This window comes from Dermacentor albipictus, chromosome 9, assembly GCF_038994185.2.
Source record: "Dermacentor albipictus isolate Rhodes 1998 colony chromosome 9, USDA_Dalb.pri_finalv2, whole genome shotgun sequence".
Lineage (NCBI taxonomy): Eukaryota > Metazoa > Arthropoda > Arachnida > Ixodida > Ixodidae > Dermacentor > Dermacentor albipictus.
The window spans coordinates 133,565,084-133,637,172 of NC_091829.1; the positions used below are offsets into that span (position 1 = coordinate 133,565,084).

Here is a 72,089-nt window from a genome sequence, read left to right on the forward strand (position 1 = left end):
TCGTTTAATAATGCGGTGTCGTGATGTCGAATTTAAAATTGCAAGAACCACAGCGGCAACGGCTGTTCACTGGCGTATGAAGAAGAATGGAATCGGTGGTACAGCGCTAACACGCGCTTTTGTTAACCCGTGCGTTTCGTGACTTATTTGACTAGTGTACGCGTTTCCATCAATAAATTCGCAATTGCTCTTCTTGGGGCGGCTTCGACTGCACTTATTCGGCGATGTCACATGTATTCATCGGCAGAAAAATCACAACGGTATATGCAGGCACCGTGCGGATTTGTTTTATATATGTCCGCGCTAACGACGGGTGCTTGTTATTTAGGTACGGAAGCTGCATTACGGCAAGGGTAGAATTAAAAAAAAACGATCCAGGCATGGCGCCTCCACAGGCGGTGCACGAGGCGTATACGCCTCGTGCACCGCCTGTAAAGGCGCCACTGACAGCCACCTAGCGGGCGCTTCCAACAGTTCGCGCGGGAGCAGTAGCAGACGACAACGCTTTGCAGCAAGGGTGGCTGAAGTTCGCGGCTGCGATTTGTCCTTTGTTCTGGCGCCAGACTGCTTCTTCTGCGGTGACAGCTGTAGGGCAGACGCAGACCTCTGTGGGAGCGGGTATGAACAAGATGTTACCGGTGTTTGGGGCAACATGGTCCACATACGCGCCAGGTGCGTACCGCAGACAAACGCCATGAAGACCATCTACATGAAGTGGAGCTCACGTAAACTAGCCGACAAATTTTGTTGACTAATGCGATGTTTCGACCGTGTTTTTTTTTTAATTCTACCTTTGCCCTAATGCTGCTCCTGTACCTCAATATTAAGCACCCGTCGTTAGTGCATACTTAGATAACCAATCCGCATGGTGCGATGTCTGCATATGCCGTTGTGATTTTTCTGCCGATGAATAGATGTGACGCCGCCGATTAAGTGTAGTGAAAGTCGCCTGAATAAGAATAATTGCGAATCTATTGATAGAAACGCGTACACTATAGTCAACGAAGCCATCAAACGCATGTGTTAATAAAAGCGCGTGTTGGCGCTGTACCGCCGATGAACTGCCATTCGCGCTGCAGTTTTTGCAATTCTAAATTTCCTAAGGGAGCTGCTTGGAAACGTACAAAGCTATAGTCTGACTAACTTTGCAGTACTTTTTTTAAATGTTACTAGAGAGAGGTGCCACATGATATATTTAAAGGCACAGCAGCGCCAGTCAAATTAGATCCAGCGCTGGCGGCAAGGCCGGGTTTAGTCCTATGCGGCGTAAGCATAATAAGAAATAATTCAGTTTAGTACAAAATTCACTTCCAAGAAGCGACTACGTTGTGAAATAAACAAATCACTCGGCGTGTCAAGTCTGCTCAGACAGCATCAAGGTGTGATGACTTACCAAACGTGACGCGAACTATTAAGCCAAAAATGGATCAGCGAAAAATGGAACAAAAATACCATATGCAGCAACTATTAGCAATTCTCGCCCTGAGCTACCTATTTTCTAAACACATTTCCCAAAAAAAACACGATATCTAAGATGTCCTCGGGAGAAATGAATAAAGCTGTTAAAGAAGCACTTGCTTGGTGTCATTCCGATAAGACACAGCGTGATTTATACCATTTACAAACGAGGCAGGGTGAAAACCTCGCAGCTCAAAAGAATCAAGAGTTATGCATGAAGCAACTAGCAACAGTTAAACATGTGCGAAACCACACATAAAATACATGTAAAAACATGAAGTGGGCGGCAGCTGGTGCGAGAATTTACCGGGCCGCATAGAGCTAACAATTTCAGTTCATGCAAACTTCTGTAGCTTTAACATACAACACAATGCGCTCACGCAGTCGTGCTGCCTAGCTAGCCCAATGCGGTAAAGAAGCGGAAAACAATATAAGCGGCAAATGGCATTTCGAACTTTAGCGAAATGCCTTTAAACCGCATGCTTCACTGTAGACGAACTTCGTCGCTTACGCGTCTAACTACGGTCGAGTAAAAAAAAAAACACCGGAGTGGCAAAGGAAAGGATGAGAACGAGAAATTTCCCGCCGAAGCTGCGATCCATTGCTACCGTTGCTCCTGCTGATGAGGCTTTGCGGGGAATGATTAGAACCGTATCGCCGGCACGTTTTCGCCGGTATTCGAGCCCCCCACCCTGCAACAATTCTTCTTCGGCATTCCTTGAAGCTTTGACCATCCCACGCATGCGAAGGGCGTTGCCTATTTTGCTCTGAAAACACGAACAAGAAGGAGAAGCACTATCAGCCACACAACAAACTACGGCGTGCTACGGCGCGCGGCTCGCTCCTCTTCCGTGCGTTCTGCGCCACCAGTGGCGCGGCCATCAGCGTGCACTACGCGTATAGGGATGAAGCTGGCCGTAGTCTCTGCACTCGCCTTGCGCCTCGCAGTTCCTTGGCGGCGAGGAGTTACGGAGTCGACATCTATCGGAAGCGCCTCGCTGGGCGTAGTTTGAAGGATCACGCGGCGCGCTCCTCATAGGTTTTGCTGTCAGCTCTCACTGAAAACACCACGCGCGAGCTCTCCCGAACATTTCTATGAGTGCTTTCGAAACGAGAGAAGTTTTTTACTGTCTAAATAATAATCTTGGGCAAACTGAAAGCACAGAATCGTTTACAGACGCAATCTCTTTACCGGATACCTACAGTGAACGCCACTGCGCGCGGTCGCCGCGATGTAGTCTCCCGAACAGGCATCTTGAAACGCTGAGAGCAAACTATGTGAAATATGCTCTTATAGTGTTTGTACAACTAAGTGGAGCGTAATAGAATGAAGCCTCATTGCAGCGATCGCACAGATTCGCAGCGACTGATTGCGCGTCTGCATGCTTGTCCGCGCACTGTTTCGCTTTCACCGCGTGCGCGTTTTCACACCGTGCCAGAGCTTTAGGCCGCAGATATGAGCATGTGACAGTATACAAGCAACCAATGTTGCGTGGGCGCTATCAGAGCTGTTTAAAAATAATTTCATTGTAGAGACTTCGACGCCTACGGAGACTGTGATGTGCCGTCGCGACGATTCAATCTTTCTTTTTCTTCTAAATTCTTGGCCATTTCAATATTATTTCTCGAGTTGCGTACCACTGTATGTTTAGCGGATTCCCGCAGCTTCTTTTTTTGTAATCCAGTGTAATAATTCATAACACAAACATGACCATATGCCATGCTTTTTTAATGTGCTTCTTACCACTCCCTTTCCACTACAGTGAACTTGCCAGTACCTATAGCATCGACAAGTTCATAGACCAAACCGCCATGACATTAGTCGGGCAGCGGACTCGGGCGAGTGTCTCCGAACATCGCAGACCCGGCGCCGTAGCAGAAATCTTCCTCGCGTCTGTGCTTGCTGCATACCCGTGTTGTAGCCGATGAGTGTTTGCCGGTTTTAGGTTTCGCGAGGCAAGCTTCACGCAGCTTCTTGTCCTGCGGCTACGTGTGAATAAGGCTGACACCGGGCTCCGTTGCGTACGTCTGGCAGTGCGGCACTGAGCAGTAGCCTACCATGTTGCGCGCATTCAAAGGCAGCCACTACCTATTGTAGTGCTTTCAAGCGTTGTAAAGGAGACACTCGAAGCCGGAAAATGTCGCCACTAAATAAAGACCGTAGCTTAAGAGGGAATTTAAAGTCGTTTTCAGCTCGCTTCGGCACTCCCGAAAAAGCCGACGCGGCCGCTATGTCCACGTGATCCCTAATAGCACGTCACGGCGATGGTGACGCCAGCTTTTCTAGTGGTGGAGCTCGAGGCCAATACGGTTGCCGGTTGCGCTGGGCGAGCTGCTGGATGCCGGTGGCAAATGCGAGAGGCTTGCATAGAGCTCAGCACTAAGTCTGCCCAATGCCTCGTGCTCAACTCACCTCGGGTATTGCCAATACTGAATTCCTGACGTTTATTTACGTCATGAAACTGTGTTGTTCACAGGTGACAGTGACCTGGAGTGTCAAGAAACAACAGACAAGTTTGTTGCGTTTAGTAAACTTATTGTGCTTTTGTGTGGCTTTGAAACGGACGCCGCACCCTCATTGGAATTGCCATTGTATAACAATTTGTGTTACAATAGCGCCAATGAATGAGATTTGTGTAACATTTGCGCAGACAAGAAAGTAAAATTTGCTCAATACCGATTTCCGCTAATGCATGGGATCCGCCAAATTTCTCTCTCTGTCCTTTTTGGAATGAGAACCCGCTCAAATTATAGGGAATCTCGTTTTTATTTTTTTATCTAGTTTCCAAGTTTATTGCTACAAGTTTATTGCCATCGATATTTTTATAACAATTGTTGACAATTGCCAAGTGCACATTGAGCAAATGATCAAGGTTACAGCTCTGCAGCTCAGCAGTAAGAAATGAAATCACAATATTGAAAAGTGCATATAATAGTGGATCTAAAGCGGGAAAAATTATTTTTTAAACGTGGCTCCCAAGTACGCAGCTAATAAGTGAGTTGGGTGTTTGCGAAACCCTCGTAAAAATTGTAACTAATCCACATAAAATATGATTGATACATCGACTTTCTCCGCATTAGATGCTCTAACGGATGCAGTTTGCAGAACTGCGATACCAGTTTTGGGCGCAGAGCTTCGTGGTTCTATTTTTTTCCGAACTTCTCCATTTCCGACAATCTTTATTAAGAACAATTATTGACCTAAAGCAAAATTCTGCTTCCAACAGTCAGTAGGATATGCTTTCTCTCTCAAATGCAACAACTTTCATTAAAATTTGTGTAAGGATTATCTTAGAAAAGAACATCTGCGTTTTAGACGTACTTGAGTAGCCCACATCACAGCTGGGCCCAAGCTAAAGCTCCCTCATAAGAGCAAGCTTCAGCTTTAACTTTGGGTGACGTCCCTACTTAAGCACACTTAAGGCGCAAATATACTGTCGTGAGACAACTGCCGGACCAATTTGAGTTGACTTTGGTGCGTTTGCAAGAAAGTATTGATTTCTAGTAACTGTAGCCAGCAGAATATTCATTGAAAGTATAACCTTTACAAAAATTGTTTTTAAAAAAGTGCAGCACAAGCTTTGAAACTTTGAACCAAAAGCGTTAAAGAGTTGTTTAACCTTAACCTGAGAGAGCAGCTGGGTAATATGGCGTATGAGTTTGAAGCATTCACGAAAATATTATGATGCTTACGAGAGTTTCGCAAAAGTCCTATGTCCGCATAAGATTTCGTAATAGGTGCAGTTTACATAAGAAGTTTGATATCATTGTTTAGTTACAAGATTGAAAACTTGCTTAAGTAGTTTAATTTACAATTTTCATCAATCGTAAAAGAATGGAGCACGCATAGGCTTCGCCTTTAAGAGTGGAACGCGATAGCATTCAAAAATCCCTCAGTACTTCTCAGCCTTGCCGGCAACAGCAGCTTATGTAACCATAATGTTTACTGAGAAACGCTGGTGGCGAACGCTATGCATGAAGGTGAGCTTTCTAATAGAAACGCGGCCACTTGCGTGGGCCGCTATGGATGGATGGATGGATGGATGGATGCATAGTTTCCTACAAAAAGTACTAGAGGGATCTCTGGCGCTGCAGTCGTTGTCCTACCATGGGAATGATGGGAAGTACATGGATTTGTCTGATCTTCGCGCTTGTGGATTCAGACGTTCCTGTGGCTTTGTATATTACGCTATATAAATCTTATTGTCGTGTATTTATGCGCAATCTATATTCTTCGTAGTGCAGAAGACGCCGGGAAGGCGTACAATTGCTAATAATTGCAAGATTGAGCTTGTCTATGTGCCCAAATTGAAACGCGCCAAGCGTCTCAAAGCACTGGCATGCCCGCGATAAATTCATAAGTGCGTTTTATTTTTCGATGCATGCATCCGCGGCTCAATGGTTTCAATATCAAGCTTCTGTACTAAAGCCCCTGTGTTCGAATCCTGCCGTCAGGCAATTTTAATGGTGTTTATTTAATTGTTTATTACGCAATACAGTGTTGAAAATGAGTTTACAAAGTCACAAAGCCGTTTGAAGCCAAAAGGACGAAGTTTAGGCAAATCCATGTACTTCCCATAATTACCATGCTGGGACAACCGCTCTCATTGTAGCTCACGTAGACACAAGCGCCAGAGTGCCCTCTAGTAAATTTTCTAGGAAACTCTATGGATGGATGGATGGATGCACGGATGGATGGATGTTATGAGCGTCCCCTTTGGAACAGGGCGGTGGGTTGCGGCACCAAGCGCTTGTTATTTTATTGCCTAATCTATTACCTATGTTAAAAAACCAAAGGGAAAAAAACCCCACGATACAGTCCCATAACCAAAGTTTCGAAAACGCTATAGTGAACTTTGTTTTTGTATGCGTCCGTTCTTTGCCGTTTCCCTACTTTTCTCCCATCAATCTTCCAATCGCCTCTTACTAATCTCTATTGCGGACATGTTTACTTTCCTCTGCTCTCGCTGATCCTAAGGGCTTCGAGGAGGCCACTGGGTAAATATCTTCACATTCTAATAAAACATGCTCCATCGTTTTCCTAGATTTACCGCAGCAGGCGCATGCTTCTTCATCCTTCTTATATCTCGCTTCATAGGTACATGTTCTAAGGCATCCTGATCTCGCTTCGAAAAGTAATGAGCTTCCCTTTCAGTTAACATAAATTGTTTCTTTCCTGATTTGGTGTTTTTCCTCATAAGTTGTTACTCATGAAAGGTTTCCTTTCGATTGCCGCCACCCATGTGATTATCTCAGCCTCTCTTATTTTGAGCTTGACAATCTTTGTAGCTGTATTGCTCACCATACAGGCCACGCACTTGCTGGTAAGCTACCTAGTTCTTTTCCTCCACTGTGAATTAATGTTCTTCCTGTACAATACCTGAACACTTCCCCAGCCCATTTACTTTCTTCCATGTTCCCCAATTGTTCTTTCTAATTATATTAATGTGAGCTTCCCTCTCTTCAAAATTGTCCAGCCAATATCACCCTGCACAGCATCATTTGTATTCTTTCCGTGAGCGCCCAATGCGAAGCGTCCCACTGACCTTTGGTTGCCATTGAGTCCTGATTGTAACCCTCATTTCAAGTAAACATACGCATTTCGAAATGTTTGCCCTGGAACCATTACACCTTCCCACACACCGTGGAGCACCTCATGCCTATTGTATTCCCATAGCATTCCGTTTTTCATTATGGCAGCATTTCTCTTTACCTTTACTGTTATTGATTTTGCCTGTGTTTCCATATATATATCGCCTTCGTTTATCCATATACCAAAGTATTTATATTCCTTAACGCGAGGCATTTACTTACTCTGTATTGTCACTGACTGTTCGCTGTTTTCATTGACTACCGTAACAACAGATTTTTTAACGCTAAAGTTCAGACCTAACTTATCACCTACCTGTCCACAGATATTAGCCAGAAGTTGCATATCACTTCGCTTGTTAGCTAGCAAATCTCGTCCGCATAAACCAAACCTGTAAGGTGCTGCTCTGATACTGTAACCACCTGTTTGTATCGAAGAATAAACTCAATATTACTTGCTTCTAGCGCCCTTTCCATCCTGACCATGTATATCACAAACAGCATTAGGGATAAAGGGCACCCCTGCCTAAGTCCCTTGTTGATATCAACCTTCTCCTCGCGCCTCATTCCTTCGCAATCAATGCAAACGGTATTTTCTACGGCAAAGCCTTTGGCGCAATTAAAAAAAGACAGGCATGTGACAGACACAGAGATGTCCCTGCCTTTCCTTATTCCGCTAAAGGTTTTGCCATTATGAGTAAACCGTAGAAACTATCCCAAGAATCAGCCTGGTATTTTCTACGTAAATCTCTCTGAGAAGGTGTAGACAATTGTCGCCTAAGCCTTCCTTTTCGAGGGTATCCCACAAAATATTGTGATCTACGTTGTCATACGCTCCTGTAATGTCTAAGAAGGCCATATATAAGCGTCTCCTTTCTACTCGTGATACCTCAATACACTGAGTGCGGGCAAATGAGTAGTCATCCAAATCTTTTCTGAAGCCATTCTGAAGTTTTCACGAAATGCCATTATTCTCTGCCCGTGCTTGCAGCTTTCACTTGATTACCTGCATTGCTATCCTGTCTATAAGAAATGTAATGGTCAATGGTCTACACGAGTGAAATCTATCTTTTTCGCCTTTATCTTTGTAAGTAAAATTTACTCTATTTTGTCACCAACTATCTGGTATCCATTGATTTTAAACTTTCTTCTACTGCTCTCAACAGAGCTTCCTTACTTCTTGCTCCTAGTTCATTATTCAGCCTAAGGGGAACCTTGTCTAGCCCTGTGGCTGCGCGCCCCCTTCGGAGTTTTCTCTTCATCTTTCTTCCAGTTGAAATTTACCACCAACAACTCCTTTCCCGTGTGGTTCTCTTTCGAGCTCGTTTTTTTTCCTCAACTACAAGCTCGTCATTGCCTTGGAAATAGTCGTCTGTTATCTTTCGGAAGTAATTTAATGCCGCATTGCCTTCCAGTTTGCTTCCATCTTCGCCTAGGATATGTTGTATTGCTCTAGACTTCCTGCGGAATATTTTCATGTGGTTCCTCCAAAGTATTCTAGGTGCGGCGTTCTATTTCTCACGTATTTCTGGCAAACGACGTTCAATTTCACATTTTATCTTGACTTGCACCACTATTTGAACCACATATCCTTTCTCCTGGTATATTGTCCACTTTCTGGCTACTTCTACCTGCGGTAACTGCACCTTATTTGCCTGCTTGTGCCCTCGCGATGCCTTCTGTCGTTCGGTGACTACTTCTTCTATATCTCCCTGCTGTACCAGTTTTCTATAGTTTCTTTGTTTCCTTTCCAATGATGATGTTGCTTCTCTTTGCGTATTTCTGTCGTTATTACGCTTAGAAACTCACTATATTCCCACTCTTTGCTTGGCCATTTGCCAAGTTCTTCCTCTGCTCTTGTGACTGCATTTGTTATTTTTTGTGTTGAAATTTGGACTGGCCATTTTGCGCTCCGTGCTCTCTTTCCTAACGACACATCCCATTATCAAAATGATGCGTTTCTCTCACTCCCTTGAAGCAAGCACGTGACGCCTCCTCGGGCAAAATATTCGTTGGCCCGCCAGACTTGGTGGCCTGCCAGACACAGTTACGCAACATTGGTCACCGCACCAGTAAGCACCGGCGCGCACAGCTGCTCGGCGGTCAGTCATTGTTCATCACCACTACGCTGCGGAGCGTCCGTCTGATGGAAGGTGCCTCGAGCCCTCCCTTCTTCACGAACCCGGGTGGACAGCTGCTCGGCGGTCAGTCATCGTTCATCACCACTACGCTGCGGAGCGTCCGTCTGATGGAAGGTGCCTCGAGCCCTCCCTTCTTCACGAACCCGGGCGGATCGTGACAGTGGCGACGAGTAAGCACATCGTCCCACGCCGGCGAAACACCGCCCCCCCGTTGCTGCCACCTTGCCGCTGTACGGAAGGCTCAAACCGTTCAAGGGAGATGGGTCGGCCTGGACAATTTACGAGGACAAAGTCCACGTCTTCATCCGGGCTAACGACACACCCGAGGCCAAACAGCGGGACATTTTCCTGGCCAGCTGCGGGACCCGCGTCTTCAGTTTCCTGCTCGACCATCTCAAGCAAGCCACGCCGCATATTAAGGCGCTGAGTGAGCTGCTCGCGTTACTGCGTTCGCATTTCAATGCAGCGCCGTCCACACTAATGGAGCGTTTCCGCTTCAACAGCCGGAGCCGCCGGGGAGGAGAGACCCTCGGGCCGTTCATTGCTGCGCTACAAGGATTAGCGAGTGGCTGCGTTTTCGGGGAACAGCTGGACTCACTGCTCCGGTACCGTTTCGCCTGCGGCACCAACAACCCCACCACAGAGACACGACTCCTGGAGCTTCCCGACCCCTCACTGGACGATGCCATGAAGGCAGCGCTGACAATGGAAGCTGCCGCCAAAAACTCCGGCGAGATTGTCCGTTTGACTGGCTCACCGTCGGCGAAAGCGAAGGTCAACAAGTTGGCGACAAAGGGCAGTACCTGCTGACGTTGTGGTGGCGCCCACTCCCCCTCACAGTGCCAGTTCTCTCAAGCACAATGCTTCACGGCCGGGAAAACTGGGTAGCTGGCACGTGTATGCCGAAGAGGGAGGATGAACAGCAAACAGCAGCAGCAGCTTGGTTCAAGCCCAGGTAGTCCACAAAACCGCGGCCAGGGTAGCCGTCGCGAGCGTACGCGGCGGGTGCGTGCGGCAGCAGGCTGAAGTCCTTCCGCGGCCAGGCTCCACGCCGTGGCCGACATGTGGCACACAGACTTTGTACCGTCGTCTTTGTGGCCGTACAGGCTGACCATCGAAATCTGCGGGCACCCCATTTCTATAGAGCTGCGCACAGGGGCCAGCGTGTCAGCACTGGCCTGGAAACTCTTCAAGCATACTTTCCCCGGCATGTCCGTCGAGCCTTCGGGCGTGATGCTGCGCGCCTACTCCGGGCAGCTCTCCCAGGTCCAGGATCAGGCACAGGTCAGCGTTCGCTTTGGCGACAGGGAGGCAACCCTTCCCCTCTACTTAACCAAGGGTTCATCGCCGATGCTGCTGGGCCGAAACTGGATTCATGCATTGGAAGTTCGTCTGCCAGAGTACCAGGAAGCCAGCCTGCATGTAATGAAAGACGTCCCCAGCCTCCTGACCAAGTTCAAGTCCCTGTTCCAGCCAGGGGCCGGCATATTCGTCGGCACGACAGCTGGCATCTATTTACCTGAGGAAGTCCGGCCACGTTTTTTCAAGCCTCGCCCACTGCTGTTCGCCCTGAAGGACGGCGTCACCCAGGAGCTGCAACGATTACAGCAAGAGGGCATCCTGGTGCCTGTCAAGACGTCTGAATGCGCCGCTTCCTTCGTACCAGTCCTCAAGCGAGACGGCTGTGTCAGGATCTGGGGGGATTTCAAGGTTACCACGAACCCCGTCGCTACTGTCGAGAAGTACCCGTTGCCCCAGATTGAAGATCTCCGGTCAGCGTTGTCCGGTGGACAGAAGTTTCCCACGCTCGACCTCAGAGATTCTTACCAGCAGTTGGTGCTCCACGATGCCCCCCGGAAGTATGTCACAATATCGACAACTTTGGGTCTCTTCCAGTACACGCCCTTACACTTTGGTGTGGCCTCAGCCCGAGCCATATTTCAGAGCGAGATAGATAACCTCTTCAGGGGCATGAGGCACGTGGCGGTGCACTTGGATGACATCCTGGTTACTCGCAGCGATGACAGCGATGACAGCGAGCACCTGCAGAACCTGCACAACGTCCTGGCCCGACTGCAGGACGCCGGCCACAAGCTCAAGCTGGCAAAGTGAATTTTTCTGGCCCCCAGCGTTGAGTACTGGGGATATGTCATTTACCAGGCTGGCCTAGCCCCGGCTCCCCGGAAAGTTGATGCTGTGCTCAAGGCGCCTAAGACCCAGAACAAGAAGGTGCTTCAGAGCTACCTCGACTTCATGAACTTCTACAGGGGTTTCCTGCCAAACCTGTCGGAGCATCTACAGCCGCTCCATCTTCTGCTTCGAGATGGTCAGCAATGGGTCTGGAAGAAGGAGCAGGACCGGGCCTTCTAGCGTACAGAGGAGCTAATCACCAAGGCTCCAGTGCTAGTGCACTTTCATCCTGCCACGCCTGTTGTCCTGACCGTAGATGCGTCACCGTACGGCGTGGGAGCCATCCTGGCGCACCGGGACAAGAACGGCCAGGGACGTCTTTTGCTTCTCGCCGGCTTCATGCTGAGGAGCAACCCTATAGCCAGCTGAACAAAGAAGGTTCGTCCCTTATATTTGGTGTCGTACGCTTCCACCAGTATCTGTGGTTCCGGAAGTTCGAGGCGGTCACGTACCACAAGAAGCTATTGGGGCTGCTGGTGCTTGACAATACAGTTCCTCTGCAGGCATCACCTCGAGTGGTACGCTGGGCCTTGAGGTTGGCAGCTTACACGTACCAGCTGGTTTACCGTCCAGGAAAGGGACCTGGGACCTGCTGATGCCCTGAGCCACCTGCCCTTGCCAGAGGTGCCTGATGCTATTTCAGAACCTGCTGAAGTGTTCATTCTGGAGCACACGTATCCGGAGGCGCTGTCCATATCTGTGGTGTCACAAGCGGCCAGCCGGGACCCAGCCCTGTCTCAGGTGGTCAAGGTGGTGTCCTATGGAGAGGAATTGGTTCAGCAGGCCGATAGCTACAAGGCAGCTGAGCTGAGCTTGCAGCAGGGTTCCGTACTGCAGGGTTCCAGGGTGGTGATCCCACGAAGTCTCCGGTCCAGGGTCCAGCTGTTGCTGCACATGGGTCATCCTGGAGTGAAAAAGACCAAGATGGTGGCCCGGTCCCATGTTTGGTGGCCTGGTATGGACAATGACATCGCTCACATGTCACGGAGCTGCCAAATCTGCCAGGAGCATCAGCGGGCCCCATATCATGTGGAAATCACCCCGTGGCCTTTCCCACAGGGACCCTGGTCCCGCCCACATGTGTATTTTGGGTGACCTTTCAAGGGCAATTACTTCCTGGTGGTGGTGGACGCCTTTTCGAAGTGGGTGGAGGTTCTACCTGTCACTACTCCATCAGCAGGCCCGACCATTGTAGCACTGCGACAGGTCTTCGCTGCCCAGGGGTTGCCTGACGCCATCGTGTGCGACAATGGTCCTGCTTTCGCCAGCACAGAGTAGCTGGCCTGGCTGACGAACTACGGAATCCGACGGATGATGGTTCCGCCATACCACCCTGCTTCAAACGGTGCAGCGGAGCGGGTGGTGTAAACCATCAAGGACAAGCTCAAGAAGCGCCAGGCTGGGTATTTCTGGACGCAGTTTGCCCCGATACTTTTTCAGTACCGGACCTCACCCCACGATATCCCTGGCCGTGCCCCCTATAAGCTCCTGCTGGATCGGGTGGTCAATGCACCCTTGGATGTCTTGCATCCGGACCTCCTATCCACAGTGCTCCTGCAGCAGCTGAAGCAGAAGCTGGCTGCTGACCAAGGGTGCCATCCCGGGCTTTTGCCAGAGTCGGAAGTTCCAGTTTTCGCATGGAATTTCCGTCCTGGCCCACCCTGGTCTGCCAGACAGGTGGTGTCTCCTGCCACCGCATCATCGCTGCTATACTCATCGCATCAATACCTGCCAACGTGTTTGATATACCATCCGGTCCGTCACCCTTACTAATGTCGATGTTCAAGAGGAGGTTATAAATACCGGTATAGCTAATTTCAATTCTTGGAAACGAAGCCATTTCCTGGATAATAACAATGTCGGGGGTGGTACCATTGTCATCTCCAAGCACAGATTTGAAATGGCCATTCAACGCCTCTGAGATTGTCGAAGGGTCTGAACAGGACACATCATCTATTACGAAGGATGACGGGCAGGTGGTAGCAGAGTTGATGGTTTTCCAAAACCTAAGTGGGTTATTTTTCATAAAAGAGGAACTTTCTAGGTTCACTCATTCTGACTTTTAGTTCAGGTTTAAGTAATTTATGTAGGGACTTTCCATCATTATATTATGCATTCTGCGTTTCCGCAGTCGCTTAATGCGACGTTTGAGTTGTATAATTGGTCTGGTATACTACGGGTGTGTAGCATGGCGTTTTATACTCTTTTGAGGAACAAATTGCGATATACACCTATTAACTATCCATAAAATTGGTTAGTCAACATATCAACACTGTAGTGTTCTCTACAAGACTCAAAATCATGAAAACAGGATGCAAGATTAGCAATAATAGAAGTTTTGTCAGCACGCTCAAAATTCAGGACAGTTTTAAACCTTGGTCGTACTGGTACACAAGCAACATTTAGATGAACAATAACAGCCTTATGGTCGGGAATTCCGCCAACAACACGGCACTGATATCCATTCTTTCTTTACCAGGTCATCATTGACAAAATCAAGATCTAAGACAGAATCTTCGCACGTTGCATCGACAACTAGCTGCGATAGATCGAAAGCTACTGACATGTCAATTAACGAATCACAAATTATCCTATCGCGGCCAGTTGATGATAACGAATGCCAATCTGTAGCGGGTGCGTTAAAGTCACCGGTTAATACCAGTTTAGAACAGTTAAGCCTTTTTCCGACAATATAATCACAGATAGCCGAAAAAATGTCCGGGGCGGAATAGCGAGACCATCAAGTTAACAGGAAAGTGTAAGATTGGGGTTGAAGATTAATATGCAGAAGACAAAGATAATAATGTATAACCGGGCAACGGAACACGAGTTCAGGATCGCAAGTGAGCATCTAGAGTCTGTGAAGGAGTACGTCTACCTCGGTCAACTAATCACAGGAAACCCTGACCATGAGAAGGAAATTCACAGAAGAATAAAAATGGGTTATATCGCATACGGCAGACATGAGCTCGTGACTGGAAGCTTACCATTATCATTGAAAAGGGAGGTATACAATCAGTGCATTTTACCGGTGTTGACATATGGAACTGTAATGCGCACATTAGATGACCATTGGACCATTAGGTTGACAGAATGGGTACCAAGACAAGGGAAGCACAGTAGAGGACGGCAAAATACTAGATGGTGTGACGAAACTAGAAAATTTGCAGGTGCTAGTTGGAATAGGTTGGCGCAGGACCGGGGTTATTGGAGATCGCAGGGAGAGTCCTCTGTCCTGCAGCGGACATAAAAAAGGTTGATAATAATGATGATGATGATTGCATGACTCGGCGTTCAGCATGCGATACATGGTAGGGAGGTTACATGCTATACATGGTAGGGACCCTACAGCTAGAATAGAGCTGGCAGAACTTTCAAAGTTAATCAACAAGCGTAAGACTGCTGACATAAGGAAGTATAATATGGATAGAATTGAACACGCTCTCCGGAATGGAGGAAGCCTAAAAGCGGTGAAGAAGAAACTAGGAATTGGCAAAACTCAGATGTATGCGTTAAGAGACAAGGCCGGCAATATCATTACTAATATGGATGAGATAGTTCAAGTGGCTCAGGAGTTCTATAGATATTTATACAGTACCAGTGGCACCCACGACGATAATGGAAGAGAGAATAGCCTAGAGGAATTCGAGATCCCACAGGTAATCCCGGAAGAAGTAAAGAAAGCCTTGGGAGCTCTGCAAAGGGGGAAGGCAGCTGGGGAGGATCAGGTAACAGATGATTTGTTGAGGGTTGGTGGGCAGATTGTTCTACAGAAACTGGCCCCTCTGTATACGCAATGCCTCATGACTTCGAGCGTACCGGAATCTTGAAAAAACGCTAACATAATCCTACTCCATAAGAAAGGGGACGCCAAAGACTTCAAAAATTATAGACCGATCAGCTTACTGTCCTTTGCCTACAAAGTATTTACTAAGGTAATTGCAAATAGAGTCAGGAACACCTTAGACTTCCGTCAACCAAAGGACCAGGCAGGATTCCGTAAAGGCTACTCAACAATAGACCATATTCACACAATCAATCAGGTGATAGAAAAATGTGCAGAATATAACCAACCCTTATATATATCTTTCATTGATTACAAAAAAGCGTTTGATTCACTTGAAACCTCAACATTCATGAAGGCATTACGGAATGAGGGTGTAGATGAGCCGTATGTAAAAATACTGGAAGATATCTATAGCGGCTCCACAGCCACCGTAGTCCTCCACAAAAAAAGCAACGAAATCCCAATAAAGAAAGGCGTCAGACAGGGAGATACGATCTCTCCAATGCTATTCACAGCATGTTTGCAGGAAGTATTCAGAGACCTGGAGTGGGAAGAATTGGGGATAAGAGTTAATGGAGAATACCTTGGTAACTTGCGATTCGCTGATGATATTGCCTTGCTTAGTAACTCAGGGGACCAACTGCAATGCATGCTCACTGACCTGGAGAGGCAAAGCCGAAAGGTGGGTCTAAAAATTAATCTACAGAAGACTAAAGTAATGTTTAACAGTCTCGGAAGAGAACAGCAGTTCACGATAGGTAGTGAGGCACTGCAAGTGGTGAGGGAATACATCTACTTAGGACAGGTAGTGACTGCGGATCCGGATCATAAGACTGAAATAATCAGAAGAACAAGAATGGGCTGGGGTGCGCTTGGCAGGCATTCTCATATCATGAACAGCAGATTGCCATTATCCCTCGAGAGAAAAGTTTATAACAGCTGTGTCTTGCCAGTACTCGCGTATGGGGCAGAAACCTTGAGGCTTACGAAAAGGGTTCTACTTAAATTGAGGGACGCAACGAGCTATGGAAAGAAGAATGATAGGTGTAACGTTAAGTGATAAGAAAAGAGCAGATTGGGTGAAGGAACAAAGGCGAGGTAAAGATATCTTAGTTGAAATCTAGATAAAGAAATGGGCATGGGCAGGACACTTAACGAGGAGGGAAGATAACCGATGGTCATTAAGAGTTACGGAATGGATTCCAAGGGAAGGAAAGCGTAGCAGAGTGCGGCAGAAAATTAGGTGGGTGGATGACATTAGGAAGTTTGCAGGGACAACGTGGCCCCAATTAGTGCATGACCGGGATGGTTGGAGAAGTGTGGGAGAGGCCTTTGCCCTGCAGTGGGCGTAACCAGGCTGATGATGATGATGATGACATGGTAGGGACGGCGACGAATACTATTCACGTCTTCAGTGTTTATGCGGCGGTGAACAACAGATGTTTGGCCTAAAGGCCTGTCACCGAAATCAAAAATGTCACTTTAGGGTTCGAGTAGGAGACGTATGTCCATGGCCTGGCAAGAGGTGCGCTCAGGTGAAACGTTTTTGCGAAGTCATCTATTAAAGAACCAGCGCGGTGAGCTGCAATTGGCGCTAACGAACCACTATCGGCATTCAGACTCTCAGTGTCAAATTCGGGACTACTAGAAATGCTGGCTAACATGGTGGCCGCAAGCACTTCAGGGCACAGGCTGAAGTTCGGGAGCGGTAGAAAGACGTCGTCATTAGTAAGTGTGACCAGCGTATGCGGAACAGCAACATTCGGGTTCAAAAGCAAGTCGACGATGGGGCGAAGCACACATTCACTGTCATGAACCTGTGGCTGGGCGGTCAATGTGACGTAAGTGACTTCCTGAGGTGGCTGACACACATCGTGAAGCGAGCACAAGTGCGGTGGAGCGGTGCTAGGAGCATCGGCGACTTGAGACAGTTCCATCTATAGAACGCTGTTTGCGCAGTCTATGAGCGCAGGATGATTGGATAAGAAGTCAAATCCAAACGTCGTGAGGGCAGTTGTCAACCAGAGCAAAGAAAACATAAGAAGGGCTGCCGGCTATGCTTAAACTAGCAGTATGCATTTCAAACAACCAACACGCTACCGTCGGCCACACGAAGCACTCGGGCAGCTGCTGAGGTTAGGACCTTCTTTAAACATCTGCGTAGGGTAGCACACATCACAGATACGTGGTCTGCAGTGTCGACGACTGCTTGTACAGGTACACCGTCTCTTTTAGCATCAATTACACTTCTCTTTGTGGGAAAAGACAGAGGATTTACTGCAGTAATAGGCACTGCATAATCACCTCCGAGGGCTGCATTTCTTAGTTTTCCGAAAGCGTGCCGCCAAAAGCCACAGGGCATGAAATGCGACGTGGCTGCGGCGAACGGGAAAATGGGCGACGCGTTTGCGGGGAACGAGACTGGTGTCCACTCGGCGATGGTGAGCGACTGTACCACGTATTCCTGACAGAGTTGTCGGCGTTGTTAGAGTCGGCGGTGGGAGAATATTGCAGGCATTTCCATTAAAACGGCTAAGGTTGGTCGGCGTGCGAGGTGTTGAGGGTCACGAGTTGCGACAGTATCGGGTGACATGACCAATGCGGCGACAGGTGAAGCATATCGACTGGTCGTCCGCAGTTCTCCACACAGTCGGGTTGAGATAACGCGGAGAGAAGCGTCGGGGTGGAGCGAAAATACGAAAAGGGTGCTCGTTAGCTCTGGGATTGGCGACAGCGCAGACAGAATGTAAATCAATGTTTTCAAGTTCCTGGCGATCGATGGCTTGTACGAATGGAACTGGACAAGAGGTAGCATGAGGGCTACGGGAACAGAAAGCTGCGGACACCACCGCATCCAGTTCACGTCGAACGATTCTAACCACGTCCTCTGATGGCGATGCATGCTGCTGTTCGGGTTGATCTTCACACGTTGACGTGGCGGCAATATTTTAAGACTGGCGAATGGCGCCATGATGCGTCGCCTTTCGGCCTGCTCGAATTGTCGGCACTCTTTCATGATAACATCAAATCTCGAGCAGCTTTTGCAATAAGCAGATTAAAGACGTCGTCAGCAATGCCCTTGAGCACGTGCGCGACCTTCTTAGCTTCTGTCATGTCGTGATCGGCTTTACGACAAAGTGCCAGCACATCCTGGATCTACGAGAGATAGGACTCCGGGCGGGATTGGGCACGGGAGGCCAGTTCCTGGCTTTTGCACAACTTTACGGCCGGCTGGTTTGCCAAATAACTCTGTCAACTTCGCTTTGCATTGGTCCCAGATGGTTAGCTGCTTCGTTGTTTTCGTACCACTCATTTGCCGTGCCTCTTAGGTAGAATAGGTTAGCTAGCATAAGCATAGGGTCCCACCTGTTGATTCCATTCACGTGTTCGTACATCGCCACACACTCGTCAACGTCGGCGCCATCGGCCCCGAAGAAAGTTCCAGGATCCATGGGTTCCACAACCACAACCGAAGGGGACAGCGACGTAGCTGGCGATGGTGACGCTGGACGTGGCAATGACGTTGATCCCGCGTGGCCATCGTTATTCATGGTGGGAATGGTGATGCGACGTTCACTGCGGAGCTCCGCTTCCAGCCGTGGTACCCAGCACCTTCCACCAGTATGTTACGGGGAAGTTGGGAGCATAGAAAGGCTGTATTTACAGTATATACACAAGCAGAGTCAGTGTAGTTTAAAGTGGCTGACCAGCAACAACACGCAACAGCCAGCGTCTCGCGATCTTCTTCTTCCTCTTCTATTATCCTTTCGTAACAATATATAGAGCGGCTGAAGGAATTATAAAATGGTCAAAGTAACCATACAACTCTAAAAGCTGAGATGACACACGACGGACACGCATTGATGTCGTGCCATGTGTCCATAGCTTTTCCCACTGACTAAAGAACGTTGCCAATCGGTTTTGCGTTGACGTTCTTTTCAAGGCTCCTTACCAGCTGCAAAGAATTGGCCAGGTGGTGGCCAAAGTGTTTCACAAAACGAACAAGAAAAAGTGCAGCTGCGCTCTCAAAGAAGACGCCAACTTCGTAAGATGCAGAGTTGGTGTAGTGTGCATGTTTCTATTAAAGGCCAACTGTAACAAAATTTCACATGGGCTAACTTGACTATAAATGCCAAGCATATACTCTCAATGTAATCTTGGCAGAGTCGTAGAGCTGGTAATCACCTAATTTTCTGATTAGCAGCTATTATTAGCGGCTATGCAGACGACGCGTGCTCCAGGAGGCAAACAGGTAGTGTTGCGGAAATGACGAATATTGAAAAAAATTCGCAGTTCCACCCGAAAGGCGAAGCACGCATTGCGATAGCAGATTAGTAGATAGCTGTACGAAGAAACAACAGTAGATTTATTGGCCGTGTGAGCTTGCAAACGTTCTTACTAACTAAATTAACAGTGATAGAATGTTTAAGTGTCACTCAATGAAGGCGTAGAAAGAAAGAGACACACAGGGACAGCGTTGTGGTTGTACCTGTTTATTTCTACGTCCTTGTTCAGGCGCGCTCACGTATTTTATCATGGATTCAAACCATCTTACGTCGGCAGTGGTGCGACACGGTCACACGCATTGACTTTTCTGCTTTTTGCAGCTTGACTACACGGTCGCTGGAGGCTACATCGGCAGCTTGTTTTCAGCGCTGGACAAGACTGCACTGCCAAGGGGTGGATTCTAATCTGCCAAGAAAGAGATTGTCATCGCCGACCGCTACCAGCCTGGACCTGCTACCGAGCATGCGCTGACATCCCCACCTAGATCAATTATAAAAGGACCCTGCTACGGCCGCTGCCGCTTAGTTCGGCAGTGGTGCGACATGGTCACGGGCATTGACTTTCCTGCTTTTTGCAGCTTGACTACACGGTGGCTGGAGGCTGCATCGGAAGCTTGTTTTCAGCGCTGGACAAGACTGCACTGCCAAGGGGTGGATCCTCATCTGCCAAGAAACAGATTGTCATCACCGACTGCTATCAGCCTGCACCTGCTACCGAGCATGCGCCGACATCACCCCCACCTGGATCAATTATAGAAGGACCCTGCTACGGCAGCTGACGCTTAGTTTGGCAGCGGTGCGACATGGTCACGGGCATTGACTTTCCTGCTTTTTGCAGCTTGACTACACGGTGGCTGGAGGCTGCATCGGAAGCTTGTTTTCAGCGCTGGACAAGACTGCACTGCCAAGGGGTGGATCCTCATCTGCCAAGAAACAGATTGTCATCGCCGACTGCTATCAGCCTGCACCTGCTACCGAGCATGCGCCGACATCACCCCCACCTGGATCAATTATAAAAGGACCCTGCTACGGCAGCTGACGCTTAGTTTGGCAGCGGTGCGACATGGTCACGGGCATTGACTTTCCTGCTTTTTGCAGCTTGACTACACGGTGGCTGGAGGCTGCATCGGAAGCTTGTTTTCAGCGCTGGACAAGACTGCACTGCCAAGGGGTGGATCCTCATCTGCCAAGAAACAGATTGTCATCGCCGACTGCTATCAGCCTGCACCTGCTACCGAGCATGCGCCGACATCACCCCCACCTGGATCAATTATATAAGGACCCTGCTACGGCAGCTGACGCTTAGTTTGGCAGCGGTGCGACATGGTCACGGGCATTGACTTTCCTGCTTTTTGCAGCTTGACTACACGGTGGCTGGAGGCTGCATCGGAAGCTTGTTTTCAGCGCTGGACAAGACTGCACTGCCAAGGGGTGGATCCTCATCTGCCAAGAAACAGATTGTCATCGCCGACTGCTATCAGCCTGCACCTGCTACCGAGCATGCGCCGACATCACCCCCACCTGGATCAATTATAAAAGGACCCTGCTACGGCAGCTGACGCTTAGTTTGGCAGCGGTGCGACATGGTCACGGGCATTGACTTTCCTGCTTTTTGCAGCTTGACTACACGGTGGCTGGAGGCTGCATCGGAAGCTTGTTTTCAGCGCTGGACAAGACTGCACTGCCAAGGGGTGGATCCTCATCTGCCAAGAAACAGATTGTCATCGCCGACTGCTATCAGCCTGCACCTGCTACCGAGCATGCGCCGACATCACCCCCACCTGGATCAATTATAAAAGGACCCTGCTACGGCAGCTGACGCTTAGTTCGGCAGTGGTGCGACATGGTCACGCGCATTGACTTTCGTGCTTTTTGCAGCTTGACTACACGGTGGCTGGAGGCTGAATCGGAAGCTTGTTTTCAGAGCTGGACAAGACTGCACTGCCAAGGGGTGGATCCTCTGCTGCCAAGAAAGAGATTGTCATCACCGACTGCTATCAGCCTGGACCTGCTACCGAGCATGCGCCGACATCACCCCACCTGGATCAATTATAAAAGGACCCTGCTAAGGCTGCAGACGCCTAGTTCGGCAGTGGTGCGACATGGCACGCGCATTGACTTTACTGCTTTCTGCATGTAAGCAAAGTTTTCTGCACGTGTTTTTCACGGCTATTTCCTTCCGCACCGCTGCCAAACAGAGCTGTTGTACTGGTCGTTGCTTATTTGTGTGTGTGTGTGTTACCAGTTTTCAGGTGTGTTACCAGCTTCCCCTTTTAAGAAATGCCGACTTCGAAGGGAAAGCGCGAGGATACAAACGACCTCGACAGTTCACAACAAGAGTTGTTTAATTCCGGAAAGGAAGTTCCTGCTGAATTCAGAGCGCTTAAGAAAAGTGTCCAGTATTGTAGCGATACCTGCAATACAGTGGCTGAATGTCACAGGAAAGTCAAAGAACTGATGGAAGAAATTAAATCACTGAAGACTAGCAACCAAGCTCTTCAAGAGGAAAACCTCAGGCAAACTGACCGAATCGAAGACCTCGAACGCTATTCTCGAACACACAACATTGAAATTAAAGGCGTCCCTGCAGACTATGAGCCATTTGAAGCCGTCGCGAAGTTGGCTGAGTTTATCGATGACGCTGTGAACAAAACTGACATTGATGTTTGTCATAAGGTGCCAACCGCAAAGGAAAATGAAAAAAAAAACATTGTCGTGCGGTTCGTGAGGCGAGAAAAACGTAATGCAGTCCTTGCGAAAGCAAAGAAAATGCGGATCATGACTGCTGTGCTGGGGCAAGGGAAAGCGAGTGCCGTGTACATAAACGAGCATCTCACCCTTCAAAACAAGCAGATACTTGGCGCTTAGCAGGTGGGTGGAAAATAGGCAGTTGTGGTGGAAGCACGTATGGACCAAAAACAGGAAAGTCTTCGCACGTCGACAAGATGGCTCCTCTGTGCTTCGGCTCATCAGCCTCGATGCCATATAGCTCATGACAAAAAATGCTGAAGAACCGTGATAAGCCTATCAAAGCAATCTCTTTCAATCCCAGGCTTACATCTTATTTTTTTGTTGCGCCAAGATGGCCGTTGCGCCGAAAAACCTAAAAACACTGCTAAACAAGAACTCCCCAGCCTTCCTTCATCTTATTGCGCGATCATTGAAAAATAAGCATGATGATATAGATTTCTTCATTGATTCTACTGATGTTCACTTTGACGCCATAATGGTCTCTGAAACTTGGCACTCACGACGTACTAAACCGTCCGCGACGCCAGGGTGGTGGCGTGTTGCTGTTGCTTAGTGGCGCTCACGACGTGCAAGCTCCGAAGAAATTCTCTGTCTCAAATGAAAATTTTGAAATAATAACTGTGCAAAACGGCTCCAGCATTATATCAGGGGTCTACCGGCCTCCTCTCGCTCGGTGTCAAGTTTTTGTTGATTTCTTTGGGGAAGTATCAGAATTCGTGCCACAAAACAAATGTAAAGGGGGGGGGGTGGCCTGGTTAGCTCAGATGGTAGAGCGGCTGCCCCGGTAAGGCGGTGGTCCCGGGTACGAGTCCCGGACCAGGACGAATTTTTATTCATCTATGAGGCTTTCCTTACGAGGAACCCGTATGGGTTTCCTTTGTAGCAATTGCTACGAATGGGTGGGTGTCTGATTTTCCCTTTATTCATTACTTCTCTCCACCTTGCGGGTATCCGCAGAACTACTACGTCAAACATTTGCCTTTGCTTCGTGTTGTCGACAAATTCGACTTCGCTCTGCCATCTGCTAGCCGTCTGGTTAGCTCAGATGGTAGAGCGGCTGCCCCGGAAAGGCGGTGGTCCCGGGTTCGAGTCCCGGACCAGGACGAATTTTTCTTCAACTATGAGGCTTTCCTTTCGAGGAACCCGTATGGGTTTCCTTTGTAGCATTTGCTACGAACGGGTGGATGTCTGATTTTCCCTTTCTCAGATGACGTAGTAGTTCTGCGGAAACCCGCAAGGGTTTCCGCAGAACTACTACGTCAAAACAAATATGTACTATTTCTCAGCGGTGACCTGAACATAAATTTGCTATCTGTTTCCAGCATTCACAGCATTCACACGTAGCAGCCTTTTCAGCCTTTCCCGCCTTGTCACACGTAGCACTAATTGGAGACAGTCACTACAAGTACATACACGAACACTTCCCACCAGGCCAACACTCACCATATGTTAGGTTTAAGAGCGGCGCCACAGCACACACCATCCGAGACCTCAGTGCTGGAGCACCACAGCACATCACACATTTCTTCATTCACTGCGGGAGTAATGACCTTAACCACGAGACCGGTGACAACACAGTTGAGGCCATGAAAACGGTCATAAATGATTTGCACACCAACAGACCAAACGCAGAGATCACCTTGACAACAGTACTTCCCAGGATCACAAACAAACACAGGCCACTCATTCAACAATCAGCGACACTCCTAGCTCACGCACTAGGGACACGTAAGCTCAATGATTTTCTTCTTGACATAGGAAACCAACACGAAAACGTCGATGTCATCCACCACGCTGAAATACACCAGGACCCCGACATTCTGCTCGCCCGGGACGGACTTCACCCCAATTTTTTGGCGTCAAGGTAATGGCTACCAACATCAAGTACAGGCTCAGGAACTCTTTTAAATCGACGCAACCTACAACACCAATAGATCCTGCGTCCCAGTTAGATTCAACACAGGAACACGCGCCTGAAATTTTCAACACCAGCTCGCACGCACGTTCCACCGAAGCTAGAACCCAAGAAGCATCTACACAAACGGTGGACGCGAAACCAACACCCCCTTTACAACAGCCGCGCATATGGAAGCCTACAACCACCCGCGAAGCCTTCACGCAAACAGCTACATACACTAACAAGCAAAGCGATACGCAGAGAGACATCGGTGCAGGCCTCGACAAAAAAATTAAGCGTAAAAAGACACCACCTGAAGATTTTTCGCCCCGGAGGTCTGCCCGAACCAAACAAAAATGACTACCACGCACTAGGGATAGCACACGCAACAACAAATCTCGCCCTTTCCTCCAATCCCGCAAACTCGTCGCCAAACAAACAAATTACAGATTTCACCTAAAAACTAAAAACTAGCTCCATTAAAAAGAGGAAAATCCCAAAAGGTCTCAGAATCAAGGTTAGATGCGCCCTTGGTTCTTTATCCTCCAGGTTATTATTAAAGTGGAATGCTGTCCTAGAAAATGCATCGCTCTCCCTTATCGACGTTCTCGAAGAACACTGCAAAGAACAACTTAGGATAATCTCTGATCAACTCGACCAGATAAAGTTAACTGAAACGGAAAGAAGAGAACTTAATCAATTCGCCCGAACTAAGGAGGAAAAATTACTAGATAAATACCAGCGAAAATATATTAGAGCTGCAGATCCACCCAAAGAAACTAATGTAACCCCTGCAGCACGTATCTCCACCGACAGTCCTACAGGCGAGCATCCAGAGCACTGCAGCAATGTAGTAGACATATCCCAGAGTCTAAGCACCGAAGAAGTTGATCTCCTGAAACGTGGTCTAACATTTTGTCCGACGAACAACGCAGTAAACGAATACGAACTCCACAAAGATATAACAGGGTTTTCATGACGCATGCGTATCAAGGAATTCTTTTTCGGTAGACCAGATGTAGGAAAAGAAGATAAAGACTCTCTTAGACCACCTATCACGTGGACACCGGAAAACGAACAGTGCCCAGACTTCGATTTATACTTAAAACTGATATCAAAGGAAATTTTAGAGTCAACGCGGCATTGCCGGCAACGCAAAAATTTGACCCCCACTCAACACCAAATCCTTAAAGAACTTGCGAAAAGGAATGATATTGTAATAAAACCAGCAGACAAAAGCGGCAGTATCGTAATCTGGCCTATAGAAAAGTACAAGAATGAGGCCTCCAAACAACTGAACAACCACACCCATTACAAAAAACTTGACTCTAACCCAACCTCAGATTACAGCAATATTGTGGTAAGCACCATAGCGGAGCTCCGGTCCAGGGAACTAATCACGCAATCTGAATATCGCTTCATGATGCCCAAAAACAAAACAGCAGGCCGCTTTTATCTTCTTCCTAAAATACATAAAGTTCCGGTCGAAGAAATATTTACAGCAGAAATCCGAGGTCGGCCTATTGTATCTAATAACAACACACCTACTGAGTCACTATGTAAATTCTTAAATCACCACCTGTCAAACATATCCACCACCCTCCCATCTTTCGTTCAAGACACGCCGCACTTCCTTCGAATTATCGACGGCATCAACGCCAACCAAATCCTTTCCGAACGCGCTATTCTAGTCACTTTGGATGTTTCTGCCCTTTACACAAACATTCCCATGAGTGAAGGAATTGAAGCCGTTTCTAGATCCCTCGTAATCAATCCCCAAGCGCACGCTCCTGAAGTTTACTTATCGCTCCTTAGGTTAGTTCTCACGCTCAACTATTTCGAATTCGATTCTATACACTACCTGCAAATTTTCAGCACTAGCATGGGTACGCCATTCGCTCCCACGTATGCGAACATTTTCATGGGACAGCTTGAAGCAGACCTGCTGAAATCCTACCCTTTAAAACCCCACACCTATCTTCGTTACATTGACGACATATTCATAATATGGGAACACGGCACAAGCGCCTTAACCGACCTAATTAGCCATTTCAATCGCTTTCACCCGAGTATTAAATTTACTGCTCACCCCTCTCCTACTCAGGTCAACTTCCTGGACACGACGGTCTACATAGAAAACGGAAAACTGAGAACGACACTTTACTGGAAGCCTACAGATAGCCAGCAATATTTAGACTACAACAGTCATCACCCGCGACATTGCAAGCAAGGAATTTTTGTCGGAGAAGCGAAACGTATAAGAAGAATCTGCAGCGAAGACCACGATTATATCCACCACCTAAATGACCTTAGATCAGCATTAGCAGAAAGGAACTATCCCCAAGTTGCTCTCGATAGAGCTTATAATACCGCGTCAAGATTGGAGAGACAGTACATCAGATTGTAAATGTTTGCTAAAAAATAACATACGGATTCTTGGCTGACGGCCGATGCGCTGTTTCCAGCAGAACCCATCGCAGACGCGGCTGTTCGAACCGGCCAAGGCTCATCATACGCGCCCTTTAAAGCAGGTTTTTTTACATGTGGTAGTGACCATGAGGCACGCAGAAAGACATGTGAATGGCGAAACTAGAGTTTTATCGGGCTAACTTGTGCCCTCAAAAACAGACTGTACTCAATAAAAACGATAGCGGCAAACATGGTCGGGGGTCGTCGAAATTTGATTAGCGGTTCAATCGCGTCAGCAACATGAGCCATCGAACATTCCAGAGTAATCGCTGGTGCCCGCGTGTTTTTAAAAAAGTTTTACACCACTCGCTTCGCTCGTACATGCAATCAGATTACACAGAGTTCGGCTACAACAGAAAGCAGGTAGAACCATTGATGGTGAACCACTTCAACGCAGGCATCCTGTGACATAATGGCTGCATTGGAGGAAATAAACTCAGGTCAGGCATCTCTTCTAAGTGAAATGAAATCAATTCGAAATAAACTATCTCAGAACGACAAAATTTTTGACGACATTAAAAGGCGACTAACAAAAATTGAAGGTGATGTTTCTGCCATAACTGCACTAAAAACCGAAGTTAATTGCATCAGGACAGTGGTCGATACAAACACTAAAGCCATTTCCGACATTTCATCAAGACTAAACGATTCAGAAGATAGAGCTCGTCGTTCTAACCTTGTGTTTTTTGGGGTATCTGATACTGACCGTGAAACGTGGCAAGAATCAGAGAAGAAAATTGTGGAACTTTGTGCTTCTAACCTTAATATCAAGTTGGATCCTTTAGATATCGAGCGCGCTCATAGAATTGGCAGATACAGCTCTAATAGAAACAGACCCATAATTATCAAATTAGCTCATTTCAAAGTAAAACAACACATTCTTTCAAATGCTAAACAACTTAGAGGGTCCAGCTACAGCATATCGGAAGACTACTCAGCTAACACACGGCATGCACGTAAACAACTAATCGAGTTCGGCAAGTCGCAACAGAAACCCTTCAAACTCCGGTACGACAAACTAATCGTGGATAACAGAAGTTACAAGTATGATAACACCACAAATAGAGTTATATCAACTTCTGAAGTAGCAGAAGCTTGATGTGGGTGAGTTGGTTATGCATACTTGATGAAATGAGCGCTGCGAAGACGCGGATGAAAGAACACATGTACGACAGACAAGGCGCTACTTCCAACTAAATGTTTTTTGAAGAAACAGAACTTTAAATAGATGCAACCAAGAATGGCCCAACGTGACATCACGAGCTCCCTATCTCTTCAGAAAAGCTATCTCTTTTTCAGTAAGCGTAACTGAAGGGCAACTAATGCACGTGCCCTCGGCCTTAGCAATGTAAAAGGCGTCCAATATCTCCCGTTCTAGTCTATCTCTAGACCATGCCAGAAACCTGGTGTCGTGAAGATACGGACGGCAATTGTGGCGTTTACAGTGTTCCGCCAGATGGCCCCCCGCATTGTTAGGTTGAACAAGCAGCTAATGTCATACGACACTGCGCATTCCAAGCTAGTTAAACGAGGGGTTGCAATGACTTGTCTAAAAGAAGCGCTAAACAAATCTTGCAACCACAAAATAGAAATTAGTTTCAATAACCAAGTTTCAAGGCTACGCCTACCCGGTTTCCCTTCACTACTAATCTCTAGCGTTTGCGACAAACTTCTTCAAAAGATCAAACAGGCAAGAGGGGGTACTAACACAAAAAAGCCATTTGATAAGAAGAGATCACACGTGATTCCCTATTGGCACAGGGTATCCCACAATCTCAAGAAGGTGGCACAAAGGCACAGCATCAATCTTCTCTTCAGTGCACCATGTAAGCTGGCCAAGATATGCCCTATGATGACAAAAGCAAAACCCGAACCATGCTCTAAGAAACATGCTGCACCGTACACTGCTTGCAAAAGTAATGTCGTATACGAAATACCCCTAAGTTGCCAACAGGTTTATATCGGGCAAACCGGACGGTGTTTTAATGAAAGGGCTCGAGAGCACAATTGGGCCGTAAATAACAATGCGGGGGGCCATCTGGCGGAACACTGTAAACGCCACATTTGCCGTCCGTATCTTCACGACACCAGGTTTCTGGCATGGTCTAGAGATAGACTAGAACGGGAGATATTGGACGCCTTTTACATTGCTAAGGCCGAGGGCACGTGCATTAGTTGCCCTTCAGTTACGCTTACTGAAAAAGAGATAGCTTTTCTGAAGAGATAGGGAGCTCGTGATGTCACGTTGGGCCATTCTTGGTTGCATCTATTTAAAGTTCTGTTTCTTCAAAAAACATTTAGTTGGAAGTAGCGCCTTGTCTGTCGTACATGTGTTCTTTCGTCCGCGTCTTCGCAGCGCTCATTTCATCAAGTATATCAACTTCATAGCTACCATCACGCACTATCGCAAAACCATATAGCATCCCTGTATCATTCGTTTATACTAACATTAGAAGCTTGTTGCCCAAACGCGAAGCACTCTGTAGCCTTAGCGATTCTGCTGATAGTAAGCTTCTTGTACTAACAGAAACGTGGCTGAATTCTACCGTCGATAACACAGAGCTTCATTCTTTCCTTCCTGATTTTGACATATTTAGGCGGGATCGTGTAGGCAAACGCGGAGGAGGTGTTCTGATAGCTGCCCATCGCAGCCTTTGTTGCTCCATTATTAATATAACTTCACCTCTAGAAATCTTATTCGTATTGTGCAGTTCTTCATACCTACAAACTATTATCGGTGTATGCTATCGACCCCCCGATGTAGATGCTTCCTTCACTATTCACTTCCACGAGGCACTGCAAACTGTTACGAAGTCATTTAATCATGCGCAACTACTCCTCTTAGGTGACTTTAACTTTCCTGATATAACATAGCCCGAACCAGCCATAACACTGTCTAAAAATAACCTTGAATGTAATTTTCTTAACACATGCCTCACTTTTGGTTTGACGCAGCTAGTGTCTACCCCAACGCGGAAAAACGAACAGTGCTCTAACATACTCGACCTTATCTTAACATCCCATCCCGACAGTGTTTCTTCTATAACACATCTACCAGAACTAAGTGATCACTCGGTACTACATGCAGAATTATCCTGGCAGCTACCTCATTGCAAAAAATCAAAAAAGAAAATAACACTCTACGATAAAGGTGATTACATCAGCATCAACAATGCACTAACCGAGTTTTACAACTGGTTCATTATAGATTTCCCGAAGCGCACAGTAGACGCCAACTGGACGCTTTTTAAAAATAAAATGATCGAACTCACTACGACTTACATACCAACCATCATTTTAACAGAGCGACCTTCGTCCCCATGGTTGAACAACACATTAAAACGACTAAACAATAAAAAGAAAAGATTGTTTCGTAAAGCCAAGTGTTCCAATACCGCTCCGGCCTGGGAAAAATATTACGTCACTGAAAAGGAGTTTGATTCCTTGGCCGCAACAGCTAAACGAACCTTCTACTCAACTACACTCCCTAACATGCTGCAAAACAATCCCAAACAATTCTGGAAATACATTAGGCCAAATAACCGTAAACCATTACTATTATATGATAACGATAATAACCGTGTTCCAGACCATAAAGTATCTGAAGTACTAAACTCTGTCTTCTCTTCCGTGTTCACTTCTGAACCTAACACTGACCTCCCAGACTGTCCTTACCTCAACAACCCAACGATGCCTGACATAACAATCGAAGCAGATGGTATCACCAAGCTAATTGAGTCCCTCAAATTAACATCCTCAGCCGGCATCGACGGCATCAATTCCAAAATTCTTAAGAACACCGCGCACATCTCTAGTGTATTTTTGTGTCATATCTTTCAGCAATCATTATCATCTGGAGTGGTGCCGCAAGACTGGAAAATAGGTAAGATAATTCCAGTACCAAAAAAAAGGATCATCATCATCGTGCCACAATTACCGTCCAATTTCCCTCATCAGTGTTTGTTCTAAACGAATGGAGCATATAATTTATTCTCATATTGTAAACTTCCTAACATCCGCTAATTTCTTTAATCCAAATCAACACGGTTTTCAGAAAGGCATGTCCTGCGAGACTCAACTAGACCTATTCGTTAATGACATCAGCTCGCATCTTGATCAAAACACACCCATAGACGCCCTCTTCCTAGATTTCCAAAAGGCTTTCGACAAGGTTCCTCATGAACGGCTCTTTCTAAAACTATCATGTCTTAATTTTAACCCTCGTGTTCTCCAATGGATACGCAACTTTCTCACTAACCGTCAACAGTTCGTTTACGCTAACCAATGCTCGTCTACCTTATCACCCGTTATCTCTGGCGTGCCACAAGGCACAGTCCTGGGACCACTACTCTTCTTAATATACATTAACGACTTACCTATAGGCTGTTCTTCCAAAATTCGTTTATTTGCCGATGACTGTGTAATCTATCGTCCTATTACTAACGACGCTGATTCTCGCGCCCTCCAGTCCGACCTTAACGTCATTGAAACTTGGTGTAACAATTGGCTAATGTCCCTCAACGTCAAAAAAACATCACTACTTACTTTCTATCGTCGCCAATCATTTATGTCAACTAATTACACTATCGCCGGTTCGGAAATATGTGCTGTGACTTCATATAAATACCTAGGCGTTAACTTGTCCAATAACCTCAGTAGGTCCTCACACATTTGCAACATTAGCAATGATGCCAATCATGTACTAAGCTACCTGCGCCGTAATCTACGTCTTGTCCCGCACTCAGTAAAACTACTCGCATACTTAACAATCGTTCGACCCAAACTAGGATAGGCATGCTCAGTGTGGAACCCACACCAATCTAACCTGGCAACAGCACTAGAATCCATACAGAATCGTGCAGGAAGGTTCATTCATTCTGACTACTCTTACCACACTAGCGTTACTAAACTTAAATCATCTCTGAAACTTCCAACCCTCGAGCAGCGCCGCAAAACAGCAAGACTGTGCCTCTTTTACAAATTTTATCACTCACTACTTCATCAGACCGACATCAGGCCTGCGCATCGCACTTCATCCCGTCATGGCCATTCAAAGGCTGTTTATCGCCCTCCAGCTCGCACCTCCGCTCATCTTAACTCTTTCTTCATTCAAACAGCCAAAGACTGGAATCATCTACCTGCTGAAGCGGTGCACCACTCCAGTCATTCATCGTTCAAGGCATTTATTGAAAATATTATGTAAATATGCCCACCCCTCATGTAAAACCCCAAATGGGGTATTTGAGGTACCAATAAATAAATAAATAAATAAATAAATAAATAAATAAATAACATTCCAAAAACTTGCGATGCGTGCAGGCGCATGCTGCGCTTAGCAATAACATTTGTTGGACGATGAAGCGCGATCATTCGATAAACAAGTATACGTGCCAATATGCATGAAGAAGTAGACGCAGCACAAGGCGCGCGTTTTTACTCTGGAGGAGGGAAAGGGTGTGATCGCGTGTTCGCTCGCTTCGCGCCCGGCGTTTTCCGCCAGTTCAGGCCCGTCAGTTAGATGGGAAGGGCGCGTTTGATTCTTTCTGCCGAAAAGCAGGCTGCGTTGAAGGAACGGCAACGGGGGCGGACCCGTGAACGTACTCGCGCTAGCTGGGCGAATCCAGAGCTTCGGCAAGAAGTGGAAGCATAACTAGATGTCTTCAAACGCTCTGTGCTTAAAAAAAAACATAGAAATCATGTCACTAAAGAACTTCGTGCTGCTAAAAACAGGTACCATTATAACCACTTAATTTCTTCGAGCCAACGCTCTGGGGAGATGTGGCGCAAACTAAATACAATATGTGACAAAATTATTGAACCTATTAGAAACATAATGAAGGAGAACGTGGAAATTTCTGGAGCAGAACTCATTTAATTATTCTTTCTTTTTCTTATCTCCCATCATCATCTGGAGGTTACAGCCTGTCTTACATGCAGCCGCGCTGCGAGCATACAATGTTTGAGCGGCCAGTATCTGCATCGGAAGTTATTACAACGTAGTACACGAGTTTAAAAAACAGCACAGCCACAGATAGGATGGGTCTGCAGATAAAACCACTAAAATTCGTTGTTGACTTGATCTCACATTGCTTAACGCATATCATTAACAATTGTGTTCCATGTGCGGTATTTCCTCGTAAAATGCAATGCGAAAAAGTTACAGCAATCTAGAAAAAAAAAGTGATTGGAATGATCTTACACACTACCATCCAATCTCTATTCTACCTGTCTTTTCAAAAGGTCTCGAAAAAATAATTTTCACGCGTTTCATTTCATTTACTGATCTCTACAATATGTTAACTGACTCGCAGTACGGCCTGAAGAAAGATAAATCTACAGAGCTGGCATAGCTCACCAAAAAAGAAATAATACTTGAAATGTTTGAAAGTCAGACCTTGATCCTTGGTATCTTTCTGGATTTCACAAAAGCATTCGATCATATTATTCACAGCATACTTGTGAAAAAAATTGGAGCTCTATGGCATTCGAGGGAAAGCTCTGTCACTCATTTCATCGTACCTACAGAATCAGTCGCAGTTTGGTATGATCAATGGTCACTCTTCTTTAATCAAATGAGGTAATTTAGGTGTTACACAGGGAAGCATCTTCGGTCCTTTTATCTTTGTTCTTTACATTAATGATATTGTTAACATTGATCATACCACCAAGTATATATTATACGCTGACGATACTCGCCTATTTTTTACCGGCTCGGATGCTGCATGCCTATCTTTTCGCGCAAATGAAACACTTCATCGCATTCATTTGTGATCTAGAAATAATGAATTAAAGCTAAAGATTAGTAAAACCAAAGGAGTTTTGTTTCATCAATGAAACAAATTCTGCAGAATACCGTGGCTACTGCTAAACAATTTAGAAATATAAGTTGTAGAAAGTTTTAAAATGCTTGGCGTGATAGTCCCCAACAATTTGTCCTAGGATGCTCACGTCAATTACTTAAAGAAAAAAAAAAGCTGTCCAATGTAATCGGTCTCATGCGTCGACATTGCTTTACGTTCCCTCTTTTTATTATTAATATTTCGTACAATGCTCTATTTTCTTCTACGCTAAACATTGGTGCGCTATTTTGGGGAACAACAACTAAAGAAAATATGAAGCAACTTCTTTCATTTCAGAAGCGTGCAATACGCCTTGTTTTTAAAGCGCTTCACTTGAGTCACACACAGGACATGTTTAACAAGCTTAACCCTTTACTGCACAATTTTTTGCTTCCTCAAAATATTATTCATGGAGTTATAGGGAAGCATAACAGTACCTGTACTCCCATGGAAACTTACTTTAGCGAATGTCTGGGGTTTCAATTTGCAGAAAAATGGTATGTTGCATATTTGCAACATTGTGCAAATAAAGAAGAAATTGAAAGTAAAAGATAGATTTAGTGCGATTCATACTCAGATGCTTATTGGCACGAGACAATCATTGGTGCACCTATGATTTAGTGGGGAACAAAGAGAAGCACTTGTACATGCTTGTGCAGCACAGGTGGTTCCCACATTTTGTGCAGTACGTCATGCAGATTCCCGTGCAGCCAGGAAACAATGCAGTGTTTTCGGGTTATTGTCAAAATGTAGAACATCGAAGCACAGACGTGAAGCTGTGCCCGTGACGACGTGACACGGCAACGTGCGGAGGCACAGCGTACTTTTGAAAAGAAAAAAGGAAATTCGACCAGAGAACATCTTGTCAACATATTGAATCGAAACGGATTTACACTCGTGGCTGTCGTGACTAATTGAATAGTCACTGCCTTCACTATCAGGATGAATTGCTGGGCCATAGCAGCGTTTCTGAGCCATTTCACTTTTCCGAAGAAAATAAACCATGTACACGTTGTTGCATTTGTTCAACATAGCAACGTTCTGTCGCCAGGAACAAACTATTCCGAAATGACAATGTTTTTTTGAACCTACAGAGTCAGAAGGATGTGGAGCATAGCGTGAGAATTTTTTTTACGCTTTGTCTTATGGAGAAATACATTTACGATTTGTAAAACTTACCTATATTACTGCTCGCGGGCGCGCCCAGCCTCCGCCACGTTTGTTTTGGTAGAAGAGGAGGAGGATTAGCATCAATTGCAGCACAAGGTAACGCGTTTTACAGACCAATGTTGCGGATATGCAACAACGTGTACAGGCAGCTACAAACTGACTTTGCTTCGGTTTTTAACGCCGTTCATCAGAATGTTGCGTAAATGCAACAAGGTGCAGTAAAGGGTTAAGCTTGTAAACGTACAATCTATGTATAATTTCAAACTACTTCGGCAACATAACCGGGAAACAAACAAGAAAAAAACCTTCTGAAATCACTGGTGCAGTGGCGAAAAAATTCCCCTGCATACAACACACGCTATCCCGAAACATGGAAAGTTTATAGATGCCGCACGACCTAAAAAAAGCACACATTACGGACCTTGTTAAATGGTTTGGACAAAAAAGGCACGGATATAGAATTGATCTCTTTAAATCAGCTACTCAACATATATGTGTGTAGCTCTTCATTGTTCCATATTTTGTTAAAACGCTACTTCTATTTTCTGTACTTCTTTTTTTCTCGTTTCTGATCCAGTGAATTTCTCACGATGTTTTTGTATATTCAAGAATGTTTCTTTACGTACATCTTTGCCTGTTTGCGTTGTTTTTGTATTTTCTGTAGTTTTTTTAATTTTCTGCCAATTGATTTTCTGCTCTACTTTTTCTATAGAATTGATGCCACTGTATGCCATGCATGAAGGTGCCTAAACCCAGTCAAGCCTTTTCAGTCTTTTTGTCCGTGCTTTAAACATCTGGCAAATGTTCAATAAAGCTGGATTCAATTGAATTGAAATCCAGCGGTTCAACAGGCTGACGTCGAAGAAAAAATGGCTGTGGCTTAGGTAAGGTTAAGCCCAGGATGCGAAGCATACTAGCCTTTATTTTAGTTGTTGAACCACTGTTTAGCCTGGTGAACTGCTGTTGCTTGGCTATATTTGGTTCGGCTAGACGAAGAAACAACTCATGCATTACTGCTTCGCCTTCAAGAGTGGAACGCGACAGCGTTCCCGTCGACCCGCCAAGGGGTGTAAGACAATGGGCTACAGGGCAGCGACTACGCGCCCCACATTGGACGCGGTGAGCGTCGAGCAAAGCAGCGTTCGGCGCGGCAACGAAATGTGCGCCTGAGCAAGAGACGCACGCCTTAGAAACAGCTCGTTTCTAAGGCAACACCGCATTCACTAGAGGCGCTTTTGTACCGCTTTGAAGCATCGTACTCGTGGCTCAGTGACTCTGCCTCTGGACACGGACGCGTTCGGACGCAAGATGTCGAGCTCTGCAAGAGCGGTTTCAGCGGCCGCGTCTGGCCGTGGTAACAGGTCTTCTGTCGCCCCACCGGGCTATCGGTATCTACTACCGACTTTGCCATCAGGCGAAACTATGAAGGAGTGTCTGTTCTTACATTGTGACGTTGCCGGGAGACCATACCGCCTCGAAGACTTCCGTGACCCGTTGCAAGAACTCGGTGTATTGAAAGACGTGACCGGTATTGGGCCCTTCCAAATGACGCATGTGTTGCTCATCAAGCTACGAACTCCAGAGGTGAAGGAAGTGCTGGTTAGAGCGGGAGGCCTGGAGGTAAAAGGGCGCTTTTGTGCCGTCATTGACCCAGTGCAACAAGACATCACACTCAAAGTGCACTGGGTTCCATTCCACGTTACCGGGGAAGCATTGAAGAAGGCTTTCGACCACTATGGCGAAGTGAAAGAAGTAAGACAAGAAGATTGGAAGGTGAGGGGCTTCGAGCAAGCTGAGTCTACCACGCGTATTGTGCGGATGACGCTCCGAGAAAACTTAACACCGGACGCTCTGCCCCATTTGTTCAAGATCTTTGGTGGCTCTGTGCTGGTTGTCGTTCCCGGGAGAGCTCCGATTTGCCTGCGGTGTCGACGCAAAGGACACATTAGAAGAGACTGCAGAGTGCCAAGGTGTTCTGAGTGCCGGGAATTCGGCCATGAAGCACATGATTGCGTACGTACGTATGCAAGAGTTACTGGCAGCACGCAACCCGACGACGAAGGTCTGGAATTGATGGAAGAAGAGGTAACGGAGAAACTGACAGCGTCCTCGGAAACGCCGGTTCAACAGGTGGCAAGTGTCGCAAAAAAGGTGGCAACGCCATCCGCGTCGACACAGGACGCCACAGCAGGAAGAAAGCAGAGAGAAAGAAGAAGGAATGAAGAAGAAAAGACACCGCCTGCGCCCGCAGAAACGGACCCCGGGTGTGACGCGTTTAACGTGGAGATGGACGCGGAGCCAGAGACGCCATATGAGACGCCGGATGAGTTGGCCACTGAGGAGCCAGCCGTGCCTTCCAAGAGGCACCGAAGCGATGCTCCAGAAGAGGAGACGCCAGCTGACAGTGTTCAGCGCCTGGAGCCGCAGCGGATGGTGGTCCGGTCGACCCGGGCCAAGAAAGGGAAGTCCGCCCCAGCACAACGGTCAGCGTCGCTCACCCGAGAAGGGCAGGCGACGCAGTGACCAACGCGACTGGTGTCGCGGGTGCCCGTTGAAGCTGTCGTGCCGACAGGGACGCTCAGTTTGTGAGGGTTGCTATTTGCTGGGGGCCTTACTGTTGTTTTGCTCTTGCTCTTTGAAATGGCTATGTCGTTAGCTCCATTGCGCGTGGGAACCCTCAACGTTAGAGGTTTTAGGGCGAGACGGCGGCAGCGTCAGCTCCGACGCGTAATGTTGGAAGAAGATTTAGATATATTGGCGATAGAAGAGACTAAAATAGAGAGTGAGAGTCAGACTGATAGTATGGTTGCACAGTTTAGTGACCGCTATACTGTATGCGTTAGTCATGCTGTTGGCACAACGGCCGGATGCTGTATGTTTATTAAGAAAGGTTTGGGTATAGCTGAGGAAACAGTTCTAAGTTGTCAGAGTGGACGATTCGTGTTGTGCAATTTTGTATATTGCAACATAAAATACCGAATATTATGTGTGTATGCACCAACGAAAGTGAATGACCGGCTAAGTTTCTTTCAAGAAATATCGCATTATCTGAATACAGACAGATGTTTGATAGTGTTAGGAGATTTCAATTGCGTTTTGAGCTCGGACGATCGTTCGAGTGATGGATACTGGGCTGATAAGAGCGTTGTCTTTCTGAGGGGGGACATTGGAAGAGCTCTGTTGGAAGACATTGCACATTACGCGAAAGGAGGCAATAATCGGCATTATACTCATTTTCAAGGCAATAGCCATGCAAGGTTAGACAGAGCTTATCTTTCGCAAGAAATCGCCACAATGTGCGATGACTACAAGGTGCTGAACATAACATTTAGCGACCATTGTTTAGTAGCCTTCACGATAGGGAAAAAGAGCACCGCAAAACCTGGAATGAAATGGGAAACATGGAAATTAAACGCGAAACTCTTAAAGGACGACCAATTTCTAGAAAGTGTACGCACAGAAATCGCCAAAGCAAATAATGACTGTGAAAAAGGATGGGGTGAGCGATGGTAGCGATTTAAAGAAGTCGTAAAAATGAATGCCATAGAGCGAGCAGTAGAAATACGTTTTAAAGAGCGCCAAGAGGAAAATAACTTTAAAAAAATGCTTCAGGAATTTGTGGATGCCGAAACTGCAGCGCCAGGCACCTTTATGGAAGAAATAAGGGAAATAAAGAATAAAATTGAGGCTATCGACACGGAAAAATACCGTGGCGCACTTATTCGCGCACGAATGGGAAAGATCTTGGCTGATGAAATGCCAACAAAGCGTGCATTGGGAACTGAGAAAAAGTATGCGAGGAGAAACGAAATAGTTGAGATTGAATACAAAGGGAAAATATCTAGAGATGCCGAAGAAATTAATTATGCGTTTACGGAATATTACAGGGAGCTCTTCAAGTGTAGAATACCGAGCAAGTCTGGGTACGAAAGCCATTTTCTAACCACTCTACCTAGGTTAGACGCCGAAGAAACAGATAGATTATCCGAAGATATCACACTAAAGGAGATCGAAACGGCCATTGAAGACCTTAACCCTGGAAAATCGCCAGGACCTGATGGCCTAACAGCAGTTTTTTACAAAGCCTTTTGCTCGAAGATAGCCATCTTATTAGAGCGTGTTTTTATGGAGGCGTATCAAAAAGGTCGTTTGCCACCGTCCTTTAAAAGGGCGTATACAGTCTTGATACCAAAAAGCGATGACGCAAATAAACTTAACAAAGTAACAGGCTACAGGCCAATTACGCTGACAAACGTAGATTATAAAGTTTTAATGAAGATATTTGCGCGGAGACTACAAGGGGTTGTTGGTGCTTTAGTAGGACCGCATCAGACCTGCGGGATAAGAGGGAGGTCTATATTTACTAATATCCATGTGGCTCGCAGCATTCTTGAAACATGTGATGCAGATTTTAGGAAAGTCGCTGTGTTACAAATTGATCTAGAAAAGGCGTTTGACAGAGTATGTCACAATCTCCTGTTTACAATTCTTGGCTATGTCGGTGTTGGATCACGGATAACAGAGGGAGTTAAAATGGCATACAGTAATTGTACAACTAACCTCATTGTCAACCATGAGCTAACTGAAAGGATTGAAGTGCGTTCCTCTGTTCGTCAGGGGTGCCCCCTGTCACCTCTTTTGTTCGCAATATATCTAGAGGCTCTCTGTAAAAGAATTATTGATAGTCCGGATGTGCGAGGATTCAGCCTAGAAGGATGTGAGGTACGTTTATTAGCTTACGCTGATGATGTTGTTGTTTTCTGTGACGATAAGGAGAGTGTTCGAGCTACCATGACAATTATGCGTGAGTTTTGTGACATGACGGACAGCAATATAAACCTGGATAAGTGTGTCGGCTTGTGGCACGGCCGGTGGCAAACAACGCCACGTGTTTTTGAAGGTATGCAGTGGAAGCTCACGCCTGGGATTTATCTTGGTGTACCATTAGGCACACATCGAGACACTAAAGACTTATGGAATGGCAAAGTGCAGGAATTAAAAGCTCAAACTGATAAGTGGGCTGGACGTGACCTCTCTATATTTGCACGTGCGGCTATCTGCAGAATCTTCTTGGTGAGCAAGCTGTGGTATCTCATGCAAGTCCTGAGTTGTTCCCGATTCAACCTCAAGAAATTCCATAGAGTATTTGCTGTTTTTGTGTGGCAGTCTGAATATGAAAGAACAAGCAGGAACAACTTGTTTCGCAAGTTGGGTCAGGGGGGCTTGTCATTACCAAATTTATACTTAAAGCAACTGATTTCTAGATTTTTGTTCTTACGAGACACGACAAATCCTTTCTTACGAACAGTTATTCAAGTCCGATTGAGCAATGCCTTACCTAACTTTGTTGTCTCGATGAGGGAGGGTGGGTGTTACGCAACGAGTAAATTTTTACGTGAGGTGGTCGTAGCATTTAGATTTTTACACCACCACTTTTCCATAGAATATTTGGCTACAGTCAGTCGTAAGCGGATAAGCTCGGAGTTAATAGATATTATGTTCCCAGAACCATTATATCGATTAATGTACCGCGAAGGCCAAGGGAAAGATGTCCTAAAACGTGTGAAGCGAATGATTGTACCAGGGGGAGTGAAAACGTTCTTTTTTAAACTACATACTAATACCTTGCCTGTAAAAACGTGGCTAGAAGAAAGAGGGGACTATTTACCATGGGGGACTAACTGTTTGATTTGCAAGAAACCAGAAACTATAGAACACGTTTTTCTGGACTGTTGGAGTGCGGTCTTCTTTTGGGATATTATGCAAAGAACTATTAAAAAAGAATTGCCTTTAACAGCTCATGGTATCCGTTACCTATCCACAGAGCAAAACAGTATACCTTATGACATGTTCTTTCTTCTTGGCCTTCACAGTATCTGGAGAAATCGCATGGCTGTAAGGAATTGTGATATAAATGTGAGAACAGTAAACTCGTATTTTGCTGAGAATATCAGTAAACTGCGGGAAGTTTTTCAGAAGTTAGCGTATGACGATGATCTGTTGTCATTGATTGATGCCCTTGCCAAAATGAAAGTTTTGTAATCTAAACCGCAAGCTTCAAGCGCAGCGGTGGGAAAGTGAATATTGTCAGATGGTGGGAGCAGTATGTATTAATGTATTTGTTGATTGTCTGGAAATAAAGAAAAAAAAAGTACTCGTGGCTCAGTGGTAGCGTCTCCGTCCCACACTCCGGAGACCCTGGTTCGATTCCCACCCAGCCCGTCTTGCAAGAGTTGAGCCAAAGCCACTTCTCCTCTGTCATGACGTCACGGTGTCACGTGGTTTCAAGGCGACACCGCCGCGCCTGAGGAGCTGGGTTGAGCTCGTAATATGCTTCGCATAAAACACAATGGTAGGCCCATCATGAAGTTCGCGCTGCCGTAGGAGAAACTGCAGCCCAGTACCCCGTGCTGCCCCGGAAATGCAAGCCAGTACAATGAACAACCGTTTTTCATTCGCCAACAACCATGTCTCTTTAATGACCCTCAAACGCTCAAAAAATGTAACCAAATCCTTCACTATAAAGGTTTGTGCAAGCTTCGCGTGCACAGCTGTTCCCGGTAGGGGAAGGGTTTTCTTGTTTTAACTATGTTTCATGTTCAGCAATTCTTTAGCTTATGCGGTGCCCTGCTTGCTTTACGTAACCTATTACCACATGTCAGCGGGATTCGATAAGAATCCCGACGCGGCATTATATGTATCGCTTGCTGTGTTTTCCGTCACAGCTTTCTTTATGTCCTGCGTGCATGAAACGCACGTCGGAAGACAGTCGCCGAACTTGCACGGAACAGAAAAACGAGGGGAATGGTACACCGGCTTGAAGCCCTCTTCCAATTGTGCGACATTCGTTGTACGTACGCAGTGGCGTAGCTATATGGAATGGCACATCAGGCACATGCAATGTGCCGTTTTCCTTCCGTCCGTCGCGTCAAAGAAAACGGCTGCTTATTGCCCAAAATGTATGATATGACTAGCTCATCTGAGAACCATTGCACGACAACAGCTATGTTAAAATATTTTTACGAGCGCGCTGTCGAAAGGCCGCAATCGTTTCTGCGTACGTGGTGAATATAGTCAACAAGTTTACGCTTCTGATATATATTGCAGTCTAGAAGTGCTTGGCAGGCCACAAGTAAAACATACAGCCATCCCTTGTTGGCTAAAATGATCAAAAACAGTGTTCACCATGTCCTATTAGAAGCCTACTTTATTGAGGAAACAGAAAACTGGTGCTTCAGTTATACTAGCGTACGCTATGGATGCGATGTTTCCTGTGGATGGATGCGAGGCGTCTTATCTGGGCCTTCCTGCCTTGTTGTTTCCCATGATATCATTCCCTGCATATATCAGTGCTTATTAAACAGCGATAAACTTAGTTGGTATAGTGTCCCTCTCTGCTGTGTGCGTCTGCTGTGTGCGTCTCTGCTGTGTGTGTGGGATCGAGGATGGAAGGGAGGGAAGAGGGCGACGTTGGGCTCCGGCAGCAACTGCGCGTTTCGCGACAGGGAGCAAGGGGAGCTGAAGATCACGGCTGAACCTGGCACGTTCAAGCGGTTAAAGCCGTGAGTAAACGTGTCGTTTTCCGTCGCGCGAAAGCTGTGGGGAGGGGATCAAGGCTGGAAGGGAGGAAAGAGGGCGACGTTGGGCTCCGGCAGCAACTGCGCGTTTCGCGACCGGGCGCAAGGGGAGCTGAAGATCACGGCTCAACCTGGCACGTTCAAGCGGTTAAAGCCGTGAGTAAACGTGTCGTTTTCCGTCGCGCGAAAGCCGTGAGGAGGGGATCGAGGATGGAAGGGAGGGAAGAGGGCGCGTTGGGCTCCGGCAGCAACTGCGCGTTTCGCGACAGGGAGCAAGGGGAGCTGAAGATCACGGCTGAACCTGGCACGTTCAAGCGGTTAAAGCCGTGAGTAAACGTGTCGTTTTCCGTCGCGCGAAAGCTGTGGGGAGGGGATCAAGGCTGGAAGGGAGGGAAGAGGGCGCGTTGGGCTCCGGCAGCAACTGCGCGTTTCGCGACCGGGCGCAAGGGGAGCTGAAGATCACGGCTCAGCCTGGCACGTTCAAGCGGAGAAAGCCGTGAGTAAACGTGTCGTTTTCCGTCGCGCGAAAGCTGTGGGGAGGGGATCAAGGCTGGAAGGGAGGGAAGAGGGCGCGTTGGGCTCCGGCAGCAACTGCGCGTTTCGCGACCGGGCGCAAGGGGAGCTGAAGATCACGGCTCAGCCTGGCACGTTCAAGCGGAGAAAGCCGTGAGTAAACGTGTCGTTTTCCGTCGCGCGAAAGCTGTGGGGAGGGGATCGAGATGGAAGGGAGGGAAGAGGGCGCGTTGGGCTCCGGCAGCAACTGCGCGTTTCGCGACCGGGCGCAAGGGGAGCTGAAGATCACGGCTCAACCTGGCACGTTCAAGCGGAGAAAGCCGTGAGTAAACGTGTCGTTTTCCGTCGCGCGAAAGCTGTGGGGAGGGGATCGAGATGGAAGGGAGGGAAGAGGGCGCGTTGGGCTCCGGCAGCAACTGCGCGTTTCGCGACCGGGCGCAAGGGGAGCTGAAGATCCCGGCTCAGCCTGGCACGTTCAAGCGGAGAAAGCCGTGAGTAAACGTGTCGTTTTCCGTCGCGCGAAAGCTGTGGGGAGGGGATCGAGGATGGAAGGGAGGGAAGAGGGCGCGTTGGGCTCCGGCAGCAACTGCGCGTTTCACGACCGGGAGCAAGGGGAGCTGAAGATCCCGGCTCAGCCTGGCACGTTCAAGCGGAGAAAGCCGTGAGTAAACGTGTCGTTTTCCGTCGCGCGAAAGCTGTGGGGAGGGGATCGAGATGGAAGGGAGGGAAGAGGGCGCGTTGGGCTCCGGCAGCAACTGCGCGTTTCGCGACCGGGCGCAAGGGGAGCTGAAGATCACGGCTCAACCTGGCACGTTCAAGCGGTTAAAGCCGTGAGTAAACGTGTCGTTTTCCGTCGCGCGAAAGCTGTGGGGAGGGGATCAAGGCTGGAAGGGAGGGAAGAGGGCGCGTTGGGCTCCGGCAGCAACTGCGCGTTTCGCGACCGGGCGCAAGGGGAGCTGAAGATCACGGCTCAGCCTGGCACGTTCAAGCGGAGAAAGCCGTGAGTAAACGTGTCGTTTTCCGTCGCGCGAAAGCCGTGAGGAGGGGATCGAGGATGGAAGGGAGGGAAGAGGGCGACGTTGGGCTCCGGCAGCAACTGCACGTTTCGCGACAGGGAGCAAGGGGAGCTGAAGATCACGGCTGAACCTGGCACGTTCAAGCGGTTAAAGCCGTGAGTAAACGTGTCGTTTTCCGTCGCGCGAAAGCTGTGGGGAGGGGATCAAGGCTGGAAGGGAGGGAAGAGGGCGCGTTGGGCTCCGGCAGCAACTGCGCGTTTCGCGACCGGGCGCAAGGGGAGCTGAAGATCACGGCTCAGCCTGGCACGTTCAAGCGGAGAAAGCCGTGAGTAAACGTGTCGTTTTCCGTCGCGCGAAAGCTGTGGGGAGGGGATCGAGATGGAAGGGAGGGAAGAGGGCGCGTTGGGCTCCGGCAGCAACTGCGCGTTTCGCGACCGGGCGCAAGGGGAGCTGAAGATCACGGCTCAACCTGGCACGTTCAAGCGGAGAAAGCCGTGAGTAAACGTGTCGTTTTCCGTCGCGCGAAAGCTGTGGGGAGGGGATCGAGATGGAAGGGAGGGAAGAGGGCGCGTTGGGCTCCGGCAGCAACTGCGCGTTTCGCGACCGGGCGCAAGGGGAGCTGAAGATCCCGGCTCAGCCTGGCACGTTCAAGCGGAGAAAGCCGTGAGTAAACGTGTCGTTTTCCGTCGCGCGAAAGCTGTGGGGAGGGGATCGAGGATGGAAGGGAGGGAAGAGGGCGCGTTGGGCTCCGGCAGCAACTGCGCGTTTCACGACCGGGAGCAAGGGGAGCTGAAGATCCCGGCTCAGCCTGGCACGTTCAAGCGGAGAAAGCCGTGAGTAAACGTGTCGTTTTCCGTCGCGCGAAAGCTGTGGGGAGGGGATCGAGATGGAAGGGAGGGAAGAGGGCGCGTTGGGCTCCGGCAGCAACTGCGCGTTTCGCGACCGGGCGCAAGGGGAGCTGAAGATCCCGGCTCAGCCTGGCACGTTCAAGCGGAGAAAGCCGTGAGTAAACGTGTCGTTTTCCGTCGCGCGATAGCTGTGGGGAGGGGATCGAGATGGAAGGGAGGGAAGAGGGCGCGTTGGGCTCCGGCAGCAACTGCGCGTTTCACGACCGGGAGCAAGGGGAGCTGAAGATCCCGGCTCAGCCTGGCACGTTCAAGCGGAGAAAGCCGTGAGTAAACGTGTCGTTTTCCGTCGCGCGAAGGCCGTGGGGAGGGGATCGAGGATGGAAGGGAGGGAAGAGGGCGACGTTGGGCTCCGGCAGCAACTGCGCGTTTCGCGACCGGGCGCAAGGGGAGCTGAAGATCACGGCTCAACCTGGCACGTTCAAGCGGAGAAAGCCGTGAGTAAACGTGTCGTTTTCCGTCGCGCGAAAGCTGTGGGGAGGGGATCGAGGCTGGAAGGGAGGGAAGAGGGCGCGTTGGGCTCCGGCAGCAACTGCGCGTTTCGCGACCGGGCGCAAGGGGAGCTGAAGATCCCGGCTCAGCCTGGCACGTTCAAGCGGAGAAAGCCGTGAGTAAACGTGTCGTTTCCGTCGCGCGAAAGCCGTGGGGAGGGGATCGAGATGGAAGGGAGGGAAGAGGGTGACGTTGGGCTCAGGCAGCAACTGCGCGTTTCACGACCGGGAGCAAGGGGTGCTGAAGATCCCGGCTCAGCCTGGCACGTTCAAGCGGAGAAAGCCGTGAGTAAACGTGTCGTTTTCCGTTGCGCGAAAGCCGTGGGGAGGGGATCGAGGCTGGAAGGGAGGGAGGAGGCCGACCTTGGCTCCGGCAGCAACTGCGCGTTTCGCGACCGGGCGCAAGGGGAGCTGGAGATCACGGCTCAACCTGGCACGTTCAAGCGGAGAAAGCCGTGACTAAACGTGTGGTTTTCCGTCGCGCGAAAGCCGTGGGGAGGGGATCGAGGATGGAAGGGAGGGAAAAGGGTGACGTTGGGCTCAGGCAGCAACTGCGCGTTTCACGACCGGGAGCAATGGGAGCTGAAGATCACGGCTCAACCTGGCACGTTCAAGCGGAGAAAGCCGTGAGTAAACGTGTCGTTTTCCGTCGCGCGAAAGCCGTGGGGAGGGGATCGAGGATGGAAGGGAGGGAAGAGGGCGCGTTGGGCTCCGGCAGCAACTGCGCGTTTCGCGACCGGGCGCAAGGGGAGCTGAAGATCACGGCTCAACCTGGCACGTTCAAGCGGAGAAAGCCGTGAGTAAACGTGTCGTTTTCCGTCGCGCGAAAGCCGTGGGGAGGGGATCGAGGATGGAAGGGAGGGAAGAGGGTGACGTTGGGCTCAGGCAGCAACTGCGCGTTTCACGACCGGGAGCAAGGGGAGCTGAAGATCACGGCTCAACCTGGCACGTTCAAGCGGAGAAAGCCGTGAGTAAACGTGTCGTTTTCCGTCGCGCGAAAGCCGTGGGGAGGGGATCGAGGATGGAAGGGAGGGAAGAGGGCGACGTTGGGCTCAGGCAGCAACTGCGCGTTTCACGACCGGGAGCAAGGGGAGGGAGCTGAAGATCACGGCTGAACCTGGCACCTTCAAGCGGAGAAAGCCGTGAGTAAACGTGTCGTTTTCCGTCGCGCGAAAGCCGTGGGAAGGGGATCGAGGATGGAAGGGAGGGAAGAGGGCGCATTGGGCTCCGGCAGCAACTGCGCGTTTCGCGACCGGGCGCAAGGGGAGCTGAAGATCAGGGCTGAATCTGGCACGTGCAAGCGGAGAAAGCCGTGACTAAACGTGTGGTTTTCCGTCGCGCGAAAGCCGTGGGGAGGGGATCGAGGCTGGAAGGCAGGGAGGAGGCCGACGTTGGCTCCGGCAGCAACTGCGCGTTTCGCGACCGGGCGCAAGGGGAGCTGAAGATCAGGGCTGAATCTGGCACGGGCAAGAGGAGAAAGCCGTGAGTAAACGTGTCGTTTTCCGTCACGCGAAATCCGGTGGGGGGGGGGGGGGAGGGCGGTCATGGACGGAGAAAGCCGTGAGTGAACGTGTCGTTTTCCGTCACGCGAAATCCGGTGGGGGGGGGGGAGGGCGGTCATGGACGGAGAAAGCCGTGAGTGAACGTGTCGTTTTCCGTCGCACGAAACCCGTTTGCGGTGGGGGGGGCAGTGATGGAAGGGAGGGAAGAGGGCGACGTTGGGCTCGGGCAGCAACTGCGCGTTGCGCGACCGGGCGCAAGGAGCGCTGAAGATCAGGGCTGAATCTGGCACGTGCAAGCGGAGAAAGCCGTGAGTGAACGTGTCGTTTTCCGTCACGCGAAATCCGGTGGGGGGGGGAGGGCGGTCATGGACGGAGAAAGCCGTGAGTGAACGTGTCGTTTTCCGTCGCACGAAACCCGTTTGGGGTGGGGGGGCAGTGATGGAAGGGAGGGAAGAGGGCGACGTTGGGCTCGGGCAGCAACTGCGCGTTTCACGACCGGGAGCAAGGGGAGCTGAAGATCCCGGCTCAGCCTGGCACGTTCAAGCGGAGAAAGCCGTGAGTAAACGTGTCGTTTTCCGTCGCGCGAAAGCCGTGGGGAGGGGATCGAGATGGAAGGGAGGGAAGAGGGTGACGTTGGGCTCAGGCAGCAACTGCGCGTTTCACGACCGGGAGCAAAGGGAGCTGAAGATCCCGGCTCAGCCTGGCACGTTCAAGCGGAGAAAGCCGTGAGTAAACGTGTCGTTTTCCGTCGCGCGAAAGCCGTGGGGAGGGGATCGAGGCTGGAAGGCAGGGAGGAGGCCGACGTTGGCTCCGGCAGCAACTGCGCGTTTTGCGACCGGGCGCAAGGGGAGCTGAAGATCACGGCTCAACCTGGCACGTTCAAGCGGAGAAAGCCGTGACTAAACGTGTGGTTTTCCGTCGCGCGAAAGCCGTTGGGAGGGGATCGAGGATGGAAGGGAGGGAAGAGGGTGACGTTGGGCTCAGGCAGCAACTGCGCGTTTCACGACCGGGAGCAAGGGGAGCTGAAGATCACGGCTCAACCTGGCACGTTCAAGCGGAGAAAGCCGTGAGTAAACGTGTCGTTTTCCGTCGCGCGAAAGCCGTGGGGAGGGGATCGAGGCTGGAAGGCAGGGAGGAGGCCGACGTTGGCTCCGGCAGCAACTGCGCGTTTCGCGACCGGGCGCAAGGGGAGCTGAAGATCACGGCTCAACCTGGCACGTTCAAGCGGAGAAAGCCGTGACTAAACGTGTGGTTTTCCGTCGCGCGAAAGCCGTGGGGAGGGGATCGAGATGGAAGGGAGGGAAGAGGGTGACGTTGGGCTCAGGCAGCAACTGCGCGTTTCACGACCGGGAGCAAGGGGAGCTGAAGATCACGGCTCAACCTGGCACGTTCAAGCGGAGAAAGCCGTGACTAAACGTGTGGTTTTCCGTCGCGCGAAAGCCGTGGGAAGGGGATCGAGGATGGAAGGGAGGGAAGAGGGCGCATTGGGCTCCGGCAGCAACTGCGCGTTTCGCGACCGGGCGCAAGGGGAGCTGAAGATCAGGGCTGAATCTGGCACGGGCAAGAGGAGAAAGCCGTGAGTAAACGTGTCGTTTTCCGTCACGCGAAATCCGGTGGGGGGGGGGGGGGGGGGAGGGCGGTCATGGACGGAGAAAGCCGTGAGTGAACGTGTCGTTTTCCGTCGCACGAAACCCGTTTGGGGTGGGGGGGGGCAGTGATGGAAGGGAGGGAAGAGGGCGACGTTGGGCTCGGGCAGCAACTGCGCGTTGCGCGACCGGGCGCAAGGAGCGCTGAAGATCAGGGCTGAATCTGGCACGTGCAAGCGGAGAAAGCCGTGAGTGAACGTGTCGTTTTCCGTTGCGCAAAATCCGCGGGGGAGGGGAGCGGTGATGGAAGGAAGGGAAGGGGGTGCAACGTTGGGCTCTGGCAGCAACTGCCGTTGCGCGACCGGGCGCAAGGGGAGCTGAAGATGAGGGCTGAATCTGGCACGGGCAAGCGGAGAAAGCGGTGAGTAAACGTGCCGTTTTCCGTCGCGCGAAAGCCGTGCGGGAGGGGAGCGGTGATGGAAGGAAGGGAATGGGGGTGCAACGTTGGGCTCTGGCAGCAATTGCGCGTTGCGCGACCGGGTGCAAGGGGAGCTGAAGATCACGGCTCTATCTGGCACGTGCAAAAGCGGTGAGTAAACGTGTCGTTTTCCGTCGCGCGAAAGCCGTGGGGAGGATGGAAGCAAGGAAGGCAGGGAGGGGGAGTGACGTTGGCCTCGGGCAGCGGAACATCACGGCGACGGCAAAAATGTGCGTGGAGTGTCCGTATATTCGCTATCGCAGTACTACATAGCTTCAAGAAAGCATCAAAAAATGTCGCCATAACACGTCACAAAACGTGACACCAAGAGAAGTAAGATTACTCAATCACTTTGACCTCATATGGCAGAATTGCGTGTTTTGTGGTTATGATGGTGTAGCCTTGTCTTGGTGTGACGTGTTGTGACGTGTTAGTCGAGATTACTCGATGACTTATTGTGGCTATATATTTAGTACAATCTGCCAATGAAACCAGTTAGAAGTCAGCGCTTTGTTTCTTCTCACTGGCTCAGCCTGTTTCTGCCTTTCCATGATGCGCTGTACCAGCTTTAGAATGTGATATCAACTCGCCCAACCTTTAACTCAAGTGCAAATGGCATCATCCTTTAAGATAGACCAGGTGACACGTACAATTGAATAACGCGTAGTAGCCGATGTGGGAATTCGTGTTTTTCTCGCTTATGCCGTCGAGCACCCAAGGTAAATGTGCCCGTGGTAGCAAAGATATCGTAGAAGCCCATGCGTTTATTGGCGGTTGATCAGCGGCTTTTGGCGCTTATCACAATCCATGAGAGGAGAAGACACTTCCTACGGAAGAAAAATAACGTGGGAGTGACGTCATTATTCTTTTGGGCGCTTTCTTTAACGCGATAGCTTTAAGAGGAAGCTTTAGCTCGGGTGCCCCAATCTAAATACATGTAAAAGGAGAATTGTTTTTTCTCGGCAACCACTGCAGCAAATTTGGCAAGGTTTGTAGCATTTAAAAGAAAAACTTAGAGTCTAGTGACTGTTGCTTTGCAATGTTTTATTTACGTCGTCAAGTTTTTCTTAAAACGTGCAAAAATCGAAAATCCTGAGAAAACAAAATTACCATGTTTACAACTCTAACTCAGCAATGAAACATGATATCACAATTATACGGATTGCATCTAATAGTACATATAAAGCGGTCAAAATTGATATGTTACACATTAATATGAAAAAAGTTAATGTGTAACTTCAGCTTTCGCAAAAACCTTGTACACAACGTAACCAATTCACGTTATATATAATATCAAATTTGTCCGCTTACTGGCGTTTTTCGCCTTAAATACGCTCAACGCAAGCACAATAGCAGCATGTTACGGTTCGCGCCCCTTCAAGACGGAGACGCGAACGCCAACATAAGAACGAGTTACAAGACTTGGCGCGCCAAACATATCCAAGCCAACAATATTGACACGTGTACTTATCTTTATCGGGCGACCACGTTTGGCCGCCTAACAAATGTTATCGTCCAGCGCAGGACGCGCCTGCATCTAAAAGAAGTTTCTGGAATGTTATCGATGGTTCCCTCCACTGTCTTTCACCGCAACTTGTGTAATCTTATTGCATGTATGCACGACGGGAATAGTGCAGAACTTTGTGGAAGGCACGCGGATCCCATCGGTTAATCTGGAACATCCCACGACTGATCTAGAAAAGCCGACGCGCTTGACCCGCTGATCAGATTTTCGACGATCGCCGACCGTGTTCGCCGCTATCGTTGTGCTATAAGTGTCGCCTGTTTTGTGGGCACAGGTTCGCCCAATAAAAGTTAGTTTTGTCTATCACAGTATTGCTACTGTGTTCTTAACGTCACCACCACGTGACATCTGGTGGAGGTGCTTTTGGTCCATGTACCAGACGCCCCCGACAAGCCGTGATCCAAGCCCGGAACGCAAAGACAACACCAACGCAGTCCCGGACCATCGAGCAAGCCGCCGTCTTCAGCAACTGCCCCCGGAGCACGGACTTTTGCCTGAGACGAACAGAAAGATTGCCACCAAGTTCACCCCAATGGCAGCCCCGGCATCGCCCATCGTACTACAGCAGCCCAGGGAGCCTCCAACGTTCCGTGGTTTTACTTTCGAGGACCCGGAAGGCTGGCTTGAGACGTACGAGAGAGTCGCTACGTTTAACAACTGGAACAGCGACGACAAACTGCGATATGTCTTCCTCGCATTGGAAGACGCGGCCAGGACGTGGTTCGAGAACCGAGAAGCCACCCTAACGACCCGGGAACTTTTCCGAAGCGGCTTCCTGCAGACATTCGCAAGCGTCGTACGCCGAGAACGAGCCCAAGCGCTATTGGAAACCCGGGTGCAGCTACCTAATGAGACGACCGCGATCTACACGGAAGAAATGAGCCGTCTCTTCTGCCACGCCGACCCCGAAATGCCCGAGGAGAAGAAAGTCCGCCTGCTGATGCGTGGCGTGAAGGAGGAACTTTTTGCTGGAATGGTACGACGCCCACTAAAGACCGTCGACGAGTTTCTTCACGAGGCCACCAGCATCGAGAAGACACTCGAGATGCGAAACCGGCAATTCGACCGCCGCACGACCTCGACAAGCTACGCCGGAGTTCAGTCACTGGCCGCCGACGACCTACGCGAGACTATCCGAGCTGTCGTGCGGGAGGAGCTACAAAAGCTGTTCCCATCATCACAGCCTCAAGTGGCTTCGATTGCCGACGCCGTGCGTGAGGAACTCCAACAACAACTTGGAGTAGCCCCTGAATCGCCGCAGCGTGAGCCGCAAGCGATGACCTACGCCGCCGTCGCACGCCGTCAAGGACCCCCTCCGTGACCGCGCCAGGGCCCTGTCACGCCACAGTTTCGTCGTCCACCGCCGCCGCCGCCAGCACGACCACCCGTCGCCCAGCGTACCTACGCGAGGAAGACGGACATCTGGAGTGCTCCTGACCACCGCCCGCTCTGCTACCACAGCGGAGAAGCGGGTCACGTCTACCGACGATGTCCGTACCGGGAGATGGGACTACGAGGTTTCGCCGTCAACGCGCCGCGTCCACAGCTTGGCGAGCGCCCACGTGACATCGCCGATTACCTCGCCGCTACTCAGTGGAGCTCTCGACGGCTCTCCCGTTCGCCATCACCAGGCCGCTACCTGTCGCCGCAGCGCCGACCATACACTGGCCCAGCCCGGGGCCGGTCAGCGAGCCCATATCCGGAAAACTAAAAACAGCAACCGATGGAGGTGCGGTTGCTGTTCGTCGAACTGACGAAGATCCTCCGCCGCCGACGAAGACGACGACGAAACGATCTCGACGACATAACAACGACACGCCGCCGTCCCGACGAAGTCAGGAAGGTAAGACCACACCGACGAACGACGACTTGACGACGCGACGTTCCAACTTCAGTTCAACACGACGCAGCCGTGATCCGACGCCACGACCTAACTGCAACGCCAGACAAAGAACCACCGACCTCGACGTGCTTCTCGACGGCCACGCAGTCACTGCCTTAGTCGACACAGGTGCTGATTACTCCGTCATGAGTGGACACATCGCCGCCCAGTTGAAGAAAGTTAAGACTACGTGGGAAGGCCCTCAAATTCGAACCGCTGGAGGACACCTCATCACGCCGTCTGGAGTCTGCACGGCAAGAATTACCGTTCATGACCGGACTTACCCTGCCACCTTCGTTATCCTCCAACAGTGTTCACGAGACGTCATTCTCGGCATGGACTTCCTGAACCAACACGGTGCAATCATCGACCTGAAGTCGAAGTCAATAACGCTGTCGGAAGATCAAGCGATACCGCCGAAGAGCCCTCGTAGTCACCACGCCTTGAGGGTGCTCGAAGATCAAGTGAACATCCCGCCTCGCTCCAGCATTGTCATTTCGGTCGGCCCCGAAACACCCGTTGACGTAGAAGGCGTCATCGAAGGCGATCAACGTCTACTGCTCGACCGTGAAATTTGCGTCGCAAGAGGGATCGCTCGACTGCACGGAGGAAACACGAAGGTGTTGCTGACAAACTTCAGCCAGGAGTTCAAGCACATCAACAAGGGCACGACGATCGCATACATCGAGGAATTTCAGGAAACCAGCGATGCGTTTGTCCTCTCGGATTCTGTTGCATCTACCCCGACGACCGTAGTTCCCGAGCCAGACTTCGACATAAATCCAAGTCTCCCCGTGATTAAGATTAAGATGATTAAGACTGCTTTTCGACGTCATCCAGGATTTGACAAACCCCAGTCGCAAAGCATCGCATAATAACCGAAGAGTGCGCTCGACCACTCCGCCAGAGCCCTTACCGAGTTTCCACGCGAGAACGCGAAGCTATAAGACACAAAGTCGACGAAATGCCACAGGTTCGCCCAATAAACGCTAGTTTTGTATTCCACCGTACTGCTTCTTTCTTCACCGTCACTACCACGTGACAATATCATCTTGTGCCAGTAAAGGCATATTTCTTCGGGGTCGGCGAGAGTCGTGCGATAGCCCGCCAGCATGTATCTGATGTCAATGATGCCATCGCAAACGCTACATTCTTTCCTAGTTTCTCTTGTGGGGTGAATTTTATTGATGAAATACGGAGTGGGGTACGTCCCGGTTTGCAGTAAACGTAGCGTGACTGCCTGAGCCCTGTTCAATTTTACGTGTGGCAGTGGGAATTGCCTACGCCCCAAGTAGTAATATTTAGGGATCTCGTTCAAGGTTAGTAAATGATCTTTATGCTCCCCGGAATGGTAGCAGGCGTCGGTTCCGTTCTGACCGGTACGGCAAGCAAGTCCTCGTGCCAGGTCGTTCCTCACCTCATTGAGGTTGAGCCGAGTCTCGTCCACTTGTCCCATATGTGCAGGAAACCATCGGATTTCAGTTCTGATAGTGTCGACCTTGTCGATAAGTTTAGCCGCAGTCCCAGCGACATAGCCTTTGTCAAAGCTCTTAATTGCTGCTTTCGAATCGCTATAGCTGAAAGGCCACTTACGGTTCCTGATGGCTAGAGCAATCGCGGCTTGCTCCGGCACTGTGGAATCCTTAGTGAAAATGATGACGGCGTGCCGTACCTCGTCCCGGCTGTCGACCACCACGGCTGTGTAGGCCTCTTTGCCTTTGACCCAGGCAGCGTCTACAAGGGCCGCCTGTTGTCCTAGCTGTTCAATTTCTTTCAACAAAGCTTTCGCTCTCGCTTTTCTGCTGCTAACATTGCGTTCCGGGTGCATATTTCTCGGGACGGGGGTGGTTCTGATTGCGCCTCTAAACTCCACGCTCAATTCTACCTCGGATTCATTCGGGTTCATCAATATATTGGGGTCAATCGCTACCGTTTTGAATATAAGCCTGCCCACTCGCGTTTTCGTCAGTCTTTCCTGCTGCGCCATCTGTTGCGCTTCCGCCATCTCTTCTATCGTATTGTGCACACCTAGGCTCATGACCTCTTTACGTTCGAGGTGCTGATGGGTATACCTAGGATCGCCTTGACTAACTTTCTGACCATAGGGTTGAGCTTCTTCAGCTCGGCCTGCTACATGGGCAAAGTATAACAAGGCGCACTTACCCTGTTGCGTCACCGTCAGCTGGCATAGAAGTCCAAAAACAAGTAAGGGGCCGACAGATACATGCCACACATACCTACGATACATGATTACAGAAACGGCGCCGAATAAAACAACACACGAAGAAGGGAAACACGAGGCAGCACGTAGGCGCACTAACAACTGAGTGTTTTATTTCTTGACATAGCAATATATAGCTGCTGTCAAAAAACAACAAGAACTAAACAGGGCAGTCATCTGCATCGCACAAGGAAGCGAAGATACAGAATAACATTTCAATAGTCACTCTCAAGATATGCCAGCTCCTTTGTCGAAAGCGAAACTGAGGCTTCACTGATACATTCAAGACCGCGCTTTTTTATCTCAAGCGCTTCCAATCTCTCCCTAGTGAGTTGATGGTCAGCTCTGTACAGAACACTGGTTCTATCGAAATCTGGGATGCACTTGTGCGCCTTACAATGCGCACTTATATGACCGGAGAGCTCGTTTTCCATCTTATACCTATGCTCATGTAATCTGTCATTCAGACATCTGCCCGTTTGGCCTACATATGTTGAACCGCACGACAAGGGGACCGAATAAACTACTTTCTGTACACATCTGACATGTTTCTGCCCATGTTTTTTTGCGCACACCTGTTTGTTTTCGCGATTTCCTGCCTTCACTTTGGCACACATCAACCCAAGACGTTTCGGAGCGGAAAATATAACACGAACACCAGATCGTGTACCTACTTTTTTGAGATTGTGCGAAATGCCATGAACATACGGAATAATGGCAATCCTGGTTTCAGAAGGGCGTGCTCGACCCTGGTTTACAGCGCTAGGATGCTTGAGCTGTTTGAGCATTTTTTCCGCAACAGATATGATCACATGGTGAGGATAACTTGCCCCATTGAGGCGGCTGACCTGACAATGAAAACTGCTTTGCAGCTGATGCACGCATGCCTTGTTAAGTGCGTTGGTTAAACATGATTGAATGATGCCTCGTTTTATTACTTTTGAATGAGCTGAATGGTAGGAGAGGAGAGGTTTGCTAGCCCTTGGCTTGAACTGCCAGCACACATGACACGATGAAAAAGTTAACTCTAAATCTAAAAATCTTAAACAGTTATCAGCCGGAAGCTCATGGGTCAGGGTTAGAGGATGCAAGGCTGTTTTAAACTCTGTCAATACTAATGATGACTGGGTCTCCAATTCTGGACTGTCACAACCTACGAACACTAAAAAGTCATCGACAAATCTAAAGATCTGCAAAACATTTGTCCCCGATATGCACTGCTTTAACAGGTTGTCTTTGGAAGCTAAAAAGATGTCGCTTAAAACAGGGGCTATGCACGAACCTATACAGACACCCTCTTTCTGTAGAAAGACGTCGTCGTTCCATTTTATGTGCGTGGACTTCAGGTAAACGGACAGCAGTTCCAAAAAGGAACCTACTGCTATGCCAGAGGCATTCTGGAAAGCAATTGCTCCAAATTTATCGATGCAGTCATTGACGCTTTCCATCAAATCCTTTTGTGGTATTGAGTAATACAAATCTTTTATGTCAACAGAGAAGGCGGATAGCAGTTTGTACTCATTCTGGGCCAACGCACTTAACAAGGCATGCGTGCATCAGCTGCAAAGCAGTTTTCATTGTCAGGTCAGCCGCCTCAATGGGGCAAGTTATCCTCACCATGTGATCATATCTGTTGCGAAAAAATGCTCAAACAGCTCAAGCATCCTAGCGCTGTAAACCAGGGTCGAGCACGCCCTTCTGAAACCAGGATTGCCATTATTCCGTATGTTCATGGCATTTCGCACAATCTCAAAAATTAGGTACACGATCTGGTGTTCGTGTTATATTTTCCGCTCCGAAACGTCTTGGGTTGATGTGTGCCAAAGTGAACGCAGGAAATCGCGAAAACAAACAGGTTAGCGCAAAAAAACATGGGCAGAAACATGTCAGATGTGTACAGAAAGTAGTTTATTCGGTCCCCTTGTCGTGCGGTTCAACATATGTAGGCCAAACGGGCAGATGTCTGAATGACAGATTACATGAGCATAGGTATAAGATGGAAAACGAGCTCTCCGGTCATATAAGTGCGCATTGTAAGGCGCACAAGTGCATCCCAGATTTCGATAGAACCAGTGTTCTGTACAGAGCTGACCATCAACTCACTAGGGAGATATTGGAAGCGCTTGAGATAAAAAAGCGCGGTCTTGAATGTATCAGTGAAGCCTCAGTTTCGCTTTCGACAAAGGAGCTGGCATATCTTGAGAGTGACTATTGAAATGTTATTCTGTATCTTCGCTTCCTTGTGCGATGCAGATGACTGCCCTGTTTAGTTCTTGTTGTTTTTTGACAGCAGCTATATATTGCTATGTCAAGAAATAAAACACTCAGTTGTTAGTGCGCCTACGTGCTGTCTCGTGTTTCCCTTCTTCGTGTGTTGTTTTATTCGGCGCCGTTTCTGTAATCATGCTTAACCAACTAGCCCACCAACACATGCTCAGTTACTACGATACATAGATGACATGCTCCTAATATGGGGACATGGTCAAGACAGTCTAGATAAATCTGTAGCATTTCTAAACTCTGTTCACCCAACAACAAAATTCACATCAGAATCCTCAACTGAGCGCATGATTTTTCTGGACACAATATACATTGATAATGGTGAGCTAAAGTCAATGCTGTATAGGAAACCTTTCGACAAACAACAGTACCTGGAATATACCAGCCACCATCCCAGACGTTGCAAACAAGGCATCTTTAAATGCCAATCCACACGACTACGTCGCATTTGCGTTGAAAACCAAGACTACATAGATATACTCGATCACCTTAAAGAAACTCTATCAAACAGGAGCCACCCAAAGAGTGACCTTCAAACAGCCTACATCGCTGCAACCAAACTTGACCGAGCCGAGGTCCTCAAGCCCCGCGCGAGGATCACAAGAGCAGCGCCTCTTCTCACTGCTAAATTCTCAAATGCACTCCCAAACGTTAATTACATCGTTAGTGAATACTACAGTATTTCCTTAGTAACATCCTTAGTCATTCTCACGAGCAACCAGAAACCTAATAGGATTTTTCCCGAACCTCCCAGAGTAGCCTATATACGCAACACTAATTTAAAGATGTTCTTGTGCACGCCAAACTGCAGAAAAAGAGGAAGTTGGGAACCAATCCATGTGGCCGCCCCAGGTGCTCTACATCCAAACATATTCAGTCTACTACTACAGTAAAACGTACAGCGTCGAATTACGCACACAAGGTAACTTCGGCTTTCACCTGCACATCAAGCAACGTAGTCTACGTTCTAGAATGCGCCGCTTCTAGCAAACAATACATAGGTGAGAGTGGACAACAAATTCATACAAGACTCAATGGTCACCACGCGGACACAAAACACAATTTACCCAAAGCAGTAGCCAGCCAATTTAATGAACACGGTCATATATTTGACAAAGCCAGGCTCTGTATAAAACAAATTTGGGTTGCTCTCGCGAAAGGAAGTATACGGAATCATACCTCATACACAAGTTGAATTGCCTGCACCCGACAGGACTTAATTTCATTTCATTTATTTACTCTCAGGGCCGTTCGGCGTTACAGAGAGGAGTGGGTATACAAAAATGCAAATGGCTATACACGAATACATATTTAGTAGGAAGCTTAATGAAGGTGATCGTATACAGCAGACTTGAAGACTTCGGGTACTGCGATGGACACGATGGAGGCAGGAAGGTGGTTCCAGTCCGCGCTTGTCTTCGGAACAAACGAATCAAAATAAAGATTAGTCCTGCAGCTTGGCACGCCAACTTTGAACCGGTGGTCCATGCGTGATGAAAAGTAAGTAGGAGTAGTAAAGAGTGATTGCTTAAGAGTGTCAGAGGTGAAATATATTTTGTGAAAGAGGCATAATCGAGAAATACGATGGCGTAAGGAAAGGTCAGGAAGATCTAATGTTTTCTTCATTAGTGTTACACTGGCTGAACGAGAATAGTTAGAGAGTATAAAACGAACAGAACGATTTTGGATGGATTCGAGGGCTTGTATGAGTGATTTAGTGTGAGGATCCCAAACGGAAGCAGCATATTCTAGTTTCGGGCGCACGAGGGTATTATATAGAAGTAGTTTTAGGGACACAGGAGCCAGGGAAAAATTACGGCGAAGGAAACCAAGTGTGCGGTTAGCATTATTAGTGATATGTTCAACGTGCTTTTGGCACGTTGGTTGGCACGCGGCAACTTAGAATCTCCAAAAGCGGTAACGTAAATCTGGAATTCTCATATCATCAACCAACACACAAAACACCTTACGCCACCAGCTAACCTTAATTCTTAACCTCACCTACTCTTCCATTTCGAAAATTTTTTTCCTGCCTACTACTCAATTTAATGTACTCTTTCAGGTTTTTACGTCTATATCAACTGTACGACCCCCTTCTTACGTGTACACTTGCCACCGCCCGCTTCTGCGCGCGTCACCCTCCTGTTTGTTATTCCGGTTTCGGTCCCCCCTCCCCTTCTCTTTTCCCTTCTTTTTCTTTTTATCTAAGGCCACTGGTCCACCGCCCTCGTTCGCTAAACGTGATCCCCGTGATGTTTCAATCTCGCGGGATTGTCGTATGGACAATCTGTTTTCCATCGAGGAGTTGCAGGCATCGTTGGCAGCGTGCAGACGTTCCTCATCACCTGGGCCTGACGGGGTGACATACGCAGCTCTTGGAAACTTCGGTCAAACAGCCTGGCTTGCTCTTATAGAAGTGCACAATAATTCATGGCGTGAAGGAGTGGTTCCTGCTTCATAGAAGTCCAACCGCCTTGTGCCTCTACTCAAATGCTGTCAAAGCCTCTACTCATGTCTTGCTTCATCTGTACAGCGCAAAAAAGCCTAAGGAGGCTGTCAGCGGCGATGTTCCTGTATCTTAAAGGTGCTTATGACAACGTAACCCATCGAGCCATCTTGGACGCCTTGGGCGTTGTCGGCCTAGGCAGCTTTATTTTTCAATGGATATTACGCTTCTTGCAGGACAGGTCATTCTTTGTGCAAACAGAGGATGGTGCTTCATTACAACACAACTCCCACCGTGGCGTGCGACAAGGCGGAGTCTTGAGCGCGACACTGACCTCGTGCTCACAAACCTGGTTCATACCCTACCGCAATCCGTCCATGTGCCGATTTATGCAGACGATATATGCATTTGGTCATCAGGAGCGACGCGTCCCCAGGTGCGCGCACTACTTGAAAAAGCGGCCACACTAACATGAGGTTATCTTCGAGCGCGAGGCCTGGAGGTGTCCTCCGAGAGGTGCTCTATGGTCGCTTTCACGCGCAAAGCAATGAAAACCTACGTTGTCAGAATTATTGGACAGCCGATTGCCTACGAGAAGACGCACCGCTTTTTATGAGTGGTAATACATCGAGACCTCTCCTGGAGTCCTCCTATCTCCTACCTAAAAAGGAAATTAGTCATAATAACCCACGTGCTCAGGTTTCTTGTGAGAAAGTCATGGGGTGCGTCTGTGAGTGCAATACTCCAACTCTATAACGCACTGTTCCTCGGCCTCCTGCGCTATAGCTTACCTGTACTGGGTGGGGCCAGTAAGACCAATCTCTGTGCCCTCCAGTCTCTACAAGCTCAAGCTCTGCGTATTTGCCTTGGTCTTCCCAGATGTGCATCCACGGCAGAAACAATAGCCATCGTGCATGACCACCCCATTAATACGTATCTTCAAGTCGACGCTTTAAGGATGCATACCAGGCACTTCACCCTACTTCCATCGCATCATCTCGCCTCCCTTCCTGCCGTTCGACCTCGTTCAGCGTTTAGCAGGATTATTGCCGCCAACCATGGAACTTTACTGTCAAACTTCACGCCTGCAGCATGACCATCTGTACCGCTGTGGTGCCTCCATCCACTCCAGGCTCTTCTTGTTATTCCCAGTATGAAAAAGAAAGCGGACATGTCATCTTTCGCCCTCAAACAAACCGTGCTTTCATTCTTACATGACAAGCACAAGAACGCAACCACGTTTACATGGGTGGTTCTGTCTCCTCTGAAAGTTGAGCTGGAGCAGTGGTTCCCGCACAGTCTGTCACCCTCAAGTTCAAGGCGTCTCACATTGCATCATCGACGGCTGCAGAACTTGCAGCTATCCGTGCTGCTTTGGAGTTTATTGGTCACAAATCATCACATTCATGGTCCATCTTATGTGACTCGAAGGTAGCTGTCCAGTCTATGATGTCCCCTTTCAATCACGGACCAAATGAGCAACTAGTTGCAGACATCCGGCTACTCCACCATCACGCAATCAACAAGGGGCACAACATCATCTACCAGTGGGTACCGCGTCACTGCGGAATTTCTGGAAATCACAGGGCGGATGATGCCACTCGATCGGCCCACGATGGTGCGCATCTTATACCAATGCCACTGTCACGAACAGATGCAATCACAAGTCTTCGCTCCTTCGCCCACGAGCTTGCGCAGAATCTGTGGAACACCAGTGAATTCACGAACGCACGTCTCCACAGATTGGATCCACGTCTGCAACTCTGTCTACCACTAGAGTTACCACAAGCGGAAGCAATACTTCTGTGCCGCCTGTGGCTTGGTGTGGCATTCAGGAACTAATATTCATTCCGCATTGGAATGGCCGACAGCCCTACTTGCCACACCTGCGGCTGCGAGGAGACGATTGTGCATCTCCTTTGTGACTGTCCCCGTTACAAAGTGCCAAGAAAAGTGCTCGTTACCGCGCTCGAGAAACTTGACAATTGCCCCTTTATAGAGGAAAAAGTTCTAGGAGACTGGTCCAGACGGACTTTGGCACTCAAGGCCTTTATTTATTTATTTATGTTTATTTATTTATTTTTTATTTATTTATACTGTCAGTCCATGACGGGCTATTACAGGAGGGGATGTAACACATAAACAGAGAAGTGCATTAGTGCGATTTAACGATTCTGACAGCATATTCTGACTTATTGTATCACAATAATACTACTGAACATCAGGGTGCATGCATTCCATTCCATTCCATTCCTTTATTTCAGCATTCAACATTACATGTACAAATGCTAGGACAGGAGCAAAAAAGCCGCTATATTAAGCGGCTTGACAAAGGCCCCTGCCCCTACAGTATTTGGCAGCAGACAGTTTGGGAACACTTTTTACGCAACAATACACGGGTACATAAAATATATCTTCAAGAACATGTCTAAGGGAATGATAACATGCGTTTTTGAAAACACACTATAACCAACATTTTTTTTTAACCAGCAATACATGCCTTCTCTTAACAGAAAAATACAGATTTATGTAACGTGGTGAAACAATACATTTTTCCAATTACATAACAATATATAAAAGCACTTTCACATACAAGACAAATACAAAAACAATTCTATACTTAAGTTACAACCAACAAAAGGAAATGAAAATACAACATACTCTAATCACATGCAGTCGCACGGCTAATGAAATATTCCTTCAAAATTCTACGTGAAACAGTCCTAAGATCTATGTTTTCTTTTTCAAGACTGTTCAGTAATACCGATATGCGGTACGGTAGTCTGTCCTTACCATGATTAGTTCGTGAAAAAGGTACGGCCCAAGTTTCTCGCTCCCGAATGTCGTAGTTGAGTTGATGAGGTTTGCTTAGATTGCAAAGACCAGTAAATCCCGAGTGGCCTCGTTTTACGCTTTCTTTATATTTCATAGCAAGATTAAATTGATAGTTGCAATGAAATGGAAGAACATGAAACTTAGAAAAGAATGTACTTGTATGACTGCCGTAAGAAATACAAGCAACGTGGCGCAATGCTTTTTTTTGTAAAACAGATAATGTCTGAATATTTTTTTGTGACGTTGTCCCCCATACAAGAATACAATAATTTGCATGAGAAATAACTATGGTGTTATACAGCAATAGCCTAGTTTTAACGGAAGAACATCTCGAAGCCTACAAAGCGCACCGCACGCTTTTGCCATACTTGTTGCCACGCGTTCTACGTGTTTGTCCCAACTTAAATGCTGATTAAAAATCACTCCCAGTGTTTTCACATCCGCGGTGACGTCAATTCGTTCTGATCGATAGAATATATTTAGATTACGATTTACATTTTTTTGGGCGGGTGCAAAAAGAACAGCTTTGGTTTTTTTAGAGTTAATTTGTAAAGAATTTGCCTTGCTCCACCAATATAGTTTATCAAGGACGGTGTTTGCTAGTTGTGACAAGTCATCAGCATTGCATGATTGGAAGAAAAGACTGGTGTCATCTGCGTATATTATATAGTGTGGTAAGTTACTGATGTTTGGTAAATCATTTATATATATGTTAAACAATATAGGTCCTAATATGCTCCCTTGGGGAACACCAGCTTCTAAATTCAAGGGGTCTGAGTATTCTTCTGAGAGGTAAACGCATTGTTTCCTATGGGTTCAGTATGACTTTAGAATGTCCAGGGGTAATCCACGGAATCCGTAATGTTCGAGTTTTTTTAGTAGAGTAATATGATTGAGCCTGTCAAAGGCTTTGGAAAAATCGATAAATACGCCTAATGTTAATTTTTTTCCTTCATAGCCGTTCAAGATTAAATCCTTCTGTGTTAATAGAGCTAGTTCAGTCGATCGGCCCTTACGAAACCCAAATTGATGCGGAGATAATAACTGATATTTTTCACAAAACGACATAACCCTTTTACATATAACCTTCTCTAAGCCTTTTGATATGACAGGGAGCACTGACACCGGCCGATAATTTGACATGTCATTTCTGTCCCCTGATTTGAACAGAGCAGTAACCTTTGCCTGTTGCATTTTTCTAGGGAAAACACCAGTAGCCAAGCAAACATTGAATACGTGGGTGAAAGGGGGCACTAACAAGTCTAATGCAAATTTAATTGGTTTAATCTGGAGACCATCGATGTCACGTGCCTTACTGTTCTTTAAGGATATAAAAACCGAGTAAACCTCGTCCGGTGTCGTAGGCTCAAAAAACGCTGTATTTACACTAGGCGCACCCAAGTAATTGAGAGCATCTGTATTGTAAGCGCTAATAACTAAATTTGTAAAGTGTTCATTGAGACGATTTGCTAATTCTTTACCCTTTAGCTGCTTCCCATTCTCTGTAATCTCGAGCTCTTCATAACGACTTCTGTCGCGATTTAGGAGCTTATTAAGCGCACGCCAAACTAGGTCGCCTTTCGTATCAGCATTACTAAATAGCTTTTCCAGATACTCTTTTTTTGTATCTCGAAGAAACTTAGTTACGTAGTTTCTGTATTTCTTAAATGCAAAAAGATCATCAGGGCTTCTAGACTGCACAAAGTGAGAGTACAGTTGGTTTTTTTTACGAATTAGCTTTAAACACTCATTTGTTAACCAAGGTTTCCGTATCTTCCTAGATTTTTTTACCATTTTTAATTTAAAACAACTAGTGTATGCATTTTTAATGATATGCATGAGCGTATCATAGGCCGTATCAGCATCGTTACACTCGAATACTGGTGCCCAGTTTGCACTTCGAAGTTGGTTTCGAAAGTCAGTCATTGTTCGTGGATTTATTTCCTGCATGATGAAAGATTTACATTGGTTTCGGCTCGCTTTAAGTGAGCTATTTCGCTTAGAAAACATGTATATCGGCAAGTGATCACCTAGATCGGCGGCAATGATACCAGCATTGATATCTAGCATTGGGCTGTTCGTAATAAATAAGTCGATAAGGGATTCAGACAGGCACGTGACTCGAGTGGGTGTTTTTATCACGTTCGTACAACCAAAAGAATCAAGGAGTAAGATCAGATTGCGGGAAACTGTATTTGATTGCAGTAAGTTTATGTTAAAGTCACCGCCTATGTTTATGCACAGTCTATTCTGGTAAGCATAACACAGTAATTGTTCTAAAAAGACAAGAAATCTTTCACTATTACCATCAGGTGGTCGATACAAAACAGCGAAGATATAGGATCCACATTGTACCGTAAGCGCTTCGTAGTCTGGTGTGGTTTTTGAGAGATCTGCAATCAAGTCGCATGAAAGCCTTTCTGATACCATCTGCATCACACCTCCGCCTCGGCGGTTTGGTCTATTCAGAAAGAAACTTTGGTATCCGGGCAAGGAAATGACATCATCTTCTGAGTTGTACCATGTCTCACTTATCATTATTATGTCAAACCTGAACGTGAATTCGTTAAGAAATGCTTCTATCTGATCGTGTTTATTACGGGCAGACTGAACATTAAAATGCAAAAAGGCAAGAGAGTCGGCGTAACCAGGACGAACAAGGTTTCGTGGCGCGATCATAGCAAAATAAGGTGCAAAAAGTGTTCGTTGCCAATCGCCGCTAGCAGATTTTAGCTAGGTCTGCCTCGCATGTAACTTTAACAACACTAGACTCTTCCGTTTTCCGCGCGAATACTTTTCCGTCCCTCACCCATACAAAGCGCCATTTCATTTCCTTTTTCTTTACCACAGTCATGCCAAGCAGTTGCTTTAGTTGAGGGCACAAATGCTCGTTAACGAAGACAGACTGCTTGGAAGAAAAACCAATGTCTTCTGCGGTGATCCTTGCTTTTCGCGCTTTTTTGATCACAGCATCACGTTTCGACCGACGATTGAAAGACACTACTATGTTCTTATCAGTATCAGAATTTCGCACAGGAACGCGATGGCAAGCATCAATATCTTGCTCAGATATCGGCACGCCAAGCACTTCCCCGACCTTCTGCAGAACGTTCCCAAGGTTCTCATTCTGCAAGCAAGGAACACCTTTCACCTCAATGTTCCTATTTCTCGAATATTGATCCTGTGTTACTATCTTTAGTGAGTTCTGACACACTTGCTTTCTCAGCTTCTCAACTTCTTGCAGAAGAGGCTCTTGTGCTGCTTTTAGGTTGAAATTTTCCTTTCTAAGTGCTTCACATTCTAGTTTCAGAGACTCATACTGTCCACTAGTAAATTCTACACTTTGCCTGAGCTCTCGAAGGTCCTTACGGAACTCACGTTTGAGATCCGCGATTTCCCGTTTAAGTTCGTCAATTCCCATTTTGAGCAACAGCAGAAACACACGGCAAACAAGCAAAAAGTGCGAGCACCTCAGACAAAAGTTGGCAGCAGGGCAGCAGAGCAGAAAAGCAGACTATAAGCAATACAAAAAAAAATGATTTCCAACCTGCAGAATAGATGAAACGTAAGTGTCGGCTCCTGCTGCTGTCCCCGCTGCCAAGTGACGGCGAAGGGCCAACAATGCTCCTTATAAAGGGCTTGCAGAGCAACCGATGTGACGTAGATTCACGTGGCTCCCACAATCAGTCGTAGGCGATCCAGGCAGTCCAGGCAGGCAGCGATGCAGCCGCTGGGTGCAGTTGCACTCAAGGTTACGATGCAACCGCCCACCGTCTTCTTGAAGGTCGTCGAGCGTCTTCAGAAATCTGCAGAATAGATGAAACGTAAGTGTCGGCTCCTGCTGCTGTCCCCGCTGCCAAGTGACGGCGAAGGGCCAACAATGCTCCTTATAAAGGGCTTGCAGAGCAACCGATGTGACGTAGATTCACGTGGCTCCCACAATCAGTCGTAGGCGATCCAGGCAGTCCAGGCAGGCAGCGATGCAGCCGCTGGGTGCAGTTGCACTCAAGGTTACGATGCAACCGCCCACCGTCTTCTTGAAGGTCGTCGAGCGTCTTCAGAAATCTGCAGAATAGATGAAACGTAAGTGTCGGCTCCTGCTGCTGTCCCCGCTGCCAAGTGACGGCAGCGGGGATCAAGGTACATAAGGCAATGTATTGCTTCCAAGAATGCATTAACTGATTTTATTTGGACAATTTAGTCAGGCAAAGAGTTCCACTGCTGAATTGCCCTGGGAAAACAAAACTATACCTGAAGCAGTCACTGTGCACTGTGGAAGGAGGTACAGACATACTGTGTCTGTGCCGTGACTTTTCCTGTGTCTTGATTGGGAAGTACTTGTCGTATCTTATTTTGACATGGTTATGAACTACTAAGAACAGGAATTTAAGCCTTTCCTACTCCGTATGTTTTTGCAGAGGTGGAAGCTTTGCAAGTTTACATAATTCAGTCGGAGAGTGAAAACGGTGGTTTTAAATATAAACCTAGAAGTAAGGCGCTGGACTTTCTCTAGCTTTAGACCGCTACTTTGCGTGTAGGGATCCCATACTATTTTTACGTACTCAATTATCGGTCTTATCAAGGTTTTGTAAGCTAAAATTTTAATTTTAGGGGAGGCGTAGTACAGGTTATGTCGCAGCCCCCACAATACTTTGTTAGCTTTTGCACAAAGTTCATTTATGTGAAGATTCCAACGCAAGTCGGGTGTAAATATAAGACCTAGGTATTTATGTTGTTTAACTCGAGCAAGCTCATGACCGTTGATAGTGTATGAGAAATTTAAAATATTCTTTTTTCTAGAGACGGACATGAAAATCAATTTAGTTGGGTTAAGCTGCATTTGCCACCGATCACACCAGTTCTTAATTTTCTGTAAGTTAAGATTAAGGTCAGCCTGATTACCTGGTGACTATTGACTTGTACAATACGCAGTCATCGGCAAACATTCTTATTTGGGTAGTGATGTTATTTGCAGATCATTTATAAAAACTAAGAATAAAAGGGGCCCTAAGACACTACCTTGGGGTACCCCAGATACCACGGGAAATAAATTAGATTGCTGATGTCCTAATTGAACGTATTGTTGTCTATGTTCAAGCTAGGAAGTGGACTACCGCGTAAGGGAAGATTTTTGAAAGTAACACTGATTTTAAGTAAAAGTTTTTTGTGCGACACCTTGTCAAAGGCCTTTGCAAAGTCTAAGAATAATAAATCAGTTTGGGCCCCGGGAATTCATTGCGCTAGAAAGGACATCCACAAGTTCAATAAGCTGAGTGATGGTGGACAAACCTTCGCGAAAGCCATGTTGACCTGGAAAAAATAATTTATGTTCATCTAAATAGGTGAGCAGATGCTTTGACACGATGTGTTCTAGCATTTTAGAACGAGTGCTCGTGAGCGATATCGGTCGGTAGTTGCTAGTGCCAGAGGTTGGGCCTCCTTTATGTATGGGCACAATTTTTGCGCGCTTCCAGGCAGTGGGAAACGAGCCACTAGAAATGGATTATTGAAAAATTAGTGTTAAAATTTTGGATGTCCATTCGGCATATCTATAAAGGAAATAATTGGGGATTTCGTCAGGACCGGGACTTTTTTTATATTAACGTGAAGTAACAGCTTGAAAACGCCCTCTTCTCTAATCTTGATATTCTGAATAGGAAGTCCGTCCGTATAATCATTGATGGTAGGCAAAATATCGTCATCGATGGTAAAAACTAAGAAAAAGAAGAAGTTCAATGCCTCCACTTGATCCTGGCTACTTTTGTCTGTGTGCATGCTACACGACTTAGCCGTTGGATTCAAGTACCTCCAAAACTTATCTGGGGCTTCTTTGAGAAATTGTTTCAGTGTTGAGTTATAAACGTTATCTTTATACGTCTTCAGGTTATGCCGGAGCTTTTTTACCTAAAACATGAATGTCATGTTTCTGTTCGATACTAGGATGGAGGGTGCAAGCCTTTCGCATACGTTTCAGCTTCTTTTTTAGTGTGTATTATTTCATGAGTTACCCAGGAGTTTCTTTTTCCTACACGTTTATAACGCTTAGGAAGGAAATGTTGTATGCAAAGTGTTGTCATATCATGGCGAAATTTCCATAGTTCTTCAGTAGTACCAGATGATCTGCAAAACTCCAAAAAATAATAATATGACTGCTCCAGATGTTCCAGTATTTCCAGGTCATTGGCGGCTTTAAAGTTTGGAATCAGAAGTTTCTCGTTCTCGCGCATGACATTAACACACACATCTATTGATATCATAACCATTTTATGGTCAGAGAGACCTTCAACAATTTCACACATGTTACCAAATGGGAGCAACCAAACAGATAAGAATATTAAATCAGGGCTTGAGGAAGTAGTTGGACCCACACGAGTACAAGTTGAGATGACCTGAGTCAAATCAAAACCGAAAGCAATCTCAAGTAGTTTTTCACAATTATGAACGTCATTTCCCTCTGCACAAAGTGTCAACCAAGTGATTCTAGGAAGGTTGAAGTCTCCTAATAAATTATTATTGTCTTCGTGCTTTAGGTGTGCGTCCATAAAGCTTCTCAGTTTAATGAGCGCATTCACTGGAGCGTTTGGTGGTCTGTATGTAGCACCAATGAATAATGTCCGATTATTAAGTTTGGTTTTAATCCAAAGAGCTTCGACATCAGTGACATGAGGGAGAACACTGAACAATATATATTCTTTAATTAGCAAGTCAATTCCTCCTCCTCTTGTTTCGCGGTCTCTTCTCACGATTTTGTATCCTGGAGGCGTGACTTCGGTATCTAGTATGTCTTTTTTAAGCCATGCTTCGGTAAGTGCCAGAATATCAGGTTCATGTTCCAGTACTAGAGCCTCAATGTCCGTTACTTTATTTAAAATGATTCTTACATTTATGTTTATTATCTTGAACTGTTGAGAGCACTGTCACGTCGTCAATCGTTGTTACCGAGCTTGTCATCTCTTCCGGAAGGGGCCTTACATATGTACCTCAAATTGGCAGCCTCATTCCAACCACACACCACATCATTTATTTTCATCCTGTCAAACATAAGTTTCACCTTGATCCTTCTATTCCTCTCCTCAGAACTAGAGTTCCATAGCCATTTGCAGATCTCGACAATTCGTTTAGAAAAGTCTTCTTTAATGCGGATTTCCTTACCCGGGAGCATAAAGCAGTTTCGCAGGATTTTGATTTTATCTCGGAAATCTGAGAGTCTCAACATGATTGCCCGATCTTTACCATCCTGTCGCTTTCCTAAGCGATGAATCCGTTCGACTGAATTAATTTTTAGCTTTAAGACTGTACGAAATACATCAACGCTGACCTTCTTACGCAATGCCTCTTCAGTTTCATTCACATCTTCCCTTACCCCTTCGATAATGAGATTATTTCACCGAGAGCGATTTTCGAGGTCGTCAATTCGTTTGACGAGATTATTACTGTCAGGATTTGATTTACTGTCCAAGTGGTCAACTCCTTTACCAAAAGTTGTCATTGCAGCTCTAGTTTCATTGGAAAACTTCTCAAGGTTAGCGAGCCTGGTTGGGGCTTCGCCCATGATCTCTAATCTTTCCTCTAGTTTCGAAAGCCTGCCCTCTACTCGAGCCTGAAAAGATGCTTGGTTTTTTTCAATATTAGTAACTTTTTCCAAGACCGCCCTCTGTGTCTTAATCATCTCGTTAAACATTTCTTCAGTGACAGGTCCGGGATTTTCTTCAACATCTCCCGAGTGGGCCATTAGCAAACGAGCAACGGCAAAACATTTAGATATACAAAATAATAGAGTATGTGGACACGGCAACACGACTAAGCATAGAAATTCACTGCGAATGCCATATTTTTGATCACCAACCTGCACAAGGAGCGGGAAAGTCGGAGACATTGCCACGGCAGTGTTGCCGTGTCCACTGGTGTTTGCTGAAACAGGCGTCCCTTTTAAAGCCAGAAAGGCAGCAGGTCCGAGATAGTCAGGTGACGTCACGGTGCGTGTTGATGATGTGCTGTAGCCATAGTCCACGTGTGGCAGCCGCGATGTGACGGGATCACCGAAGGGTGCGCCTAGATGCAATCCAGCAAGGCCAAAGGCGATGCAAGCTGGCAGCATCCATCCACCGTGAAAGTTGCAGCAGCGCTGATCCAAAAGCACCCAGCTAGAGCCTGCACAAGGAGCGGGGAAGTAGGTGAAATTGCCACGGCAGTGTTGCCGTGTCCACTGAAGGGCTTTGCTGAAGTTCTTAAGGACACGCGAATTGTGCGACTGCCTTTGAGTGTTGTAGTGCGTAGCATCGCGGTACTGTGTGAATTTTCCGGTTACCTCTTTCCCCTCTTCTTCTTTCTCCTTTTATTCGCTTTATCCCTAACTCCAGCACAGGGTAGCCAGCCGGTACATACACTGGCTAACCTCCCTGTCTTTCCTCCCCTTTCCTCCTCCTCCTCCTTGTATGGAAGACATTGAATAAACGGTGCTGTAGTGTGACCATAAAATTGCGAAGCAGATGTTTGAATGACAACATAGAAAAGGCACACTTAATGTGATAAGTCGAAGAATTTCAAAGTTTGAATAAAACAAATGGTACTCTTTGCGAACCATAGTTCGTACCTTGGGGAGTATTAAATGGCAATTAGAGGAAAAGCGCCTTATGTTCGAATTAGTAAGGTGCTGGATAACAACAAATTTTGGAACGCTTTGGTCTTTAACTGCTTGATAAGCAAATGTACAGCAAATGTTCTCAAATTTAATTAGATTGTCAAGACTCAGCATGTGCAGTTCCCAATACATATCAGCAACATGTGTATGTCAGTTGCTTCAGGTGAGAATGCTAATGACCTGATTCTGTACATGGTGGAGGGAAGAGAGGTGGCAAGGATATGTTTGAACCCAGGAAGCAATACAATAATTTAGATGACTGTGAATGAATGCATAATATAAGGTAATCAGAGTAGTTAAGTCAAAGTAACATCCAGCTTTGAGTAATACACTAATACCAGAAAAAACTTTCCGCTTCAGTTATCTAATATGCAAATTAAATTTTAAACGAGGATCAATCTTGATACGAAGAAAGGAACAATGATCATATAGATGAATAGGATGCTCGTTTATAAAGAGGGGCATAACTTGCGCGTTATATATTGGCCTGGATTTAAAAATTAAGAACTTTCCTATGGAGGGATTCATCGAAATCTTACTTTTCGCACACCATGCACAAACTGATATGAAGTGCTGCGCCACACGTGTCAAACATGATTACTTCGCTTATTTTACATCATAGGCAAGCAGCCTATATATATATATATATATATATATATATATATATATATATATATATATATATATATATATACACATATATATACATATATATATATATATATATATATATATATATATATATATATATATATATATATATATATATATAATTTGCTGTCACTGAAATAAGGCAGTGTGGTACGCGCTCTTGGATCGTCTCCATCACTCTGTCACCCGCTACAACAGTGGCGACGAGAGTGACCACCCCGCGGAGCCCCCGCTACGAACAGTGGCATCTAGGTAGCGCTGGGAGTCCTGCTGGGTACTGGAAGTAATCGGGTCTACGGAGCATAGACGGTCATGGCCTTGGCTACGAACCTCGGTACGCCAAGTTTCGACGTAAATCAAGATAAGTGGGATAGTTACTTGACTGGGCTGGAGGCATTTTTTGAAGCAAATGATATTAAGACAGATGATAAGGAAAGGGCGCTCTTGCTTTCGACACTGTCAACGAAGACGGTAGGCGTTCTTGCTGGACACTGCGCCCCCCAGAAAGTAAATGGCCTGAGTTACAAGGACGCACTTACCATCCTAAATAACCACTATTCGCCGAAGACTAATGAGGTTGCCGCAAGTTGCAAGTTCTTTACAAGGGACCAGGATGCGAACGAATCTCTCCGGGACTATGTTGTTAAGCAACGCAAGCTTGCGAATAATTGTCACTTCGGCACCAGTTTGGACCGTATGTTACGGGACCGCATTGTTTGTGGCATCCGAAATTGGACGGTGCAGCAGACGCTGCTTGAAAAAACTGAGCACACGCTTGCGCAAGCTGAAACGATTGCCATAGCGGCAGAGATGGCCGCACTTAAGTAAGCGCCATGACTAGACCTGATACTGGGGCAGCGGTGTGCACTGTAGCGAGTAAATCGCGCCGATATCAGACCTTCACCAAAGATAAGCAAAGCCATACTGAGTGCACACGCTGCGAAAACTACAATCATGAAGCAA

At 47.6% G+C, this 72,089-nt stretch overlaps 1 long non-coding RNA gene across 2 annotated transcripts; it reads right to left on the reverse strand.

The window, feature by feature from the left end:
• Positions 1-19,737: 19,737 nt before the first annotated feature.
• LOC135915578 (uncharacterized) lies at positions 19,738-54,352 on the reverse strand. 2 transcript variants are annotated; one of them, XR_011508221.1, is made up of 6 exons: positions 54,216-54,352; positions 20,973-21,154; positions 20,713-20,894; positions 20,453-20,634; positions 20,193-20,374; positions 19,738-20,114 (listed from the first exon to the last, which is right to left on the reverse strand). It is a non-coding gene; the product is annotated as an uncharacterized lncRNA (long non-coding RNA). The 2 variants fall into 2 exon arrangements; XR_011508222.1 differs by lacking the exon at positions 54,216-54,352 and adding an exon at positions 21,233-21,277.
• Between the last annotated feature and the right edge of the window lie 17,737 nt (positions 54,353-72,089).